Source organism: Cupressus sempervirens, chromosome 1, assembly GCF_028749045.1.
Source record: "Cupressus sempervirens isolate cs-2001-9-10 chromosome 1, ASM2874904v1, whole genome shotgun sequence".
Lineage (NCBI taxonomy): Eukaryota > Viridiplantae > Streptophyta > Pinopsida > Cupressales > Cupressaceae > Cupressus > Cupressus sempervirens.
The window spans coordinates 537,275,625-537,347,713 of NC_143118.1; the positions used below are offsets into that span (position 1 = coordinate 537,275,625).

Sequence of the window (72,089 nt, forward strand, 5' to 3'; positions counted from 1 at the left end):
TGTAAAAATCTAAAACAAAAATATTTGTTTAGCATTCAATTAAAACTTCAAATTTAAATATTTAAAAAAGTTTCTTATAATAAAATTTCAAATAATTAAACAAACTTGGAAAATATGGTTCGTTAAGTCCACCTAATACCTATAATGCAACCCTCCAGTCAGCAAATAAGGGATAGTTGTTCTATTTTTTATTGTCAATGTTCTTATCATAGGACATCATTAGCAATGCTCTACAAGGAAAATATTTGGTAGTGTCATCATCTTGATTCCATATTTGTGTCATTACACTATCTTGTATGAGTCATGTGGTTAATGCACTAAAATAAAGTGTTAAATTAGTGTACTTTTTCATTGATACTTGTATTGATGGACCCTCCTATATTCAATAGGTTAGGACCTAACTTGGAAGATTTGCATGTCTCATGCAACAATATATGTATAATGCATATCCCTAGTTTACTTTTCATGTTATTTTGTCGAATTCTTCTAGGCAGCTTTATGGTTATGTTTTATGATTTAGTGGTACTTGGTTACCTAATTTGATTGGATGTTATTTCATACTCAGTTGAGATATTTGATGAGCTACTTTATACTCAGTTATTTCATGTGTTCATGTTTATTCTTTTGATGATGATGGTTTGTATGTTCATATAGTGATTTCAATTTTCTCGTGAGGATAGTTAGATGGATGATTTATGTGCAACTTCTATGGATACTTACCTCATATTTGCATGTATATGGTGTACATGTATGTTTTACTTTATGTTTGACATTTCTAATGTGGTTGAGGGAGGGAGTCATAATCACTTGCTAGTCGGGATCTACATAATGCACCACTCCCCACTATTGCATGTTTAGTGTATATTTATATGTGTATGTACATGCTTAGCTTTTATGCAAATTGTAAGTACCGAGCATTGACTTCCCTGAATTGCTAGGAGGAGCGTATCATATCGCAGTGTCTCAATGGTAAAGAGGGGAGATAGTTCTTGAGTCCAAATCCTAAACTCCGATTGTCCTAGAAAGTAGAAAAAGTATCTGAGTTATTTACCCTTTCGAATTTGTCAAGTGACATGAATTTGAGATTTTGACCCCTGAGTTTGATTTATTATTATGTCTTTATAATGGGTTTTCTTATGTAGATTTGTGGCTCTGTTGTGATTTTTAATTATAATCAAAACAAATTAAAAATATTATTAAATGATTTAATTTAACAAAAAAATTATAGAGAAAATTTAATTTTTAATTATATTTAATTAATTTGGAAATTAATTAAATTTAAAAGATGTAATTAAAGTTCCAAATTTTGGCGTAACTATATTTATTTAATTTAATAATAATTTATTTAGGAGTTTCATTTTAATAATGAACTTTAAATATTATTTTAGTTAAATTTATAAATATACCTTTAAAAGACATCTTGTGATTTAATAAAAGAGAGAATAAATTTAATAGAGTTTATTTTTAATAAAAACGTAAAAAATTTGCACATGAAATTAAAATAAATAAAAATAATAAAGAAAAGGGTTTGCTTGATTGTAAAACCAAAACCCTAAAGGGAGAAAGCTCTTTATTAAGAAATTAGAGCTCATTTCTCTACAAACAGGTTTGGAGGAGCAAATTTTGAGAAAGAGGGTTTTCGAGAAGACGAGAATTTCTTGTGAGATCCGAGCATTCGTCTAGTTAGCATCAGATTGAGGTAGGATCTTGTTGAGATTTGCATAGTAATTTCCCTTCAAATTTTCTCTATCTTCTCCATGTTTGTTATGGATCTATTTCAAAATTAATTTGGGTTGCAACCCTAGTTGTTAAACTTATTGTTCTTCATGTTTTGAAGACGTCTGTAAATCAAATCAAATTTGAAACCCTCATATGAGAAATCTCAATTTTTGTTATAAAATTCTCTTCTTGGAAAATTGGATTTATTTAGTAAATTATGAATCAAGACAAGGTTTGGGAAAGAAATCTAGACTTAAATTATTAAATTTGGATGTCTCAATTTTGTTGCTCTATCAGATTTGTCTTGGAAATTTATTATATGTGTGTGTGTGTGTGTGTGTGTGTGTGTGTGTGTGTGTGTGTGTGTGTGTGTAATTACCTTTGTAATTAACAATTGCTATGATAATTATATATAATAATGCGATTTATATTGGGGGAAGCATTGTTTTTTTTTTTTAATTAAAAAAAATTAAAAAATAAAATATATATACATTGAAAAGGTTTGAAGTGGGGGTGAGGGCCACCAAATTCCCACTCCTACCCTAGGGTTATGTTTTGTAGACTGCACGGCAACCTGTTGCTATCGTAGCAGCAAGTATTGTTGTAAGGCAGTACACTGCTATTGTTGTCACAAATTGTCAAAACCGACCTATAGGCTTTAAAAAATTATTGATTGTGATTTGTTCTTTTTGTAAATTTTATTGAATAAAATTTATAATATAGTTTTTAAATATATATTAATTATTATTATTATTATTATATAATTATTATATTATTTAATTTAATGTTTATTATTATTAATAATATAATATAAATATTTTATTTTATTAATAATATAATATAAATATTTTATTTTATTAATAGGTTAATAATTATTATGAAATTATGATAATAATATTTAATTATATAAATTATTTAATACTAGTATTTTATTAAATATTTTATTGATTACTTTATTATTAACATATTTTTATAAAGTAAATTGATAATTACAATTCAATTGGGAAAATTGAGTGTTTTAAATAAACTCATATTTTGCTTAGATGGTTTAGTTTTATATGAAAATGGTTTCTAATGTTAAGGAATTTTGGAATATTTGTGAACTTGGAAACCTTGTCAAATTTGACACTTAAAAAATGAAAACTTGAGCCCTGTTTTTAAGTCAAAATTTTATGTTTTCAAATCCAAACAAATTATGAAGCTACACTTGTTGTGATGTATGTTTTACTTTGTGGTGGGTTTAGGGTTGACTTAGTCTATTGACCAAGTTTGGATGTTTACCATAGGTCGGGGAGTTAATGTTTTTATGATGTTATATGAGATGTTGTGGTTTATGTTTAGATCTTTGAGATATGGTTCAGTGTTTATTATTTGGTCACGATTTATTATTCCCAACCAATATGTTGTATACACATGTTTGTGTGATGAGATTGAGTTCTTTTTTGTAAGCTCATGTATTGTGATTTTCTTGGTGTAACCTTTGAGGTTTTCGATCAGTTATTATTGGTGCTTTCTAGTTGGTTGCATAGGACTAAGGTGAATAGTGTGCTTTTCTTGGTGTAACCTATGAGGTTTTTGATCAATTATCTATTGGTGCTTTCATGTTGCTTGTATAGGACTAAGGTGAATATTTTGATTTATCTATTGGTGCTTTCCAGTTGCTTGTATAGGACTAAGGTGAATATTGTGGTTTTATGAGATATGTTTTTTTATGAGCTTAGGATAGGTTATCTATGTGTATGTTGGGAAGTGGCTTGCAATGGAGGCCGAAGCCCTAAAGAGGTTACCTAGGTAACCCATTGTAAATTGTTTTAATAAGTGATAACATTTCATTAAATGGGTTTTAAATGAATTAACAAGAGTTAGTGTTTTGCCTCGCCCATGCCTCGAGTGCTAGTACAAGCTAGGATGGGAGTAGAGAGAATGCTTGGTTGCGAACTTGCCTCATTAGTATGCATTGTTTGTACAAAAGGATGATGATGCTGCATAGAGACACTAGGGGACTAGAGTCCAAAGAGGTTACTAGGGAAACCTTAGAGTTGGCTTATATGATGACATGTGTCCACTTACATAGTAGATTTTCTATGTGTCTTTTTTGTCTCTGGGTTTAGATGTTATTTGTGTCTTTGTACCTTTGAGATAGATTGCTATCAGGTTTTCCTTGACCTAGATGTTGGTTATGACTTTTGGGATTGATATCCATTTGGGACTTGAGATTATCTCCTCAGCACAGTGGGAGTTGGCCATTTAGGTTCTGTGAGGTCAGTGGTAGTGTTTCTTATACCATTGAGCTCTAACAATTGGATGTCATTGATGGATGTACTTGTGCAGTTGTTTCTCTCATTCTGAACTTGTGTTTCTATCAGATGGTTATATTGTATTGTACTGTACTCGATTATCAAAGATCTTATGAGATGATGTATTTTATTCCTGACGTATATTCTTTGAGCTTTTCATACCCTATGACTTGTACAGCAGATGATTATGCATTCTACTTATGCCAAGTGGCATCTTATGTAATTGTATATTATTTAATTGGATTTGTACTTGTGGTTATTCTATGATGTAGATTCATTATGTATCAGATTTAGTATTAATAAAACTTGTATGCGTGATTCAACATCATGGAACCCTTAATAGATATAAAAAAATTTATGGATTGTCTGTATGTATGTGAGTTATTGCTTCCACTATATTATCTCTTGTTATTTTTTTTTTAAATTTTAAAAATGTTTGGCAAACCTAGTGAAATGTTACGTTAATTTCCTTTGGGTTCGCTAGTAGGGCATTACAATAGGTATTTTGAGTATTTAGTTTATGCTCACACAAGTGCCTTCATAACTAATCATCATATTACAATGAGATTTATCACTTCATCAACAATGTTACCTAGTTCTCTTAGATATTGACCTTCTTCATGCAACATAAGCTTTATTTATTCTTAAGGACATAAGATAAGATAAGATAAGATAAGATAAATCTATTAATGTCTAACAAAAGACCACCAAGGGTCTAAGGGACTAAGAGCATACAAACAAAGAAGCAACGAACAAAATAAGAGCAAGCGAGAACAAAACAAACAAAGCCACAAAGGAGCCAATAAGGAGGCAAGAACTAGGGATCCTTCCTCCATTGAAAGAAATCCAACACCGAATGAGATGAATCTAGGCAGGAAGGACCTCTGGTATGTCATTGTGATTTGCGGGAGTGGTGTCACTAAAGAGTAAGAGTAGTAGTAGTATTAAACCTAGTGTGGGGTCTCACTGCTCTAGAATGGCTAGCTGTGGGAGTACTGCTAGCACCAGAGGTCCGCTTCACCCCTCTCATCAGATACAAGGGAAAGAAGAAGAAGGTGGTGATGAGGGGTTGATCCATGACCTTTCGTGGTATCAAGTGTTGTAAAGTGGAGTCCCAAAACTACATCGCCTCCCTAAGATAGAGTGTCAGGCATCTCTGATTTGTATACATAAAGAAAGTTGTGAGGGAAATACACTCTCTGAATAGACAATAGAATCTCCCTCTAATATCATAGTAGGACGGGCAGTAGAAGATGAAATGGGTCTCTATCTCAGCCTCTAACAAGGAGCATAAGTGATAGATCCAGTCCTCTTTGCTCATATGATGATCGATCTGGGTCCATAACAGATGGGAGCCGACTCTAAAAGATCCAAGGGAGATGCATAAGGCATGAGACCAATGTCATGATAAATAGTTAAGTCATGTAATAATTCCATCAGTGATAACCAAGAAGTGCTCAACGTAAAAGGCCATCATAGGACATAACCCCCTAACTGGGTTACTCTAGGTCATGGTGATATACTATCTGTAAATATTTGTCCTGACATGCTCATTTAGCTCCTATGATGATGGAAGGAGATGAGCAAGAACATCCAATAAAAACTAGAAGAGAGGGAGGTGGTCAATATCAATCCCTATTGATCTCAACGAAGAAGTTGCTTGAGCATACCAGCATTGACCTCTAGGAGAGAGATTTGAGTCAATAATAGCAATAGAAGATCAATAGGCCAAGTAAGAATATTGGTGATGACCATCCACTGAGTCAAAAAAGCTATGTAGATGGTGAAGAAACCAAACTAGATAAAAAAATAGAACCTAGTCTGAAGGGATGAGCTCTAAAATCTGCCAAAATAATGGCATGGGGGGTGAATCTATGACATCTAATAATGTGTCTAAGAAGCAGAGTCTGAACATGCTCAATAGAGGCCCAATCTGAGTCAAGAAGAGATGGTCCCCAAACCACTAAACCATAACGCATTGTTGGTCTAACCAAGGAGTCTAGAAGGGACAACTTGGACATCATGTCCTAGAAGTGGTGTCTGAGGCATTGTCTCTCTAAAATAGCAAGGGAGCACATCCCCTTGTTAATGTTGGGTTGGATGGTTGGTCTCATACTGAAGTGATGTCCCAAAAATTGGACACGAAGGTATGTGTAAGAAGAGGCGATCACAATCTCTTGTCCCTAGAAATAAAAGTATAGATCAGAGATCTTTAGTTGGTTGAATACCATAACCTGAGTCTTACTCAGGTTCACAATTAGCTATAACAAGTCACAAAAGTAGCCCAAACCATCTAGGAGCCTCTAAAGACTCTCGAGAGAAGATGTTAAAAGGACAACAACATCAACATAGAGGAGAATGGAAATCAAGATCATTGGACCATCTTTGAGAATGAATCTACATTGAAGGAGGACTTCATTGTCTCTTTTCTTCTCTCAAGTAAACTTTTTCCCTCCCTATTCTTCTTTGAGAGTATTTTGTATTTTCGTCTCCCTTTTGAAAAAGACTTTTGTCCCACTAGTCTTTCTCTTCTTTGTTTGCAATAGATTGCATTCCTTTTGTAAATGAATGCCTAACATGGCCTAGTAGTGGTTATCAATCTTGCATTGTGTGCATACATTCTCCTAGAGGGGGAAGGGGAGCGTGTATCTAAGATTTGAACCTAGTACATTATTCTCTTAAAACATAGACATGCATGTTACTCTACTTAGGGGGCATAAAGGATTATTCCCACTAGTAGTGGTGTTATCACAATATTAGTTTTCCACATCAAGTGGGATTTTCAACTTTGGTGGCCTTGTCATTTTACCAATTTTCCACCTTTCCATCTAGTAAAAGTGTGACACAAACTTCTTTCCACTTTTGAGGGTGATCAACCTGTAGTGGACAAATTACACTTTCATTTTTCTACCTTGGGTAGGTGGCCACTTTTTTGGTATCATGTTATGAGACTGAGATGCTTTTCATAATTTTTAATCGATTTAACTAAAGTGTCCTCTACATACTAGCATCTATCGGATTGCACCCTTATTGATGATACAACTATTCTTTTCATAATATTGTCTCTTGCTATTGTGCTTTCCATTGGGCCTCTAGATCTTGAGTGGCTATCTGTGTAGCCAAATCTTACAAGTGTTAATATTTGTCCCATGATGACAATCTTTATGGACCCAAAACTCTTCTATTGTTGCAAAATCTCCTCGAAAGTTTATGCAACATTCAAAAAGTAGTCATAAAAGCTGATAGCTCATTCAAAAATCTCACTCCAACCAAATAGCCTCCATTGCATTATACTCTCCCAATAAACAAAATAAATCAAAAAGTTTGAGAAGAATAATTTGCATGTGCATAGCAACAAACCTAAATTTGACACTTGTCACTATGTCTGAAATGATTTTTTTATGATGGGTGACTTATTTGAATGCCTTTCATTATATGTTTTAAGACAACTTGATTGTCATTTTTTTAGTTTAAAAATAATTTAACAAATTATTTTAAATCTAAATATTTCATAAATTAGAAACATCAAATAAAAGAAGCAAGTTGTGTGTTATTTTAAAAGGATTTTTAAATTAATATAATTATATAACAAATAATATAGATAGATAGATAGATAGATAGATAGATAGATACTAATATTGCAAATTAATATAAATATATATTTAAAATTTATTTTATTTTATTTGAACATGATTATAAATTAATATACATGTGTAAATCAAAATAGAAACATATATGAGGCAAGAGCCTACAACACAATGGTAAATTGTGAGCCTCTTATCAAAGAGGTCTTGGGTTCAAATCTACTCACACTTAATAAAATAATAATTAATAACAATACATAAGAATTAATCTTGGCTTCGACCTCTTACTGATCAAAAAAAAAGAAAAATAGAAACGTGGATATAAAATAACATATATTTATCGAACATATGTATTATACATATTATAAAATACATGTATGTAAATTATTAGATAAAATACTAAGTTGCCTAAAATAAATATTGACAATTTTTTAATAAATTTAATTATCATTTAGATAGTTTTCTAAAAATTAGCCTATCAATTTATACGGTCTTATAAATATTCAGTCTTTCATATTCGATTCAAAAGTGCAAAAATGATCAATATGGCCATGACATTCAAGGTTTAAGTGGCAGCCAACGAAGTTTGATCCCATGTTTTAAAAGGAAAAATGATACTATAAATTTTAAAATCTATTACTTTCAACCAATTATAAAAAGACATGTTTCTATTATAAATTCTGAAAGACAAAAAATCTCACCAAACATAATTGTTTTTAGAGAAATAGTTTTGGAATTCAATATTATTTATTAATCTATTTAATATCTATTATAAATCCTTTTAATATGAGATACTAAAAATTAAGATTTTCAATGATAGAGAGGGGGGGTCATCTTAAGTCCTCCAAAAAAAATTGTTTACCAAAATACAGAAAGGAAAAATGTGTCATAAATCATGAGCTTCTTCTTTCAAATGATGGAGTTATTAAATGAGTCATAGTTGGAAAGTTTATCTGTCAAGATTTAATTTTTTTCTTCTCACACACCCTAGAATAGTAATATGCTTGTTGCTAGTAGATAATTAATACATTTCTTAACATCATTTTTAGTTAAATTCCTCTTTGACTAGTTATCATATTATTTGAAGCTTATTAGCACTTAAAATATTTTTATATGAATAAACTAAAATTTAATTATACTATCTGTCTTTAATCCTTAAGTTAAAAGGATTAAATCTACAAATTTTTAGATTCTTCCAAAAGAACAATTATCATATCCTTAAAAATTTAGCTTATTATCAAATTTGTAAACAAGAGATAACTATGACTAGAATAGAATCTTTGACAAAAGAAATATATTCTTAATTTAAATTAAAAAATCTTTGAATCAAAACTTCAAACAAACAAACTTAAAATTGAGACTTAAATGTGGATTCAAGAAACAAATGAGCAAAAGAAATCACTCAAATTCTATTAACCATAAATATCGCCCAATTAGCAATCAAGAGTAATAAAATAAGGTGTACAAGACACATCTAAGCATCAAGAAAAGTAATGTTAAATTCTACAGAATTCCAAACCCTCTGGTAGAAAGAAACACAATTACAAGCCAATAAAAAATGCAAGGTGAAACTATTGACAATAAAATAAGAATATGAAAAGGATTCCATTCATCAATAAAATGGCAATGAACATGCAATGAGAACATAATTAGAAAAATAAGGATTTGAATGTATAATAGATTTTTATTGAAATCCAAACAATGATGTTGATGTCCAACCAAAAGCCTATACCAACACAATTAGACAAAGAATTAATTGAGTGGGAAAGGACAAAATAAAAATGGAACATAATTAATGAACATTGCAAGAGAGAATAATATATTGTCCCAAAATCAAGATTGTCAAGAGAATAAAGAGTTAAAAGAAAATGCCAATCAAAAGCCATCTAAGATTCAAGAAATATGAAGGAATACATACCATTGTCATTCCAAATTTTCCTCTTATCATAGGAATGATTAAGTAAGTGGAAGAAATCAGGTTAAGAATGTAAAAACATAGGATAAAAGAAATTCAAAAATTGACATATACAAAAAAAAATAGAGATAAGAATGAAAAACAAAAAGTAACTTTTCAAGTACCAAGACTAAAGTGGTTTCTATAGTCAAAAAAAACTAAAACAACGGCAAGAAGCTGAAAATTTCCCTACAAGAAAATAAATATTCAACTCCCACAAATAGCACATTGCCTAAAATATAAGGGATGCCCCTGCATCGATCTATAAAATTTATTCTTATACCCCTCTTTAATCCACAAAATTTCTTATACCCCTCTCCTAGAACTTCGTCGCTTTTCACAAGTGTGCCTTCAGCCTTAACAATACAAATGGGAAAACTGTGGGCTAAATATTTACAACACTTCAAAGAAACCTTTAGGCATGTTGTTGTATATACTTGTATATCTAAGTTAGTATCTGTAAATACTTATCTTGTCGCATTCCCTTTCTATCTCCTTTATATAACTCTAGAAGCTCTTCTCGTAGCAATCACAATTCCACAATCCATACTCGTTTGATGTTGTGCTTCCTATGCCTCACTATTTCTTTCAAGTTTCCCAAGAGGAAAATGCTTAAATCACTTCTTACATTTGCACTAAATTTTTCAGCTATACTTCTAGTGAGACAAGTACACTAGGTGCATACAAACAACTTCGACTAATACTAGCACTTGCACCCAAAGGAGGTACAAGGGATACATTGATAGTTCAATATTTCATAAATTTGTAAATAATGGTTAAATATTATTATTTTTTGTGTGAAAAGAAATTGATTTGTTATTTTTTGGTCCATACTATTTTTTTTTTAAATTAAAACAATAATCATTGTATAGCAACATTTTATGTGTAATTTGCTACTACCTTTTCTTATTATTTGATTTAAAGATACTTTGTAAGATTTTTCAATGTTGTAGGTCCATAATATGTTTTAAAATATAAAATTTTATAAGCATTTACATATAGTGGTATTTGCAATATTAGAATAATATATGTATTACATAGTTTTTTTCCTTAAGTTTTAATATTATGATTCATTGTGCTTGTAAAGTATAAGAAACTTGAAGAATTAAATTTCTAAATACCATGACTCCTTGCACTTGTAGAGTATAAGAAAATCTCATTCCTTGATTGTATACCTACACATTGTAAAGAGGCATTAGTATATTGTTTTGAGTAATGCATGGATAGACTAGACCTGGAGATACCAAATGTACATATTTGAACCATTTTGAACGAGGGAAACAAATTACTTGAAAATTTAACTTTGGTATACAAAGTAGAAAATTGTGAGAAGTTGTACCATTCGACACTATAATAAAAGATGTTGTAGTCGAGTATCTTCCTTTTCCCTGATAATTGTGTATGGACTATTTTTAATTCTTGCATATCAATAAAAGGAAAATGATGGCTCTATGTGAGGGTCATTCAATCATTTGACTCTTGTTAAAGATATACAAGTCAACCCTTGTCTTCATGTTTTACCTATATCAATTGTTTCTTTACAAGGTGTCATTCCTTGGGATTTATGGATAGTGATTGCCAATGCCATAGATATTGGTATTTCTCTATGATTACCTAGAGATGTAGGTTTTACAGATAAATGTTTTGGGTCATGTTGATTCCAAGATGAGCCATTATAAGTATCAAAATTGTAATTAAACTAAATCTAGCTCATTAGTCTATAGTTGTGATACTGATCAGATTTTTAAAAATCAATTAATGATGTAAAAAGGTTCCTTTCCTAGTTTAAAAAATGTTATATAAATTAAATGATTATATCCATAAAAATATAAATAAATTATAAGCAAAAAAGGTTTTAGGTGTCCACTAAATGAAAATGGTTAATGACAAGACAATTTTTTTTTCAAATATTCAAAATCATTGTCAAATAAATATTAGCAAGTTCTATGAATACACATAGATTAGATTTTAATAAACTATACAGTATTCAATAAAGATGAACTATATTGATTTGAGAATAAATATCTAGGGTTATATTAATGATAGCAACATTATTAATATTTTTCTTTCTTTTATATTTAAAATAGTTTTTCTCAATTCTTGACTCCTAAACATAACAAAATGATTGTCCTGAAGGCCTCCAATAACTATTGACAAGATGGATCCACCATCTATGAAAATAACGTAGATTTTTCAAGTAAAAGGAATAAGAGATGGAAGGTAAAAAATAAGAATTTGAGTGTGATGAGCAATGCTTTGGATAGTTACACCTTGATAGTTATTGAGTTTTTCCATGAGATATTAATATAGAAATAATTGTGTTCTCTGTATAGGATGAGTTTGACCTATTCTATATATATTCATTTCAATTTATGAAATGTGGCCACATTTGTCTCAATAGGGGTAAGGAAAAAGTACTAAAAATCAGATTATTGTGGAAGCCACATCCAATTTCAATAAGGTGAAACAAAAAAATCTTTCAAACTTTGTAAGTGTAGCATAACTTTTGATATTCATTTAATCCAACATGTCTCATATGTGAAGCTTGATGGCTTGTGTAACTCTATATTGAGTTGCCTATCATGCCATTATTGTCTACCACGAGTTCAAACTACAAATGGAGTCATCTGGTTCATGACTCTGGAGCTATCTGATCTCTTTGCAAAAAAATACATTCTTGTAAGCATGTACAAGCTTTGAAGATGTGTGCTAAGATTTAAGTCCCAAAATCACATAAGAAATCTATGCTTTTTCCTTACATATTTTTGTTTAAAAGTGCAAATTTGTTGTGTATTGTTCAAGAATCTAACACCTTTGAAACCCTAATATTTTATAGACATATAGTAAACCTGAACTTATTTTGAAAATAAGACAAAATAAATTTAAATGCCCCATAAGGAGAATCTGGATGGGTTTTATTAAACAAGTAAATGCTCAAAGTATATTTTTACTCTTAATAGACATTTGGTCTAGAAGTGGATGGCAATAAGATTTAAATGTTGAATCCGCACCTAATATTGGGCTTGGAGGCTTGATCATTCATGTTACTATTAACTAGAGTTTCATGACTTAGGCTTGCCAATGACTTGGCAAGGTCAACTCGACCCGTGACTCGATTATGACTTGACACTATGAAAAACTGCTTTTTATACAACTTAATATTTTTCATGCACCCATTATTGAATAAAACTTAAAGACGCTATAACATCATCAATTAATAGCTAATTTGATCCCATACATAAACATGCATCCATCATATAAGTCAAGAAATTTAAAAAAATAGCATGTGATAGTTAGTAACTATTACATGCCACATATATTTTTTCCTTCAGAAATTGCAAGATCCCTACTTAAGACTAGAAAACCATGCAAGAATAATATTGATATTAGTATACAAAATAACACTAAGACAATCTCATATATTGTATTTGATTGAACTTGTAATGCATTATTTTATTGGTTGTGCCTTGCATCTTGCACTAGCCTTAGCTTAGTGATTGGTTCAAATTTAGTGCATTAATCATATATTATTGAAGTTGGGGAGCTCATAGACGAGCATTGCAACTTCTTCATATGGCATATTAGAGTAAGTATAACACTATAAATTATTGTAGCCTTAAGATAAAGAAACCTCTTTCTGCAAAATCTATAGGTCATGACCATCAGACTCGGTGAGTCATAATAACATGTCGAGTTATGAAAATGGGTCATGAAAACTTGCCAATGACTGCACTGCCCATGACCAGCCTAAACTTGATGACTCATCACGAGTTATGGAGAACTACTACTAACTCCCATTTTTCAAAGTCTCAGATGATATAAAAGTTGAAGGATGTTGATGAAAAGAAAAGCTTGACTTCACTTAATAGAAAATCAATATAAAACATGCCAAAAAATGATCTGGAAAGTACAAATTCACAAAAAAAAAAAATTGAGTGATGGCAAGTGGACTTAGTTCAAGATTCTGCACAAATTGTATTTTGGTGGCAAAGCGACATAGTTATAAGAAGATTCTAATTTATCAAAAGTGGGTAACACTCTTGGGTGGAAGTATTTTTCGGCACGTGCATGGAGGCCATGCCTTTGCCAAGATCATCAATCATCTTCTTGTTTAAACTATCAAGGAAAAATATTAAAGAACCCTGGTAAAGTAAAAATGTTTTATAAGACTTCAATATTGATCTAACTTCGGTTGTCACTTCAAGCTAAGTAGAATGTGTGAAATCAAACCAAACAATATCAAATTTTTAGCTGAAATTTTTACAGTATTTTAAATGAAAATAACATTGATGGAGTTTGAAAGACTTGGATTGAGGAAAACTGAAACACCCCACTAGGGAACCCAAAAGAAATTAACCTAAAGTTTCACTAAGTTTGTCAAATAGTTTTTTTTAAAGATAATAAACAACAACAGATAAAATATAGCGGAAGCATTAACTCACATGCATACAATCATTATAAATAGATTACATCTTCTAAGGGTCCCATGACATCGAATCACATTTAAGTTTAATTTTTACTAAATCTATAACATAACAAATCCACCATCAAAGAATAACTACAAGTATGAATCCACTTAAATAATATACAATTATATAAGATGTCGCTTGGCAGTAATCAGAATGCTTAATCATCCATTGTAGAAGTCACAGGGTATTGAAAGTTGAAAGGATATGCATCATAAATAAAATACATCATTTCATAAGATCTCTGATAAACAAATACAATATAACAGAATATAACCATCCAACGGAAAAACAAGATCAAAAAGAAAGGATCATCTGCACAAGGACATCTAGTAATGGCATCCAATTGTCAGATCTCACTGGTATAAGAAAAAAGCACTACCACCCGACCTCGTGGAACCTAAGTGGCCCACTCCCACCGCGCTAAGGAGATAAACTAGTGTCCCATATGAATATCAAAACATAAGTCATAACCAACATCTAGGTCAAGGAAACACCTGAAAGAAAACTATCTCAAAGGGTACCAAGACACAAGCGTCATCTAAACCCAGAGGCAACAAAGACGCGTAGGAAATCTACTATGCAAGTGGGCAAGTGTCATCGCATGAGCCAACTCTAAGGTTACCTTGGCAGCCACTCTGGACTTTGGCCCCCTAGTGTCTATGCGGCAATAGTATCATTTCACACAAACAAGGCATACTAATGAAGCAAGGTCGCAACCAAACATCCTCTCTACTTGCATCCTAGCCTGCACTAGCACTCGAGGCATGGGCAAGGAAAAACAGTGGCTCTTATTAGTTTATTTTAAACCCATTTAATGAAATGTTATCACTTATTAAAACAACTTACAATGGGTTACCCAAGCAGCCACTCTAGGCTTTGGCCTCCATTGCAAGTCACTTCTCAATGTACACATAGATTACCTACCCTGGGCTCATAAAAAGTACAACTCAAAGAATCATAGTTTTCACCTCAGCCCTTTACAAACAACTGGAAAGCACCTATAGATAAAACATAGTATTCACATCAATTCTTTACAAGCAACTAGAAAGCACCTAAAGACCAATCCCAATATCACCTTAGTCCTATACAAGCAACTAGAAAGCACCACAAAAGATAAAACACAATAATCACCTTAGTCCTATACAAGCAATTGGAAAGCATCAAAAGACAAAACACAATAGTCACCTCAGTCATATACAAGCAACTGGAAAGCATCCAAGATAACTATTTTAAGACTCAAAGGTTACACCAGAAAAGTCACATCATACACCTCAGTTCTACACAAGAAAATTGGAAAGCAATAACAATCAACAAATCAAACTCATCATAAAGGACATGTGACTACATCACAATGGTCAGGTATAGAGATCGTATACATAACATCATCACATAACAAAACCCCCAAGCCTCTAGCAAACATCCTAATTGGTCAAAGCACCAAGTCAACATGAACCCAACATCAGTAAACCACACATCACATAAAGTGTCAAACAACGTTACTTTCATAATACATTAGGTTTTGAAAACACAACAGTTCAATTTTCACTAAAGGTTTTCAAGTTTCTATTTCATTTTCAAGCACAAGATTCGACATACAATTAGGGTTTTAGTTTACATCTTTACAAAGTATGATAACTACTAAGGTTTTCAAATTATCAAAATATGTAATCAGTTTCCCCTAATAATAAAAATTGTTTTCATATAAAATTGATTTGTCAAGTAAAACTCATGTTTACTTAAAATGATCATTTTTCCCAAATTTACAATTACCCATTTACCTCACAATTATATTGTAATAATAAATTAATTAGAATTTCAATTAATTATATTTACAACAACCTCATAAATAAATATTATTATTAAAAAATTATTATCTTTTATTAAGTTATTAATACTAATAATTATTTAATTAATAATAAAATAATATATATAATATATATTATTTATTAATAATTATTATTATTAAATTAACTAATATAATAATATTAATAGAATATTAATATTAATAAAAATCTTACTAATAATATTATTAATATTATTAATTATTAATTAATATTATTGATATAAAGAAAACTTAAATATTTTTTTTTAAAATCACAATAATTAAATGTGATACAAATCGTATATCCCAATCATATGGGAAAGCCAACTAGTAGTTTGGTTGTCAATGGCAACCGCTCCTTGGTAGTCGTTGTTATGGGAGTTGGGGGAAAAGAAAGGAGGGAGGTGGGAGGTGGTGACACGCCTCCCCAACCATATTTAATATTGTTATTTTTAATAAATGTTTTCAGAAAATATTAAAACACTACCCTCCCCTCCAAACATACACAATTTCCCATTTTTCAATAAGTAATATGCAATAAAAATTATCACAATAAATACTTTATTGTGGTAATTTTTATTACAATTTTTTTTAATAAATTTCTAATACAAATCTAATAGGAAAAATATGGATAACCAATCAAATTTTACAACTCAAATCTTGATTTCTTTTCCAAACCTTACCCGATTTTAATCAATCAAATCATGAATACAAGATTCGAAACAAGGGTTTCAATTAATTAAATTGTTTACAAACATTTTCAAGAACGAATAACAAAAAATTTCAACACAAGGGTTTCAAAAAGATGAAACTCATTCACAGACGTCTTCAAAAACAAAGAATAATAGATTCACAAACAACAATTTCAAACCAAATTAAAATTTTGAAAACAATGTTATTCAGACACAGAGAAGATAGATACTTTCAATGCAAGCACTAATGCACAAAAACTCACGATATCCTACTTAGATCTGATGCTAAACAACAAACGCACAAAACACGCAAGCATTTTTTCCTTTTCTTTTGAAAACCTCTTCTCCAAATTTTAATAATGGAGAAGTGAACTCTAATTTCCTAATAAAGAGTTTTTCCCCAAATTAGGGCTTCGATTGTGCAATCACACAAAACCCTTTCCTCTATTATTTTATTATATTTTAATTTTCATTCATAAACTTTTTGCAACTAAATTAAAATATCTTTATTAAATCAATTTCCTTCTCTTTGATTAATTCTTGAGACGTATTTAATTAAATATTTATTAATTTAACTAATATTATTATTTAGAATTTACTATTAAAATGAAACTCCTAAATAAATTATTATTAAATTCAACAAATATAATTACGCCAAAATTACAACTTTATTTAAATCTTTTAAATTTAATTCTTTTATTTAATTAATTTCTCAACTAATTAAATATTGAATTTTCTTTATTAAATTTTTCATTAAATTATTTTTTAACTTGATTTAATTAATATCTGAAAATTACCACAGACCCACAAAACTAAATACGACATTTCAACTAAAGACAAAGAACATAATCAAACTCTGGAGGCTAAGTCACAAATTCATGTCACTTGACGTATTCAGACATGTAAACAACTCAAATACATGTCCTACTTTCTAGGACAATTGACTTAGGTTAGGATTTTGACTCAAGAATTATCTCTCTACTTTTACCATTGAGATACTACGATAGGGCACGCTCAACTCAACAATTCAAGGAAGTCAATGCCTGACACCTACAATCTCCATAAATTTGAGCATGTACATACACATAATCTGAACTAAACAGGCAATGGCGAAGAGTGGTGTATCGTGTAGATCCCGACAAGCAGGGGACTATGATTCCCTCCCTCAATCACATCAAGAGCTTCAATCATAAAGTAAAACAGACAAGTACACCATAAACATGCAAGTATGAGTTAAATAACCATAGAACTACATATAAATCCTTCATCTAACATCATGAAATAACTAAAATCACGAAATGAACATACATATATCATCATCGAAATAATTATGAACACGTGAAATAACTGAATAACTCAAGCAGCTCATCACATAAATCAACTAGCTATTAGATAACATCTAATCAATTTGGAAACTGAGTACCAATAATCATAACACATAATCATAAAACCGGCATAAAAGAATCTAACAATAAAACAGTAAAAGTCAACTGTGGGTAGGCATTACAAAAACTAAGGATACCTCATGTTTTGACAATCTTCAATGACACAACATATTGCATCCCTCCATATGAGTGTCATGTCCTCCCCATCTGTATCCAATCCATTTTGCAATATCGAACAAGAACTAAAAGGAAGTTAGCCTTCCATCCTATCTTAATCTTGCATTGGCTTGTATTCAAACAACTAGATTTGTGCTTATAATTGTGGATATAACTACAAGATTGAGTTTTCTCAATTTTATTACTTACATCTAAAAAAACAATTTATGGACTTCCAAGAATAACTCAAGAAGATACAATGTAATAATCAGGAGCAGAGCTTAGACACCAAGATTCTACATAGATTGTATCATGCTATAACCAATGCTAATGAAAAAATGCATGTCTGAAGGGGAACCTTATCAAAGAAAGACTTTGTTTGAGATGATCCCATACTGATCTTCCTATACTTACTGCCTCAGTGTGTTTATATCTAAAAAATAGATCTTCAAAAAAAAATTATAAGCTAGACATAAGATTTTATGCATTTAAATTTTAATTCTTAGAGAAAATGAATATTACTTAATATACAACTAATAAATTTCTTATTATTTAAGAAAATGTTCTATTAAAAAACTAAATAGTAAGAAAATATTATTCATTTCCTATAAACAATATATTTATATGCTAAAGAATTTGTACTTTTATTCCTTCCAAGTCTAGGAGGAGAAATAAGGGAAGGGATACGATTCATGCTTAAATAAATAAAATGTGAGTTTTGTATCTAAGTTTTCAAAACAAAATGTTAAGAGAAAAGGGTTACAAACCACAATAGCTATATTATCTTGAAAAAAAAACACGATAGCTATATAGGGAAGAAAGAAACCCACTTGACGGACCGCATCTACGTTGCCCATGAAGTAGTTAAATATATCTAAAATGGAAGATCTGCTCTTCTTTTACTATAAAGATTTTAATATAAAGATTTTAATTGTATCAAAGAGATACGATTTAATTAGAAAATTAATTAGATGTATTCATTATAAAGATTTATGTTGACTGTATGTTGGGAAGTAAACCGTTCGCTGAAGAAAACCATTTACCACCATGAGAAAACCATATACCACCGTCAGACAGGTTTGAATAAAAAGCCCAAACAATAAAGCCTATCGTCTAACAAGATCTAAATCCCAATGCATTAAAAAATTGCTAAAACTTTGCGAACATAAAGTTTTCAACCCAAGAAAGGTGGATATTAGGCACTTGATCCCACAATGCTCTCCATAAATCATTATGATTATCAAATTATTAACCATGACAACACAATCGATGTCCAGACATGATCATTGCACTGGTTAAAATTCTTGACTATGTGATCATATTACAATGGGAAAAAATTCCTACACATCCCACGATGCGGTAATGATTTGAATCTGCTCATTCCATTTCATCAACATCAACAAAACTGTGGACCATTAGATTAAGATAGCTCTGCCCTCAACTAAATTTCCTGGTATTTATAAACTGGACAGTGTAAACTAGTAGTTGCCATACATTTATAAGCAACTCTGCCTCCATTCAACCGTTAATGGATACATAGTACAAACCAATTCCTTATACACCAACGAAATTGTAGTTTGAAACTGCTTTTTAGTTGTGCTTCCTATGATTTGCATAATACTCCAAAGCCATCAGCCTTCTTCAGCTTGCATATCAGTAAACGAATATAACTTCAATTTGAACTTTTAATATTCAGTGTTAGATACCCCCTACTGTTCTAAGGCCATAGAACCATTATAGGGCCTCATCTGCCCCGGGCAGGCATGCCCTAACAGTCTATACGGAGCCCTGTCTCCAAATTATTCCAATAATTGAAAAAAAAACCGGAAATCTACAATGTCAGTGCAGTTATTACAATGCAAATAAAGAAGGTATGGCAGATTTCTTTTACATTTTCTTTGACATTGTTTGACTATGAACTGATTAGTGTTGATTTCTAAATTAAGATTAACTGGAAATGTAGGACAAAGCAGGTATAATGATACCAATACAGCTCAAATCAAAATTCAAATAACATGCCTCATACATACAGCTTCTAATCTGTGGAGGTAAGCCCCTTGAACACACTAACCTCATCATGCTGCTGGCTACAAAAGATCTAAACCAAATCTTAGTGAAATAACAGCAGAATGACGGCAAAAGCTTATTCAATTTCACAATCACCATTTCATGATATTACATAAGGCTAATAATACAAACAAGAGATCCACCGATCTAATGTTGTATAGAGAAATAAAGTTGTTCGTTACAATATTATAATTGTGTGCAAAAGCAGACCAGGATAGTGACAACACACTCCAAACATAGAAAACATCACCATACTTCGTTTAAAGATGATAATGCCCACTGCTATAAAACCATGCATAGATCAGTAATTATCCCACCCAGAAACATCCAGAATGTGACAAATTACAGTTACTCCAGCAGATTGAAATATTATGTAATAGATGACAATTTATCTAGTATTAACAAATGATATACAATTTTGAATATATGATCACTTTGTCAAGTAATATATCAGAAGAAACAGCACCACAAATGATGTCACCAAAGTAACCATGTTTCGACTTGACTTTGTCTCAAAAACCTGCATATAAGAGAAAAATATAATTGAGATTAATTCCTCAGAACCTTTTGTAAAGATGATTTTCTAAAATAATTGCATAGAGATCAAAATCACCTACTCTCTTGAATCGATCCATGGTTCCAGAAAGGATCCCTCTTGATGCATCCATATCATTGCCCTATGCCATTAATCATTGCTCTTCAGTAAATTTCTAGATCCAAACTTCAAATTAGAAAGACGTCATTGCCTTGTACAATTGATTTTCACAAGAAATATAATCACTTCAACTTGGACATACAGTAGTTAAAGGTTAAAGTACCATGCGATCCAATGACCGATTTTGGCCTTCCACTTCCTCATGAATGTCAGCTGTCAACTGATTTAAAGGTGCACAATATTTAAAAAGTTAAATATTCTGAACATCAAAATACTGCCACAGGAAACCATGATGCAAGAAGAGAAAATTTCTGTAAAATAAAATACAACAGCAAATTAACTTATATATGTAGATCTCTACAAATTTTAATTCAAAAAATGCTTCTTATCACTCAAAATATGAGATGATATATGGACATTATTATTGTACCAATAACCTTAAATCTTAATTCATTTACATAGTTTGTAATGTCCCCTCCTAGGAGGCTGACAATCCAATTCAAGAAAACAATGAATAGTTCATAATACATTTGGTATGTAACATATTTAAACCCACTTTCTTACTGCTCTCCTAAACTCAACCCTTAGAAAAAGTGATACCAACCTATCCTCTCAAGGGGTTATAGCAAGTGATAAAGGAATAGGCTATGAATAAACTAAATTGAAATGAAATAGGAATAATTAGGAATATACATATATATAACAGTAGCAATGTGTAATATTCTACTTCCTTACAAATGAGAGGCCAATCATAGTCAGCCAAATCATTATACATTATATCAGAATACAAGTCTACTGTTTGCCTTAGCACTCTGATCTGCTGCTTATATTCATATCTCTCTCTTATTTGGATGGATGGAATGTCTTGTTCTCTCTTATTAAATATTGATCTTTATGGATTAAAAGAAGAGATGAGTTTAAGCCTTTTGTTTGCCTTCTGATGATGGGTCATGTAGTGTGATCCAAAACGTTGATGTTTAAAAACTTACACAATCGAACCCAGAAAAAAGATAGAACACTGACATGAAATGAACATCAAAGAAGAAGATTACTTTTTTCCTACTTAATGAATTCAAAAGAAAATCTACCTACATGACTAGAAACTCGAAATCTAGATGTTATTCTTGTTTAAAGGAGATACATATCAATGAGCCATATTTGCTGTTTAAGGAAGGCTGTTTGAGTAGTTGCAAAAGTTGGTGCTTGAGAAAATTAGGTAGGATACTTGTAGGAGTTGGTTCTCTCAGGTAGGGGTTTGGTAACTCCTTGGGATGAATCCCTTAAATATTGTAATTGAATTCAGATTTGTGAGGCTGGATTGGAACTGTAGATCCTTGTAGAAATATTCACTCGGGAATTATCACAGACCCATGTTCAATTTAATTGAAGAGGTCATATGTCTATAAGAATTGAAATAAAGAGTAATCTTGATGGTAATTGGCCAATGACTGACAATTACCGCTGAACGGTGTTTCTCTAATGCTGATCAAGAGGATATAATGTTTGAACACACCAATTATAGCTCAGTTGATGAGTACAATGGTGTAGACATTGCTGAAGCAGAAGGAGAAGATGGAATTGTGATCCTTCATTGGATGAAAGGACTAAAGCGCTAAAGGAAGCCAATACTTGGAACAAACAAAAAAACAGATTACATTAAGAAGGATTTTGATGAATATCTGCTCCAGAATAGTGAGATAAGTATTCTTTCTTGAGTACAATTTTTTTATTTTACTGTCAGTATCTTATTTGTATCCTGTAAGTACTATGAGAATCATTTATTTTGTAATACTCTTGTTCTTTTTCCTTGGTCCCGGTAATATTCTTGCAGGAAAATAAGAATGGTGCATTAAGAATGTTGCCTAGGTAATTGAGTGGACGACGGTAGCATATGGGATTATGAAACAAAGTCGAGACAAGTGGCCTCTTCCAATAAGAGGTAGCAGACTGTAAGGGGATTTTGTTCAAATCTCAAGATGGTCTTATAACTATTTGGTCTAGGAATTGATCTTATGATAGTAGGTCCAAGGTGGTCTTGAATCTAGCACCTTCAACAAGATAGCTTTGATGATTGGGACTATGTGACCAGGGTATCCTCCCATGACAGAGGGATCAACTAGAGGATTTGGTTCAATTGAAAGTTGAGGATCTTAATCATATTGGTTCAGAAAGAGTGAACCATGTCGATATGGTTTCTCTAGTAACTAGGAAACTGTAGCAGTCAGAGGACTTTGATTCAAATGATGAAGTTCCATGTATGTAGGCTAGACGGCTTTTATGGGGATATCTAGGTCATAAAATTCATAGATAGATGGATATTTGTTGGATCAAGGAGCTTTCAAGAAAAGAGCTTGATGTAGGTTAAAGAATAAAGACACAACTTGCTGAGGTCAGAAGGTTGATATCAGATTCAGAAGAAGTCCGACAGTTAATCTAAAGAAAACTTGACTGAGGAGGTCAAAAGCTTGATATCTGCTTAATAAGTTCTTCTTTGTGAGATAGATGTTTGAGGTGAAAGCCCTTATTCCACCCTCCAATATGATTCATGGTGGATGTTATGTGTGTGACACTACGACAACACCATGTGAGAAAATCCATGGTGATTTTCCTAGTACCTATGATATGAATACCCTTGTGAGATGACAATCTCAAAATGAAAAGACACTTGTACATTATTACCTTCATTGTGAGGTGAGAATCTCATAATGATGGTTGAGAATTCCATTGTGGTGGGTAGCCCTTGTGGTGGTACATGAGGACATGCCATAATGGTAGATATCATAAATCTATTATGGAGGATAGCTCATACTGTGGTATCCAAGGACATTTTAATAGATATCTTAAAACCCTTTTATGGTGGATAGTGCATAAGACGATATCCAAGTTGTGTGCTGAAGGTGGAATATGTTAAAATGCCATACAGAGATATCTGTGGACATGCCATGAGGGTGGGAAGTGCATACGGCTACCCAAGGAGATGTCATAAATCCATTATGGAGGACAAGTGCATATGGTGCTATCTAAGGATATAATGGTAGATATATTAAAATCCTTCATAGTGGATAACACATACAGTGATATCCGTGAACATGCTGGTGGGAAGCACATATAGTGCTACCCAATGAGATATCGTAAATACATTACGGAGGACAAGCACATACAGTGCTATCCAAAGACATAACTGTGGATATCTTAAAAACCTTTTTATGGAAGATACCCAGGGACGTGTCAAAATGGTAGATATTCAATCACAATGCTCAATATCACTTAAGGTGGTATCCAAAGAACATACCATAATGATGGATATCTGACGTTCAATATCACATGAGGAGATATATGAGGAACATCTAATGTTCAATATCACATAAGGTGATATCCAAGAACATACCATATACTAATGTTCAATATCACAATAGGCAATACCCGAGAACATATTATATGAGGATAATTAAAATTATTATGATGTTTATGGTTCTGACTTAACCTAATATGAAAGCCTCCCTAGCTAAAGAGGGAGTACTGAAGTTGCTGTTACATATTGTGCCCCCCGCCAAATATTTGAATTTTAAATACTTGCCCGCCCAACGGTCACTTCCCGATTTAATATTATTTTAAACATCCCCAGGAATATTGAAAAAATCAAATGATTGAACCTTATGATATTCCTTATTTCCTAGGTATATTTTTGCGGGCCCGCAAGTTCACAATCGTCAGATCAAGAGATATCTACGGTTGGCGCTATCTCGCTACGGGAAGTTGCACGTTGTTTTGCCATAGCGACATAGTGCCTTTTGGCCGCGTGTCAGGTGGGTCCTCCCTTTCCTTGTTGTTTCTCCGACACCGAGTTTTGTTAGATCCACGGCGAGCGCTATGGCGCTATCAGAAAATTTGTGTTCCTCGCCGTTAGCGACATAGTGCCCAAATGGAAAGTGATACTGCGACAACATCAGAAGGAAGGTGGGTCCCAAGTATGCCTCGTCGTATATCAATGACGAGGATTTATCAGACAGGTTGGCACGTGGCCAATTTCTATTGGTTGGTATACTAATAGGTCAAATCCATCTTGCTCGCCGCCAGATCTCGAAAAATCAACAGTGGGCGCTATCTCGCTATGGGAAGTTGCGAGGATATTATCCATAGCGACATAGCGCCTCGGCGACGCATGGCACAGATGACGTAATGGGCTCGCCTTTCTCCAAAATAATATTACGGCTTGTCCTCGGTCGCAGTTGTCAAGTAGGTCATAGTACAATGGTGATATTTCATTGGTCTATTCAGCCAACTCAGTGTGCAGTTGTGCAATTTTGTTGATCACCATAGATCTAAGGAAATCGACGGTAGGCGCTATCTCGCTATGGAAAGCTGCGAGGACATTACCCATAGCGACATAGCGCCATTGTGCCATGTGGATCAGTGGGGCCAGGTCTCGCCAAGATGAGGATGCTAGGTTGTGCCAGGTGTTTAACAAGTGTTTCGTGGGCCCAGAGGTTTTAAGGAGATAGCGCGATAATATGGCGAGTCTTCACGATCGTCAGATCAGTCTAAATCCACGATGGGCGCTATCTCGCTATGGGAAATTGCTCGAAGGATACGCATAGCGACATAGCGCCTTGGTGACACGTGTCCCAGTGGGTTCGATGGAGGCATTGACGGTTAGCGACCGGCAGTTAATGTGACTGTCGCGGTCAGGGTTGCAAGGTGGCACAGTTAGTAAAGAAAGGTTGGTCAACCTCGGGAAGACCTTGTGGGTGGCAAAGAGAAATGAACTGATTGGTCCACGTGGCCTGTTTCACTTACAGTGTTCAGCTGACTCGCTGACTTTGCTGATTCATGCACCAAAAATGATAAGAAATCGAGATTTTACACGAATCTGATCTTCATGATCAATTCCAACCACCCGAAGTGAATGTGAAACATGCAGAGACACTCTACCACCCCGATCTAATCTATCTACTTGGTCAGAGCATAGTTATAGCGCCGCCTCTGTCTTCTCAAGGCCCTCTTTTAGTTAACAGTCAAATTTCGTGGTACCTAAAGCTATACTTAGATCAGATTTCTTCAGATCTCCATGATTGTTCTTGGCAGAGCCTTGATGGCGGTGGTTGCAGGATAGTTTTGGAGGGAAAATCTCAGTTATGCCTGAACTATAAAGGCATTTTTTGTGAATTTGCAAGGGTCGACCTTTCTCTGTTTTCTTTGTTACTGCTCTACAAATTCTCAGTGTAAATTCCCCTGTGCCTCTGAACTACATGATTTTCTGTCTTATCTCTTTCAGCCATTGGTATGAAAGTGCAAGAACTCTTTGCGTTTTACTGGTGTTTTGTAGAGATCTATGATCTGCATGACTGTATCTCCTTGGCCTATGAATGGTAATATAAGTGAATCTCTCTTTCCTTGTGTCATTCGTCTTGGTCTTCTAATCTGCATGTGATTATTAGATTAAAACAAGTCTGAATGTGTATATCCTTAGTTTCATTCTGGTTCAATAGTGCATATATGGGCAGAGATGGGTCTGAACACTCTATTTTGGTGCATCACCTCTTTAGATTAGATTAGGTAGATTTGCTTTCACGCTCTCCTTCTCCCTTTTCCTCTCCAAGAATAGTTAGGTGCGCCCTGATAGTAAGAGGAAGCCGGCCTTCTCCGGAGACTCAACCTCACAGTTCAAGTCCCACAGCTTGGAGGTTGTTTCCATGTTTCACTAGGTTGTCCTCATGTATAGGCTTTGGACAAGGGTGCAAACCTAAGTGACAATAGTTACCTTTAGGAGGCTTACATATCCGATTCACAATGATGTCTCAACTAATACAAAGTATTATTTGAGACATTAATAAATTGATTAATTAATTATTAATTTAATCACGACTTATCCAATATCTCTACATTATTAAAAAATCTATATCTTCCAATTCAAGCATAGTCATTGTGACAAAGCTAAATGGATTTCTCCCTAGCTAAGAGGGAATGTTGATTTTATTGTAGCTTTGGTGGGATTCCACATGACAAACTAGATATCACAAAGGTTGTGATTATTTATATTATTATGAGATGACATAATTACAATTATATTGTATAATTATTATGTTATATGATTATATCACAATTATTGTATTAATATAATAAAATAATTATTGTGATAGTATTAATATATTGATAAATATAATTATTGATAAGATGTTGATATTATATTATTATATTAATAGAATTATTTAATATATAATTATATTAATAGGTGTAATATAATAATTTAATTATTGTGATAGTATTAATATATTGATAAATATAATTATTGATAAGATGTTGATATTATATTATTATGTTAATAGAATTATTTAATATATAATTATATTAATAGGTGTCCCTTGGTGAAAGGGCACCTCTTGCATATATTACAATAAGATAAGTGAAATCATTAGAATACAGGAAATATACTGAATTTTAAAAAATACAAAATTACAACACAAATACTTCGCCCCAGCCAAATGATGTTGAGCAAGGCAATTGGCAGGGGCCTCATTCTACCAAGTGTGGAATACCTCAATCCCATCTAAGTTATTCCCACAGCATTTGTTTAATGTGTATGACTTATACAAAACCATTGAGACTTTATCTTCCGACTGCAATGCAGAGATATACAAGTTTCTTACAAAGTCAGCCCATGGAAAATCACTGCCACAATGAACAAAGATCGGCTTAGAGGCCAGCATAAATGCTTCACTATTATATTGATTAATAATTGATTTTAAAAAATTATTATTTATTTATGAAAATCCAAATAGATGACCTCACCGACCTAGCATCTGACCAATGTCATTACTGTCGGCCTGTCCAATATTTTGCTTGTCCTCCAGCACCTTCAAATTTGAATCCACACCTTCCCACATTACCTCATCTGTGTCCTCATTAGAGATTACCTCTAAAAGTGTATCCACCTCTTTCCCAAACACCAATGACCCAGTTGCCCTGATTCTCTGCATGTTAAGCATAGCTTTTTCCTTTGCAACTCATTTTAGACACCTCCACTTGATTTGCTTATGAGGTACTGTGTTGTGAAAAAAAAAATTTGCTAGCATATGAGATGCTCGATTGGAACTCAGTTTGTCCTCAGTCATTGACTCTTCAAAATTCAAGGCCCTTCTGATGGCATCTTGCAATGAGCTTAGATCAAATGCCCTTACTGAACCTTTAAGGAGTTCAGCTAAGCTTTACACAAGCCTCTGAAATTTTGGTACGGTGTTCCACCTTACCCTCTTGCTTCAGCTGTGCTAACTCCCCAAAATTTCTTTCTAGGTCCTTCCTATCAAACCTTTCTATCAATCTTTGGTTGAAATCCAACAATGTGATGGCAAAATCATGTCCTTGGGTTATCACAACATAACACCTCCATTTGTGAGCCACTCCCTTAAGATGTAAGGTAGTAAATTTTATAGCCTCCTCTTCAAGCATTGATTCAAGGAAAAAATGTGTCTATTTATGAATCAATGTGTCTATTTTCCACAACTGAACCCTTGCTAAAGAACTATTAGCACCATCAAAACTAGGAACGGTGATCTTTTCCAAACACTGTTGAATGTCTTTCCTCTCTTCATGCCCTCTCCTCCTATTCCCAGTCCTTGTCTTCATCTCATAAAAAAATTGATGGTCATGTCTCTTAGTACAGGAGTGCTCAAGAGATTGTATATTCTCACCACCAAAGCTGCTCCCTCTGCTCTATTTGCATGGGGTTTCCAATACTTAGTTGCTAGTTCATTCCTCAAAGGTGAACCATGTCCATAATGGTATTACCTCATGTTGCTATGGAGCTCTCTGGTCTCCCTACTAAATTCTTGGAGCTTTTGCACCTTACCTGTCACCCGTGGCCTTTTTTTCTCTTTGTTGGTATCTATGATCCATATCACTAATCAAACCACAGGCTGGCAGAATGCCAAGCTCTGACACCACCGAAATATTCTTTTTAAATTTCTCAATTAAATATACAGACAACCAGTGCAGAAAAGTTTGCAATTTTACAAAGGTTGCGAACCTCTCAAATTGATTAGCACATAAAAACTCACGAAGATAGATAAGAACTTTTAACAATAATGTCCTCAGACTTGACCATTCCAATGCAACTATGTGTTCCCAATTTATGCTATTTTTAAGACAGACTTTATAACAGGATATGTATGTGTGTAACACACACACACACACACACACAGATATATACAACTGTTCACAAACACAGTCAAATTAATCATGATTTCAATTTTGAGTTCGTACTGGCCCTTGGCTCAATCAAAATGAGCATCACCTGCTAATGTGCAAAACCAATAGATGGGCATGCACTCCAGTTCCATCTCACCTTCCTCTTTAATCTGTTGTGTCAATCCCATGTGCAGGTTCTTTGAACAGACACCCTGAACTCCCCATCTTAATGCTAAGATTAAGCTTTGCCATGTAGAAAACAAAAGCAAAAAATTGCATTCCCACTTTTGCTGATACTTCACCAAGGCTGGATGATGCTAAGGGAAATCATCATGGACTTCTCCAACTGAAAATGGAACCCCTCAAGTTCGCGTATGTGGTATTCCTGCTGAATTTGTTTAATGCACGCCTTATAGAAAACTGTTGATAGCTTAGCTTCCAACAGCAATGCAAATAGATAAAATTTCCTTACCAAGTTGGGGCAAGGTGCATCATAGTCACAATGAACAAGGGCTTGAGGTCAACACAAATATTTATATTTTAATTATTTAAATAAGAAAAATGCGAATAGATGACCAGGCCAACCTAGTGTATAACTGGGATCATTATATTTAACATATTAATGTTCCGCATGTATTTCCTTTCTTTACTCGGGCTCTCTTTACTTAAGTTGTCCGAGACTTCAGCAGCTTTTGATTGTTAGCCATACATTTATGTTTCCAATCTAGGACTTGCTTAATTGCCTTTAACATATCTCAGGCTTCTCTGTTTGATCTTAAGTTGAAAACAATTATATTTAAGTTGCCATATGTTTACCAGCCACCCACAACCAAAACACAACATTTTAAAAGGCAAACCATAAAAGCCTTCAAATTCAGGGTGTCTGAGATTGAGATAGGAGGCCTTTGTTCAGTGAGATATCATTCCAGATGTCCTATCAGGCGTAGTTTTCACGGCTGTAAACCTATAATCACTCTAATCTGTCTTTTACAGCACATAAAAAACTGAATCAATTGAACTTTATGCAATCTACCTGATAAATCTTAGTATGAATATATATTCGGTGAAAATAATGTTAAATTTGTTTCCGTTTGAATTGATCCGATTGGTTGTTTGGTAACAGAAATGAATCAGAGGAAGGATCTTTAAACACCCCTTATTCCTCTGTCGCCGTGGATCTATCTATGAGGAAATCGAAGAAGTGCGTGGGATAAAGATTTTCTAAGACATTTCATGTTCCAACTTCTACCAGCAAAGAACACCAGCAATGTTGTCCAGGTATAACAAAATTATTGTATTTAGAGTCTTAAAAAGCCTATCACAACAGTGGAGTTAATCTATGTAAACCCTAGGATATAACACAAGTTTAATGCAGCAGAGCATAAATTAACATCACCTTGCTTGACTGGGATTTTAGTATATACTACAACAGCCAATTTTCAACTTGAAGCTGCAATGAACAGAAATAGTCACATACTGCCTTCTCAAAACTTCTACAACATGTTCTGTTCTGGAAAGACTATGATATCAACAAACAGAAAGCAAGGTTCAAGATTCGCACTTTTAAAAGCTCTAAAAGCAGATAAATATATATTCTCTAACCAAAGCTGTAAGCCTCGTGACCCCACACAAGCAATTGCTGGTTATCTTGTTGAATTGTACCGCATGACAGTCCAAACAGTAAAAGGGACATCCATCATATCCACTATCTCATTGTCCTATAGTCAAAAAACTCGCCAAGCATGGCAAATCATTTACCAGAATTGGTCAATCAATCCTTTAAAAGATAAATTCTTCCTAGAACAAATCAAACTCCATAAGTCCCAGTACTGTGCAAGTTTCCAGGCCAGGCTATGGTCCAAATCCATGGGTAGCACTTAAACTGAATACATTTATCAATAAAAGGCACAAAGAGGATATTTCTCCATAGTGCTTTGTGTCAAAGAGTTCTTCCCTTTTTGCCAACAGTGTTTCGTTACCATCATTCTGATTCATTAGCTCTATACTTTGAGTAGTTTTGCATTGATTACAACCTCCAACGTTCTAGCTATAAGAGCAGTTCAAAATGCTTGAGCACATTAAGAACATGGCAAACAAATCTAGATACTACCTTCTCAAACACGATCTTTTATTCCAGAAAAAGGTCATAAAGCAACCAAACATAATTTATATTTATTCAAAAAAAATGTGGTAAGTTTTCAGTTACAAAAAGCCTGCCAAAGTTTTGTGGAGACTTGATTTTGGAACTCTGATGAGATAAAAATCGAAATACCTCAAGTCTGCTGACCTGTTTACAGACATGATCTTATGTGTTTTTATATTCAGACATACTATATGTTTATTTTGCTCTCTACACACTAAAATAGCATGACTTTTAAGGCTTACAAGGCTTACAAAACTGTAGCAAAGACCACCAAACTCCAGTACATATGCATTATAAACAGTTGTCTCTACTCATATGTGCAGCCCATAGTCCAGGCATAGTGAGCACTCAGGCAGCACAGGATGAAATCGTATTCTGTAAGACCGTGCAGTCTAAGAACAATTTGGTGATCAAGGAACAAGGCATCAGATCTTTTAAGGACCTTTCTACTTTCTTAAACATTCTAGAAGAACACTAGCATCATTATGTTGATATTCAACTGCAAAACAGATAATTAAGGTTAGGTATGGTTTGGATTTTGCATTAAATGATTAAAACAAACAGTGACAAGCTTTTCTTAAACCAATCATTTTTTAACATCTTAATAAGGTATTGAATCTGATGCATTAGATGCAAGAAAGTAACTTCAATCCTAATTGCTAAAATAGCACATAGCCGTAGGTCACAGGGAATAATTGAAGAACCATGCAGTCATGTAGCTTAGATATCTCCACATGCCAGATATGTCAGACAGTAACTAGATATGTCAGACAATAACATCTTACGAAGTTTACAGAAGAAAATTGCCTGCTTGCTGACAAAAGGACATCCTTTTGCATTTTCTGAATGTTTTTTCTACCTTATAATGTGTGTGTATATGTGTGTGTGTACAGACATAAGTAAATGCCACCATACCCGCTTGAGCATGATTACTCTGTCCTCAAGCCCATCCATAGCATGCTCATTATCCTGCTCAGCAATTTCATGAGTTGCATATGAAGAAGATGCTCTGATTCCACCTTCTTCTATTCCATCAAACAACGCATTTCGACTAGAACGGTAATCCCTATACGGCAGAACAAAATAAATAGATAAATGAAACTGAATACATGCCTAAATTCATAACAGCATATGATCAACAAGAAAACTGTCAGTGACAAAATATTTCAAATCTTGGAATTGATACATTCACTCCCAAAGAGCATGAGCATTTTGACTGCATTTCTGAAGTCCCAACTCTACATTAACTCCAATTTCCTACCAGGCCAACGTGTCACAGCATTATCATATAAACAAAAAATTATGACAAATAAACAACACTAGAAGAATCCATTCAGACTGATTGAATGGCATGATATTGCAGTGTTCTTTGTAACCTTGAATCTAAGACAAGTTCAAAAAAAAGATATGTATAATAAACAACATCCACAACTAACCAAATGAATTTAAGTATGGACAATAACATTTGTGAAAAAAAATTGACACTGAAAACAAACTGGGCATAATCAATAGTTACCCTTGTAAACATTTGGACACTGAAAACAAATGTAGTAGGTGTAAATGGATTGTCATTTAATGTTGTTTGATCACCATATTGGTAAAAGAAGGTCAGATCAATTAATGAGGCTCCAAACTCGGGTTATGAGAAGGTGTGCACTGCTTTATTTGATAGAGAGGTGATCAATGTAGAGGCTGCCATGCAATCCATCAAGTATTCATGGACTGAAATGGGTTTGACCATAGTATCCGATGGATGGAAAGATTCGAGAAATGGTCCTTTGGCCAATGTTATTGCAATGTCCACAAGAGGTACAATGTTTTTGAAAGTTGTGGATTGTGAAGAGGAGGTAAACGATGGTCCTTTCATTGCAAATATTCTCATCCAAACCATTGAGCAAGTTGGCCCTCAAAATGTTGTTCAAGTGGTTACCAACAATGCCAAGAATTGTAGGGTTGTCAAGTTATTGATTGAGGAGCGTTTAGAACACATTTTTTGGACACCTTATCCTTTGCACTCACTCAACCTAATGCTGCAAATAAATGGCACTAAATTGAGTGGATCGAAAAAAATGTATCAGATGCATATAAGATTCAATTTTTTGTCAAAAACCACCATATGACGCATTCCATATTTGGAAAACTCTCAAAACTGGAGCTATTGAAGGTAAGTTAAATTATTTTTAAAATTTAAATATGCTGCTGAGGCTTTGCCTCTAACACTGTTGTTTTGAGAGGCCTTGTCAAGGTCAGAGAGGCATTGTTTTAAATGGTACAAAATTAATTGAAGCATATGGAGGCAATCTAATAATATTAGGCAGCCGTCATTAAGACAACTATGCTATATGACTCTTGGTGGGATCGTGTCGAGTCCCTCCTGAGGTTCACTGAGCCTATATTGAGCATGATACGATACACTAACAAGGATAGGCCTCACTTGGGTGAGGTATACGATGGCATAGACTCTATAATTGGGGATATTAAAAATATCATAAATGAGAGCAAAATCCTAAAGAAAAGTTCTTCAAAGAACTACAAAAAAACATTGTAGAGAGATGAAACAAAATGTCCAGCCCTTTGCATCTCCTTGCCTTCACGTTGAGCCCCAAGTTCTATAGTCAATTGGTCCTCATAGGGAATACCACTAGAATTGACCCATACAGAGATCTTGAAGTTGTCCATGACTCCATGAGTACAAGAAGCCCTTCGAAGACTTTTTCCCAAACACATACGTCCATCAATGAGGTTTGAATTCATAAATTTCGCAAGCACCAATGATTGTGGCTTACGCTCTTGAAGACAAGAACAATGTTGATGCTTATAATTGACGACACTTCCATTTACAAATGTACTAGCGCCTACAACCCATTGCCTTCAAAACTTTATCGCAAGTTCTTAACACTTAATATCCTAATTTCTAAATTCTTGTTGATGTATATTGAATCTATTTTTTTAAAATTTGTATTCAAAACCCTTAACTCTCTAATTTCAAAATTGAAAATCTTGATAGGTTGTTAGTTCATCATCATCTGAGAGGAACTAGAGCATATACTCCTTCCACTCAATAAATCGCAATAGACTAAATTCCAAGAAGGTAGATACCTTGCTCTTTATGTGTTCAAACTTGAGGCTCACAACACATAAAGACAATGCTTGCAAAAAAGGGGAGGCAAAGCATTGGGATGTTCAACCAAAGTGTGCAAAGTTGGAAGATTTGATTGCCCACTTTGATGCACTTGCAATTGATGATGCTAACCACGAGCTACCTAGATATTGAGGTTGAGGCTGACATTGCTAGTACTGATGTTAGTAGCAATTTTTGTGCTTCTACTTTGCAACAGCAGAATGATGATGATTTATTTGATGGCTTTTGAAGATATCTGATCATTGATGGCTGATTACTGATGTTTCCATTTTCTTTTTTGAACCCAAACATTGATATTGTGGTGTGTTTTGGCATTTTGTTATGTCAATGTCATTTCAACTAAACCATTAATACATGTAGTGGTGTATTTTGCTATTTTGGTTTAATATTAGCCTAGTGGTTTAATATTGTTTGCTGCATCACACACACACACACACGTATATACCATAGTAACAAGACTCGCCGCAAGTCAGGCGAGTCATCTAGGTCGGCAAGTTGAGTTACCTTGGCCAGGTCAAAATGACCCGTGACCCTGACTCGGCTAGCTGACCCAGCTGACTCATTTGACCCAGCTGATTTTTAATTTTTGTTTTCAAAAATTTCTTAATACATCTAAAATTTACCTTTGTACTTATGTAATCGATGTATGTTATGTCTGTGATCAAATTACCTCCTATTTCATGATGTTATTGTGTCTTTAAGCTTTATTTGATAATTGGGTGCAATGGAATGCTTTATAAATCCTAAAAAATATCTAAATTTCAAGGGTTTCGTCACTTTGTCAATTCACGGACGAGTTCAAGCCGGGTCACGAGTCGAGTTACCCTTGCCGAGTCCAAGCCGGGTCATGAGTCAAGTTACTTTGGTATATATATAGATAAATATATTCTTGTACAAACGAATCCAAACCCAACCTACAAAAAAATTGGATGAATTTTGAACCCGAATCATGAATCCGCAGCTGTATTGGAATCCAAATAGGCACCTTATAGATATGGTATTAAATTATTTACCCAAGCCTTCCTGATAATATGAAATATCTATATGAGTGCTAAAGGGAAAAGAAATATGGTTCTCACTCCATTCAATTCTTTTGCTTCTCGTCCTGCAAACGCTCTCCAAGCTTCCAAGTTGGAACCAAGGGTTTTGACGATTGGAAAAAGATGTCCTTTTGCATAGGGCCTGTTTTCTTTATGTTTGGCCCATCTCCTCTCCTAGAAGACATTGTTCTCTTTTTTCAACATTCCCTCACTGGTACTGGCAGGTGTGATCTCTACTGCCCTTGCAAATTTGTGCCATGCACATGACACTGCTCCAGGCTGCACCGTGGTTTCTCCCAGCCAGCCAATGACCTTGCAGATGTCAAATCAGCTTATGGTTTATTGCGGGTCGTTATGGTAAAGTCTACTGTCCTGCTTCTGGCAGTTAATTCTAGTTAGATAAGGGTTTATACTCTGAGAATCCGTGTAGGCCATCCTTCATTGATCTGAAAGCTTTTTCTTTTGTAGCTGGAGTGGAAAATATAGCTCCTCTCAAAACTTTAATTGTGCAGAGAGTTGATGTGCCTGCGCAAACATCCCTAAGCTTAATGGTTGTTCCTCTCCCAGAAGACATCCGTTTGTCACTATTTTTGATGCAATAAAGGAGAGTAAGAGTACCATTCTGGCTCAGTCTTCTTTCAATGAAGCAAATAATGATGGCTGGTTTGTGAGAAGGATACTGTGATTTCCGTCCGTAAGGAAATATCTTCCCCAGTTTTGGGTAAATAAATTTTCAATGAAAACCCTCATTATGAGAAGAGTAGACTTATTTGTAAGTTTAACCATCTCTGGCCTAATCATTTGTGGATTTTGAAGCATTAGAAGCTTTTTCTTTCAAAATCTATTAAAATTTCCAAATACCCCTGTGCTCAGGATCTTTTTGCACTTTTTTGTGAATTTGTAGATTAAGTCAAGTCTTCCTGTGAGGGGGCAGTTGTTTTGGGGAAAGGCTGTCATGTTATCTGAGCCTTGGTATCCTGTGTTCAGCCCAGTTATTGAGTTCATCTCTGTATTACCTGTTATTTGGGTTAGGATACCATATCTTCCATTGCAGTTTTGAATTTATTCTTATTTAGCGTCATTAATAATTGTACCAGTACCTTCTTGGCCTTTTCTCTAGCAACAGACACTTTTCCCATTCCACTTATGCTCGTACTCAGGTTACTTTAAAACTTCTAATGGTTTATTAGCAGAAATATGGCTAATAGTGAAGGGTTAAATCTGGAAACAAAAAGTACATTATGAAGATTTAGCTTTTCAACCTCAGTAGAAGGATGTTAAAATATCATTATTCCCCAGTTTATAGAACTGCTGTTGGCTCAGAAGCCCTCCCACTCCTTGAGCTCTCCCCCCTCCTGGAGCTGCAGGTGGCATTTTTTAGAAAGCCTCTAAGGCTCCTTCTGTTTCCTCTTCTCAACTTGTGGAAGCCCGCACTCTAGCTTCTTCATATGTGGAGCTTGGTGATCTAATTTCAATTCCCCCTCTCTTCATTATTAAGTCTCTTCCAACTTCACATTGCATGACTATATAGGTATTAGGTTTTGTGCTCAACTCTACACCTTCAGCCTCCCTGGCCATCTAGACCTCCCTTCGCAACCAAAAATCTCTTACATAAGTCTTATTTCCTCTGCTCTGCCTATGTAGCCGGTGGTTCATTTTCAGTTGGCAGTGACTAGTCCCCTCCTCTTCTTTGTGGGTCCTCTCTCACTGGTGTGGCTGCAACAGATGAGGCGTTTTGAAGTTTGAAACATTGTTTCTTATCAGAAGGCTTTTGTATACTGAGACGAATTCTCTTCAGATGATCTCATGATATCAGGAGGGATTAAGTTGGATAATAGAGAGCTCTGTCTGTACATTTGTGGCTCTTAAATTATTCTTGGGTCCCTACCGAGATTGATCTTGTACTTAATGTCACTAAATTTACTCAGGGAGCTACCATATTGATCTTGCAATTGATTTCGCTCATATGATAAACATGATCAACTTCCTCCATCTATTTAGACACCTGGATCTGCTAAACTCTCACTTCTTCCTTCTCCTCCTTTAATTCCTGATGATGGATTATAGAGTTTAATCTGACACATTGGGCATAAAAAGCCTACAAATTCAAATCCAGAAAAATAATAACTAGAACACTATCTTCTTTTAAACAGCTTTTTTGAAGCTTTTGTGTGAAGGACCCAATAGAACCCACTTCAACGTCATTAAAAAAAAACATCAGATCAGCTATTTGTTGTCTTTTAAGGCCAATTCTATGGGACCTGCATCACATGTGTAAATTGTAGGAAGCCAATAATGACATGTTCACAGCTTTGTTTTAGCCCAGATAATAAGGCAGAGCATTGCAATGTCATACTTGTAGTTGTAAGTGATCAAATCCAGAAAAAAAAATAGCTGGCACACTTTATACTTCTAAACAGCTTTTTGAAGCTTGTGTGTGAAGGCCCCAATAGAATCCACTTTAATGTCACCAAAAAAATATCAAATCAGTTATTTGTTTCCTTTTCAGCCCAACTCTATGGGAAGTGTATCACATATGTAGATAGTAAGAAGCCAACAATGTCATGCTAATAGCTTTGTTTTAGCCAAGATGGCAAGGCAGAGCATTGCAATGCCATACTTGTAAGTAATTACAAAGTATGAGCGGATCATCCTTGTATAATTAGAGAAACACTTGTTTTAGCCAACACGGTAAGGCAGAGCATTGCAATGCCACACTTGCAAGTAATTACAAAGTATGAGCGGATCATCCTTCAATAATTTGAGAAACACTCAATCTATTATGAATGAATGATTTTTAATGACATCCACGAGACCAAAGCAGTCTAAGGGACCGAAGAACAGCTACACTAGATAATTTCCGAATTCCTTTCCCTTTCTAATCTTTTGGTATGTATCTTAACCAAAAAACCAGCAGTCTGCTTTATCTTATCCCCTTCAAATAAACTATGCACGTTGTCCGCCCTCAAGATGACATCATAGAGAGATCAGATGTTGTCGTATGCCGCGCATTCTGAGAGAAAATGCCATTCCATTTCAACCACTCTAGACCTGCAAAATATGCAAATTCTTTGCTCCCAAGTCTCTTTGAACCTCTTCCATCTTCCCGTCTCGCATCTGAGGTGATGAGATCCCGTCCTCAATTGTGTCACTAATAACCTTGCCTTTCCTTTAATAGCACCCCCAAGGTACACTTTTTCACCAAGTTCCCCGGTTGGATTAAATTCTTTAATATAAAATTATCGTTACACATGGGATTGTAAAACTTCCCTCTAACAAACTATCTTATGTCCACATTTGTGTTCAGTCAATCTTTTAACTTGATGTTCCATCCAGCCAGCCATTTAATGTTTTGCTTCATCCATGCTTTCTTCCTTCGGTTAAGAGCCTCTCCTTTCACAATTTTCGGCCAACAATAATCTTACATGTTTTCAATCTTCTTTAAGTAACTAAGTAATCAGGTAACGCTAAAGCCTCTAACAGAAAAGTCCCGACCTCAGCCATAAGAATTTCATAAGGCACAGAACTCTTGACTTTCAGATTGCTTGTGATTAATTGTTTCTGAATTCTCTCTATTTGTCTCCACCCCCATTTTGACACGCTGCCCCTCACACTTCGCAGACATAAAGAACCACTGCTGTGACCAGCAAACCAAAAAGAGTCTTCTTGGTTTTCCAGTCCCATAGTTCCACTGTTCTGCATCTATTCTGGAGTAAAAATGAGGCTTTCCAGCCCCCTTGAATCTTTTTCGCTCTTTAAGTCTCCCAGCTGAGTTGACCAATTTTCATGGTATTATTACATCACTATCAAATTAATAATCATTTGTTATAGTGCAGGCTACAAGGCAGGGAATTGAAATGCCATACTTGTAAGTGATCACAAAGTATGAGCGGATCATTCTTGAATATATTTAGAAACACTCAATGTTACATGACTATGTGTGTGTCTAATTGTTACTCATTTTCATCCTATTATTGCATCACTGTCAATCATTTGTTACAAGAATTACTTGATAAACTATCATTTAGATTGTCATCAAATATGGACTATCACCTCATATCTTAAAGATTTGCATGTATTCTGCTGCACCATTTATCATCATGCACTTAAGTGTAACATACATGTATGCATATATACATATATAAATATACAGATATATATATAGACACAAATGTATACATACATGTGTGTGTATTAATTTGTATATCATGCACACACATGTATAATGAAATAATTTCTGTTATATATCAGTTGCTGATGGGATTCTATGAGGGGATTGCTAAGACATTTTTGCAACTGCCGGTGGAGCTGTAACATCCATATGAGTTGCTGTGCAAGATGTAGAGCAGCTCCTCAATATTCACAGGGTAGTGCTAACATTTCACATGACTAAATTGTGACATAATGCGGTGTGAAAAAACTTCAATTAAAACTTCTCATCCAAAATCTAGGGGTCCACAACAATCCATGAAGGATATGAAACACCATTATAGGGTAAAAATTTGTATTTAAGGACTAGGCTGACTTGACGCTGACCACATAGATTAAAAATTCCAAGATAATATATTAGAGGCCTGAGAAAAAATTGAACATAATTGTCTCTGCAGCAGCAATGAAGCTAAATTAAGAAATGCAGAGGACACCTGCTTTACCCACTGCACAAATTACAATAAGCATGATATTTTCTGAAAACAAAATCCTAGCAGGCTTATCTTCACAATAATAAACGAGTAAAACTAATACCTGACACATTCTCCCACTGTTGTTTCCAGTATACTATAGACTCTAGTGATTCTTAGCAGACAGGCTAAGGAGGATAAGTTGTTAATAAATTTGCTCAATTTGCATAGAGATTCAGTTAAAACTAGAGTAGATGTTCAATTGGTTTTTGATCGGTGAGTAAATGTTAAAACTTTACATAACTACCTCCTAAACAAAATTCTGTTATCCATTTCATAAAATTTAACCAAGCTAAACAAAGCAGATCATAGGCTACTAAAAATAGGTATAAATTTTATTATGTTCATCAGAGTTTAATGTGCTGAACAGATTCTTTTCCACAGCTTTACACAAATCAGACTATATGTTGTTCAATGATTATATACAAATTTCATCTGAACATCAGTTGTTATCAATAACAACGATTAAAAAACACCATGACAAAAGCCACCTATAGATCAAGACAATGTTTGTAGAAATTTTCCAGATTCAAACTTGTGAGCATATTCGGCTGAGATTAAGATTGTTGAAGAAGGCAAGACAAATTCAACACAAAAGCACAACGAACAAGACTCATCTGGAAGATGATATTTACTGATTATCTATAGAAAAAAAAGGGGGAGACAGCGAGGGCAAATCTGATAGTGTGAATGTATCGACTGAGGGCAAAACTGATAGAGATTACCAGTATATCTTTATCACCTATAATTCGTAAGCGGAAGAAGGACAGACTCAGAATGAAGAATCTGAGCACATTTAATTTTTACATAAAAATGTTTCAATTTTTAAAATACACATTACTTATAAATATAAGCAAGCTGAAATTGCAACCCACAAGACCATTTTTTTAACTCTTAACAGCCCCTTGTCCAAAACCCAAAAAAGAAAACAAAACGGAGACAAACCCTAACTCGCCTATTAATAGAGTAAAATAAATTGCTTGCCCTACATCTAGAAACAGAGATCGATAGATCTGAATAAAATTCATAACCAGATTGATAACATCAATTTAAAAAGGTTTCCAGCAAATAAGTTAGTCCTAAAAATGGAAAATTCAAGGGCAAATGCAGAATTAAAATATCAGTGCAAAGAATTTTAACTTAAATTTGAAAACTCTAAGATTCAGACAAATTTAAGGGAAAAGTAAACCCCATTGATCGAAGTTAACAGACAGAAGATATACCTTCTTGAATTCATTTTCTGAAATATAATTGAGATGAAGATTATCGAATCGATAAATTCGACAGCAACGTTTTCTACTGTTTAAGTAATGGAAATGGTAGGGTTGTCTCTTCAATATTATAAAGAATTTTAGCGGTTATTCGAGAATCGAAAATGGGTATGTAGTTGACAACATATATGGCCAAGTGCATATATGTTTATCCGTTGCTAGCACATTTTGCTTTTTGGCGATTAGATTAAAATTAGAAAAAATAATATTCAAAGGTGATTGATTATTGTATTCAATGTTAATAGCTTTGTATGTAAGTATTATATATTTAAGTATATTATTTTTAAAGTAATTTTCATTTTATATTTGTATTTTTAAGAAACACTTATTTTTAAAATTTATTTCATAGTATCTTTAGGTGATAATTCAAGATATTTTATTTATTTTATTATTGATATTGAATATTAAGGATATAAGGAGAGAAAAAATCAAAATTATATAAGTGAGACACTAGACTTATGAGGAAGTTGAATGGTCTATTTTATTGTTGCTTCCTGGAACTTTTCTTTCACTACAAGGCATAGTTGGCATTTAGTTATTCTCATGAGAGATGGATTCACGTGTGAATCACTACTCATGAAATATTGGTCAATGAGTTTGACTCAAAAACTACACAGTCAAATATTGATTGCAATATCACAATTTAACTTCTTGTGGAAATCTCCTACTTATCAACTATAGTTCTTACCCACAACCAAATACCTCTCTCATGAAACTTCATAGATGGGAGATGGAACTAACATAGAAAATTGATGAAAGTATGCATGAACTAAGACAAGGCAAAGTCCAATTTGGTCTAGGAGAGTTATCCACGGCAATAGTCAACCTTCCCAATCGGTCAGAACACAAGGTATACAAGTAATGGTTTTTCCCAAATCCACTAAACACCTGAAATCCCCTTGTTCCTACTGTCACGCTCTCAATGTTAGATAGTTGGGGGGACCAGAGATCCTGCATGCCATTAAGACACTTTTCACCAACTTAAATACTTTAATCTTTAAGATTATTATCTTGGTAACCAAATCTAACATCACAATATAAAATGATATAAACGTTCCAATAAATTCTCAACTTAATATGTATGTATATACCAAGTATCAAAGTTATCTTTCCAACTTATACAGAGTTGTAGCAATAAATAGTAAACATGAAATAAACTTATAACATCATAAACATCCACACAATTTTGAAACAAGTATTTAATGTGGAAACCCTATAAAGGGAAAAACCACCTAGGAACCAGCAACCCAAAATTTTCACTCTTCTGAAGTGAGCTATGTTAAGAGCCAACCTTATTAAAGGTTAATAATAAATTTTTAACGTTATTGTTGTCAATCAAGATTGCACCTTTAGCAAGATGAAATATTTAGCTATCCTGTTGAAACATGGAAACTCTCTCGGGTGGTGAGTTATCCTAAAATGAAAGATGAATCTCTAGATCCAGTAGGTTCCTAAATAGTGATCACCTAAAAACTAATTGTATGTGAAAAAGGGGCCGAGAAGTGAATGAAAATAATGAATACTAAACCTAAATGAGGTGACACACCAATGATTTGTATGTAACTTTAATTTAATTAACACCAATTACCCAAGATACTAATGATTCACAATATCCAGACAATCATGCAATTACAAAAGTATTTCTATGCAAGGACCCAAAATCTTTTGCTTGGAAAGGAAAATCTAGGCTTTATCAATTTTATACAAAAAAAAAATAAGGACACAAACAAAGACCTGCAATTACAAGTATCAAGATTCTAACATGCAATAAGGAATATAGCTTGAATGAAGGATAAACACAACATAAAAGCAAAGAACCCACAATGTTGTAAACAAGAATCAATGAGAAGGAATTGTTGAACCTGTATAATCAATGCTGAAAAAATCTCTGCTACAAAGTACTCCTACAATCAACTCAAGAATTTACAATGTGCTTAAAAACTAAGCAAGAAAGAAGAGACCTCATAATGAGGTGAAAATACAATAAATAGAGTTTAAAACCCTAATTTGAATATGAGAAAAATGCATGAAAAATAAGGCTCAAAATTGCTCCAATCTGTGAAGAAACCCATCAAATCTACTCTCAAGTACCTATCCAACTGATAGCCAACTGAAAACTGCCTCCAACTACTCAAAAAATCATGCAAAAATTCTTACTCATATCATAAAATCAACCCAAAAAAAAGCATGTCAAAACCCCTCAAAAACATGTCAAAACTGATAAAATGAGGTCCTTACGTGATCATAACTGAAAATGGACTTAATTGCCCCACAACTAGCTAAAAAAAGCACCTAAGTGCTCAAAAAGTGCCTCAGAAAATGTGAACTGCCCCCTCAATTGAAAATGAACTCCATGTAACTTCCAATTAACCAAAAAGGTCTTTCACTGTTGAAAATAGGACTATATGTTGATTTGAAAGCACCTCCAGTTATCAAAATATAACATCAAGCTCAATTCACCATAGTAATTCTTTGTATTTAAAAAAATTAATAATATCAAATGCTTAATAACTCCAGCACTTTGATTTAAAATATAGCTTTACAATTATATTATATAAAGAATTTTTTATTTTATTTTTTGACAAGTAATAGGTTGAAGCCTAGATTATTTGTTATTTATTGTATTTTTATTGTTAAGATTAATTATTTTATGTGTTAATTTCGAGTAGATTTGAACCCAAGACCTTCCAAATGAAAGGCTCGAAACTTACCAATGCGTTGTGGGCTCTTGCCTATAAAGAATTAATTATTATTATTTATTTATCAATATTATTAATTTATTTAACATTATTAAATAATGAGGTATTATTTAATCCATATTAAATATATTAACATTAAAATAAATATTGATAAATAAAAACAATAATGAGACTTATTTATTAATTTGCAAAATTAATTGCACTCCTCTCATTCATGGACCCGAAATTAAATAAATTACAATCTATTGATTTTATTCTCATATCCGCATAAAAGAAACCCTTAGCATCATCTTGTTTCCATTGGTGTTTTTATGTATTCTAAAAATCTAGAGTCTTCTTCTATGATTGGAAATGAAGGCTAGGGTTTTGATTTATCTCTGTGAAGGCTCCACCGTGAAATGCTATGGGTATGTTAAAAATCTACATGTATGGCCATGAATAACTCATTTTCAAAATATTTGTTTTAGATTAAGGTAAAAATAGGTTTTGAAGGGGCCCCGAAACCCTTTAACAATAAATAAAAAGATAAGCCATGAAGCACAACTAGGTTTTACAAGGACTTGAAACCTATAGTTTAAACAGTAGCAAAATTAGGTTTTACAGGGACCTGAAACCATAAAAAGTAACCATAAAACGAATCCAGGTTTTACAAGGACTTGGAACCTAGTTTTAACAACAGACAAAAACTAGATGAAAAAACCAAAATCCGTGATCAATAACCAGGACCAGAACTAAAAATAGAGACCAAAAACTATAGACATTAGAAGCTACTATTGTAGCTCTTTTATCATTTTGACCACCTCTTTACCGATCTCTCCAGCACCTTGAATGGTATCAGCAACCGAACCACTAGTAGCCTTTGCTACTCTTTTCCTAGAGCTTTGCTCAGTTCTTTTACTTGGTCCCCTTGGAGACATTATTTCTTCATTGGTACGCTTCCCTAGACTTGTAGCAGTAGCAAAAATATTAGAAGTTACCTGCTCCATCTTATTGCCACTTTCCTTGATTAGTAGACAAAGATTTTGTTCATATTCCTTTAGTTTGTCCGGTATATTACCCACCTGCACTTCCATCTAACTAATCCTAACACGGTCCATATTTTGGTTCTGTTGCACCTTTTCCATTTTCCTTTTGAGGCCCATTAATTTAATTCATTATACATCCATGAATCAGCTTGCGGCGCGGTGTCAGCCTTAAGGTTTGCAGTATGGAGAAAAGAAAGCATAGTTTCCCTTTGAAGAGACTCATTCTTCTCTTTCTCCATATCTTCTCTACCAGAAGAATCATCCTTGTCTATCCTTTCCTCTTCCCTCACATTTACCTCAGCAAGGTCCTCCTTTGCCTTCTCCATTTCCTCTTTTTCATCCATCACTCCCTTGGAATGCTAACTCTGATTATCCTCTTCACCAACATTACCTGCCCCTAAAATTTTCTCACTACTCTCTTCCTCATCATCCTTACCACTCTCTCGCTTACTATTTGGGTAGCCTTCCAAAATTGGAACTAAAATCTCCCACATCTTTGTTCTCCTCCTCCTCCAAATTTTTCTCCTCCTTATTTTCTAAGTTATCAGACTCAGTAATCTCTTCAACATTGTGTTGAGGAGTTTGCTGGATTTCTTGTTTCAGACCCCTCCTTTTACCCTTGACAGTATCATCACCCTTACTCTTCCTAGAGTAATTTTCACTGATAGAGCCCTTCTTTTTATTAGAAGGAGGAGAAGACACAATGGCCTTGTTTTTACAGTAAATCTCAATGAGTAAAATTAACCCTTCATGCAGAATAGGGTGCAACTCTTTTTTCCTACGAGCTTGCAAACTTTGGAGTAAAGAAAACCTCAAATAAAATGGAAACGAGAGCTTATCTTTCTGTCTAAAGTGATTAAGGAACACAAAGTGAAATTTATGCACGCGTTTAGCTCTACCATCTAAGATAAAATACTCACGAATACACGAGAGCACATCCTGCCAGACGACCTTTATCTAACCCAGTTCATAAAAATTGCCATTCTTCTCTAGGTTTTTCTCCTCTACTTCTATTTTGGGAAGTTTCTTGAAAGCAACATTTGAAATACTCATTTCTTTACTGAACTTAATGCCTTCCTTTGGCAAACCTGTCACCCCAGCTATGAATTCCTTAGTCAAATACACAGTCACACCATGCAGAGTAACCCTATCTTCAATCCAATTTTTGAAGAACATTATAGTAACACGAGGTTTAAACCGATGAAGACGCTCCAAATAATTGGTTAAATTTCCCTTTTCTAGAATCTTCCATACATAAGGTTTTTCCTTCCAAGCCTTGCAGTTTTGTGGCTCCTATTTTAGTGGTTGTCCACCCATATCCAAAGTTTTCAAATTGCTGCAATAAACCAGAATCAAATAGAGACGAAAAATAGAGGAATTAATCAAATACCATGCATTCATTGATACAACTAAGGCACGCCTTAAAACAGATACGTGTGTGGCTAGGATTAAAATCACATAAATGTACTTCCTCAGGGAAAGAACACTGACGTCCATAACCCCACTCCCAAATATCAATAAATTGTCAATCTTAGCAAATCTTTCCCACCATTGCATGAGTTGCATCATAATTAATAAGGGCTTTGAGATCCACGTTCCTTATTAAGTCACCATTCCACATCATCTTATATCCCATTTGGACAACATTGTTGGCAATCCAATCTGCCACCACATTACCTTCGCGAAAGGTGTCGGATATAATCACCTTATCAAATTTATTCATTAGAGTTTTAATTTCCATAACACTTGCCTCAATCGACCAAGTAATAAAATTTTTATCATTAAGAATATTAACAATGTTTAAAGAATCTCCTTCCATCCATAAATTTAGAAAACTAGTTTCAGCAGCTAGTCTCATAGTATAAAGAGTAGCAGTTGCCTCGGGTATGTGACTGTTAGAGTGACCAATAGGTATTGTAATGGCATCAATTATATTACCAATATGATCTCTCAAAACACCTCCACGACTTGCTCTACCCAAATTTCCCTAGCAACACCATCGGAGTTCCCTTTAATCCATCCAATAGGAGGAGCCTTCCATCTAGTCATCAATATTAGGTCATCTTTTTTAAAATTAGAACCTTTGGGTAGCATCAAAGAGTTAATTTGAAAATCTCGATCACATCTTCTCTGAGATTTAAAATTTTCCTTTATTGCTCTAACAATATTTTGTCCAAGCACCCATCCTAGCATTTCTTTATTTCTAAAAATTATGTTATTTATTTCTTTCCAGATACCCCACCAGAGATGGGGAAGAGTAATTTTCCATAGAAAATCAACATCAAAATCCTTAGAAGGGCATCTCCAACTTTTAAAACAAAGTTCAAAATTATTTTGATGAACCCAAGTTATGTTCCAGTAAATGACAATAGTGGTCCAGACTTGTTGACTGTAAGAACAGTTCAAATACAAATGGTCTCTGTCTTCAAAATCTCCTTTACATAAAGTACATCTATTTACTACATTAATGCCTCTTTTAGAAAATTATCCTGAGTAAGAATTTTATTTTGAAGCAAAATCCAGTAAAAGATATTTATTTTTGGTATGAAACCCTTTATCCAAGCTTGAGACCATGAAGGTTGATTACCTTTCTCCTTAGATTTAAATACAGAGGAAACTTTGAACTAACCACTAGGATCAACATTCCATATCATCTTATCCTCCTGATGGGGATACAAAGAAAAGGCATTCAACATTATCTAGATACTATAAAAACCTTGGTCAACATCAAGCAAATTAACCCAAGTGTTGTTATGCCAATAGTGTCCCACAAGAGTCCCATACACTTGCTTACATCTATCAACTTGAGTAGTATTTTCGAAGTCCTCGGTCAAAGGATGATCCATTAACCAAGAATCTTCCCAAAATCTAACCTTTTACCCATTTCCAATTTTGCATAAACAACAATTGGCTAAAGTCTTCTTAGTTCCCTGAACAGCTCCCCAAATAGCAAATGGGGAAAGAACATCAAGAGAAGATAGGAAATTAGATAAAGAGTTAGTGTTAAAAATATACTTATGTTTCCATATAGTACTCCATTCCTTATCATCATGATAAGTTCTCCAACCTTGTTTCACCAAAAGAGTTCTATTCATACTTCTAATAGATCTGATTCCCAATCCACCATCCCCAATAGGCTTACAAATTTGATCTCATGCAATCAGAGTCATTCTCTTCTTTTCCTCAATTCCAGTCCATAAAAAAATTCTTTGAATTTTATCAATGTTATCTACAAATTTTACTGGAATTCTAAAGAGACTCAAAGCATAAGTAGGAATACTTTGGAGAAAGGCTTTAAGGAGAGTAATTTTACTAGCTTGACTCAAAAGATTACCCTTCCAGCCCGCCAACTTCTTATTAAATTTATTTATGAGATCTTCCCAAAAAGAATCAAGAGCTTTTGGACCCAAAGGAAGACCCAAATAAATACAAGGAAAATATCATATTGAGCACCCAAGAATTTTAACAATTTGATGCTACCATAAGAATATGGAAATCTTTCAGCCCTTTGTATTTCCACAGGTAAATAAGTGGAGAGTTATGCCTGATACTTTATGTTTTTCTAAGGTTTCTTTAGTCACATGCTCTCTGCTATTTCAGCATCTATACATTGGACAACAAGTATTTAAGATTTAAGAATTCTTGAGATATTTGGGCCATATATTTATCCTTTATACAATGGTTAGCATGTTTTTCTTATTCTATTTACTTCATTTGTAGCAACTCATGTTGATGAGTTTATTTCATTCCTTTCAATAACATAGATGTTTTGCTTTGATTTTTTATATGTGGAGTCTCGCTCTTGTAAATACTGAGAAATTTCATAAATCAAATGAACTGCATATTTTTATAAAAAAAATTGGCTCTATTATTATGTGGTGAGATGGAGCTTTTGTAATGAAATCTTTCTTATTTGAATACTGCTCTGATTTTTTGTAACTATTGTTTCTATTTATAATGTTGAAGTCATCATTCTTCTTCTCTAAAATATGGAGATTTTCTTATTATAACTTTGCAATGAGCTTTTATATGTCTCCTTTATGATTGTCAAGTTATCCTAGCTGCAGACCTCCATGCTTTAGAAAAATATTGCTAATGTTTCACTCCTAGCTATTACACAGATTTTGCTTATGAGAGACCTTATTGGGGCTATTCTAGACGAAACCTAGAATTTATTTTTTGAGATACTTTTTTGTTTTCCCAAAAAGTGTGAAACAAAATTACTATTATTGAAGTTTGAATTTAAAGAAAACTCATGTACACATGTTTTCTTTGTGCCTTTTTATATTGTCACAACATAAAAATGAAATTAGTGTGGCGTGGGAGAAATGGAGTGAGAGTGGGAGCAATTGTGGCAAGGGTAGCAATGGATACCTGCAACATGGGCAAGAAAGAATGGAGGGCGAGCAAGTGCTTGTTCAAACTTTAGACAGCATGAAGAATGGTCTTATGGGAAACAAAGTAGAAATTGTTGGCCTTTAAATCGAAATGAACAAACAAGAAACTAACGATCCCTACCCTTTTCACAGGGTCGTGATCATTTCATCCCACCACAAAGGTTTTACAGACAAGAATGGGGAAATGAGAGGAAATGGGGAAAACATGCAGAAGGCCAAAAGCCAATCTACACAAAGTTTGATAGATTCAACTTCACCAAAATAGCTCATAAGTTTTATAGACTAAAGCAACTTCAACAGGCAAAGACAAAGGAGACAGAGGTAATTAGAGATCCAACCCATAAACCAGATGCTCACATCACCTATGAGGTAACATCTTCCATTCAAATTAATAGTGCAAAATGACAAGAAACTATTATTGAGCTATAGGAGAAAACTTTCTTTTTCAAATGGCTTGGCCCATGGCCTATTGTAACAAAGATAAGATTGGGTTGTAAAGCAATATGGGGTAAGGAATGCAGGTTAAAAACCCTAACAAATAGTTTTTATATGGGGTTAGCCCCTAGTAAAAAAGATAAAATAGATATCCTAAACAATGGACCTTACCTTTTAGAAGGTCAAGGAATCTATCTAAAAGATTAGAAGCCAAATTTTGATCCAGGGAAAGAAAAGTTGTAGGTTTTTCCTATATGGATAAATCTTCACAATTTACTAGCAGAATATTGGGGAGAGGAGGTTTTAGCACTAATTAGGAATATGATAGAAACTTTCATCAAAGCAGAGGAAGTTCTAAACTTAAAAGATTCATCCACACACCTAAGGGTTCTTATAAATCTAAAGGAAGGAAATCTTGTCCCTAACTTTGTTACCTTATGCACAGATAAAGGTGTATGGAAACAACCTATTGAAGTATGGGAAGGGGTGAAAACCCTGATTCTAGAGGAGGTGATACAAAATAGTAGGCTTTTAAAAGGGAAGGGACTAGAAGATGACAAACTATTGGATGAGTTGGAATTGAGGGAATGCCATCAAGATATGGAGAAAAGATCAAATGAACAAACCCCCTTAAAAGGGCCCAGCAAGCAATAGGAGAGCTTAAACACAATAAGGACAACAACTACTATGGAGAATTTTTTTTGGTAATGGAGGAGAGAGAAAAAGGGGATAATGTGGTTTCTGCCCAAGTGGTTAAAGAAACTCCTATTGAACAATGGCAAGAGAAAGAGGGAAATGATCTGCAAAAGGAAGTCCTAGACCCTCAAGAGGAAACATCTATGCCAGAAAAGGTTAGTTTAACTCCCTCAAAAATCCTTGTGTTGGACAATCATGTAGATAAGAGTTCACCTTTAAACTTAAAAGCATACTTCAAAGATATTTTAGGCACAGTGATGGGGACACCCTTGATAATGCAAGCACAAAAGGAAGTACTAATGCAAGAAGAGGAAAACAACTACTATAAGGATATAGAGGTCTCACCAAGTCAAAATCTTTGTGATTATTTTGAGGAAACAATGGAAAGCAATAGCATGAAAGAAGTAGGAAATTCAACTTAGGAGGAGCTAGATGGGGAGGAAAACCTAAATGATTTAGGTTTATTAGAGCATCCAGGTATTTTGGATGAAAGATCTATAGAGAACAAAATCTCTAAAATGCAAAAACCAAATGTGGCAAGTAAAAAGAAAAGAGGCCCTAAATCTATCAAGACAAAACTGGAATTAGCAGGCAATGCAGCGAATTAATAAAAAATTTAAGATCGAGAAAAGGTTTAGCCTTTTCTCGGGAACCATGAAAACCCTATCATGGAATGTCAGGGGCTACAATGCCCCTGACAAGATATGATTGATCAAAAGATGTCTTGATTAATTGAAACCAAACTTGGTGCTTTTACAAGAAACAAAGATTAAGGAGGAGGATTTTACAATGTTCAAGAGTAAATTCAGAAGATGGGAATGCTTGTTGACAAGGGCTCAAGGTGCTTCAGGAGGCATGGCTATTTTATGGAAGTTAGAACTTCTAGAGATAATTGTTACCCATGCTGACACAAACTGGAAATGGATTAAAGTTTATGTTAAATAGTTACATTGTTCCTTTTCAGTGACAAATATATATGGTCCAAATAATAATGCTCAGAAAATGACCTTATGGCAGCCCATTGATAATAAATTACAAGGTCTAGATAACGAGGTGGCAATTTTAGGAGGTGACTTTAATGTAATTTTGAACTTGAAAGACAAAAAAGGTGGGAAAGGGTGGAGTTCAGAAAGGCAACGAGATTTCAGTAATTTTGTAAATGATAGTGGATTAGTGGATATCCATTTCAAGAAAGGTGATTTCACATGGACAAATAGAAGAGAATGTTTTGTGCATATAGCTAAAAAGTTGGATAGATTTTTCGTAGCAGGCAACTAGGTGGAGGAAAATTGGTCATGTTCTGCATAAATCCTCCCTTTTCATGGATCTAACCATTTCCCTATCTTTTTTGAGAATTCAAGATGAAAAAACTCCGGATAGATGCCCTTTCAAATTTGAAGCTATGTGGCTAAAAATAGAAGGCTTCACAGATTTGATCACTGAATGGTGGGATAAAGCTCCAACTAGAAAAGGTAACAACGCTTTCATTTTTTTCAAAAAACTACAATTTCTTAAGGATCAGTTGAAGACTTGGAATAGAGATCACTTTGGTAATATTTTTGATAAGCAAATGGACTTAGAGGAGAAATTAAAATCTTTGAGCCTTCGAGTCATTGAAAATGGGATGTTTGAAGAGGATTATAAGGAAGAGAAAATTTTGAGAAAGGAACTTGATGAGTGTCTTGCCAAAGAAGAATCTTTTTGGAGGTAGAAATCAAGGGAAGTATGGTTAAAAGAGGGTGATAGAAACACAGTTTTTTCACAATTCGGTTAAAACTAGGAGGGCAACTAATAAAAATTTTGAAAATCAAAATCTAGAAGGGGTTGTCATACAAGATAGTGAAGGGATCAATTTAGAGGCAGTAAAAAAATTTCTCTTAAAAGAGCTAGCAGGTAGAACAAAATTTAAATTTGAATTAGGTGGAAGAGGTTTTGGGTGTCATCCCGAATTTGATTACTGACTCTCAAAATAGAACACTAATGGACCCTATCACAGATTGTAAAGTTTATGAAGCTTTAAAAGGTCTTGGGGGGGACAAAGCACCAGGCTCAGATGGGTTTCCTACAATGTTTTTTGGGAAATTGGGGTTTATTTTTCAAAAAGGATTATGGGAAGTGGTTGAGGAATCAAGGCAGGGGGGCTTCATTCATAATGATTTCAACAACACCTTTATAGCTCTAGTGCCAATAAAAGCCACATAATTGACCTTTGAGGACTTCAGACCAATATCTTTATGTAATGTAGTATATAAGATTATTTCCAAGGTCATGGCCAACAAACTTAAACAAGTCTTAAGCTCAAACATCTTGGAAGAACAGAGTGGCTTCTTACCAGGAAGATCCATTTTTGAGGGTGTTGTTGTGGAACATGAAGTAGTCCACACAATTAGAGCTTCAAAAACACAAAATATGATGGTTAAATTAGACATAAAACATACATATGATGAAGTAGATAGATGTTTCTTGCTAAGTGTTTTAAGGTAGTTTGGGTTTGGACAAGAATGGTTGCAATGGGTGGAAAGCTGCATTTTTACCCCCCATTTCTTAGTGCTCATAAATGGAAGCCCTCAAGGTTTTTTTGAGCAAGAGAAAGGCATCAAACAAGGGGACCCCCTATCCTCATTTCTCTTTATTATTATGGTAGAGGTCTTGGGAAGGTTAATCAATAGACAATGAGAATAGGGGTTGTGGAAAGGGATTAAAATTACAGAGACAGTGGAAGCTCTAACTCGCTTGCAATTTGTAGATGATACCTTTCTAGCAGGGATAGAAAATGTTGAGGAAGCAAAGGCTATGAAGCAAACTCTAGAACTTTATGGAAGAATCTTAGGACAATTTATTAATTGGAATAAATCAGAGATCTTCTTTTTCAACACCCCACAACGTGTTAAAGTTAGAATTTGTAGGATCATGAATATAAAAATTGGAATGTTACCAAGTAAGTATTTAAGGATTCCATTTTTTGAAGGTAGAAATAAAGCAGACCTTTGGAATAATCTGATAGATAAATGCTAGAAGCAAATGGAAGGATGGAAAGGAAAACGATTGTCTTCGGTAGGTAGAATCCTAATGCTCCAAACAACAATCTCAACCATGCCAGTATTTGCAATGATTTGTCTAGATATTCCCAAGAAAATTGTTCAAGTTTTGGAATAGAAGATGAGGAAGTTCTTTTCGAATGGGTCTAATGAAGGAGATAAAATACCCTTACTAGCATGGGAAAAGATTTGTAGACCCAACGATAAGGGAGGGGCTGAGATTAGAAATTGGCAACTTATGAATAAAGCTTTGGGAGCTAAACTAATATGGGCGATGTATGATAACCCACAACTCTACTAGGTGAGAGTTTTGAAAGGAAAATATTTAGATTCAGATGAAGTTCATAGGATTTTCACGGTGGAAGATCCATCGAAAGGGTCAGCAATATGGAATTTCATGCTTTCTTGTAGGTAGATTATTGTAAAGCATATTTCTTGGCATTTTGGGGAGGACTCTTAGAATGGACATAAAGTTTTGGGGCAAGATGAAAACTTTAATGAGCTAAAAGATTACTTTAAAGAAAGATGGGGGGATTTTGTCTCTGATAACATGGCAAAAAAGGATGGTTTGGAAGGAAAGAAATGGTGCTGGAAGGATTTCTCAAGGGAGGAGCTGACAAAATAGTAGAAGCTACAAATGAAGAGCATCTTAGAAGAAAGAAGTTTTCTCTTAAGCTCAAAGAAGGATAAAATTATTTGGTGTGGATCCCTTTTAGGCAATTATTCAGTCAAATTAGGATATAATATTATGGTTGAAACAAATAGTGAAGCTTTCATCTCTAAAGATCTCTGCTGGAAAAGGGATATAGTACCCAAGGTAGGAGCCTTTGCATGGTTGGCTTACAATGGTAGAATTTTAACTGCGGAATGGCTAAGAAAAATAGGCATAATAGGACCATCAAGATGTCCTCTATGTGAAAATAATGAAGAAACATTAGATCATCTTTTGGTTCAATGTAAATATGCAAGGAAATGTTGGGATTTGGTTCAATTTAAATTGAGATGGTAGGGACCGAGAGCCCAAAATGTAAAGGAGGTCTTCGATGGATGGCCAAGGAGCACAACAAATCAACCCTCTCAAGCATATGGTTCTAGTTGCTCCCTCATTAATTGTACAAGAATTGTGGAAGGAAAAAAAATAGAAAAAAATTTCAAGGAGAAAAGGAGACTCAAAGAAGATGTTTAAGTAGAATTATTAATGCTATTGAGGAGATAGTAAGTGCCTTGGCCACCAAAAAGCAAGTGATTAAAATACCCTATACAAAGGAGGATAGTGTTTTACAATCCTCATGGCCAGGAATAAGATTTAAATCTACCTTGAGAGCACTGGTAACCAAAAAGAAAAAGTTAAAGTCTAAAAGGATAGAATGGAGAGCTCTAGTGGAAGGATGGGTTAAAGAAAATTTTGATGGAGTTGCGAGTGGAAATCTAGGGGCTTCAGGTGTTGGGGTTGTTTTGAGAGATAGTGCAGGCCACATTTTATTGAAAGGAGCAAAAAAGTTACCCACGGGCACCAATAACATAGCAAAGTGTGAAGAAACTCTATTAGCAGTAAGGCTTGCTAGAAAGGAGGGGATCAAAAAGCTACATTTAGAAGGTGATTCCCTCATAGTAGTGCAAACAATATCAAAATTTGCAAATTAGCGCATGGCACCTCCAAATGGTAATTGAGCTAATTGTGCAAGAAATTAGTAATTTTGAGGATTTTAAGATCACTTACATTAAACGTGAAGGAAACATAGAGGCAAACACACTATCAAAATAAGCAATATCCTTAAATGATGAATTGGTGTGGATCGAGTATTCATATTTTGGGGTAGATTTGAATCACCTGTTTCAATGATTATGAAATGTAGGAAGTGTTAAATGAAAATGCCCCCAAAGGATAGGTTAATCAGAATAGGATGATGAAAGTAGATTTAATTGGTCCTTTAGCTTGTGTGGGCAATGAAAAAAGTGCAAAATAGAGACAAATTCTAAAATCAAACGCTAACACATTAAATCAAGGCAAAGTCACATTAGAAAAGTGTGTGAAAGGTTCTTTAAATAAGAAGGGTGGGCAACTCAGTGCACAATTCTAAGTTAAGAAAAAGCAAGTGTGAAGTTTTAATGGAGCCAACATTTACCTTCAAAATGGAGAAGTAGTAGAAAGCCCTATTTGGAAGGGTGGCAGATCGACGTCTCAAAAAAATTATTAAGTGTCCATCAGAAGATATCATATGTGCGATGCAAGAGACACTGGGTCCCCTCTTCCAAGAGGTAGACCATCGATGGAAAGTGCAAGTGGACATAGTGGCAATGTTGATGGCTTAGGGATTACAAGTGGGCGACCATGAACAAAATGTGGCTTGGGTAATGGAGGCTCTTTTTGAAAAGGCCTTAATTCTAGAAATGGAGTCACTTTTAGAGTGGCCACACCTTGAGTGGGCCTTTAACTTCAGCAAAGGCTATGAAGATGATGACAAAGGGAGGGAGAAAGGGATTCTTCCCTTTATTAACTGGCCAAAGGGGGTAGATGGACAGAGAGGCTTATATCAATGAATGTCATCAGGCATGGGTAAGCCTGAAGAATGCAATTCAACTTCATTATGAACAACAGAGAAAGACCACTTTTCCAACTACTTTCCCAAAGAAAAAGAGGTCTACAAGGAAATTTCGCAGAGCTTAAAGCAATGGAGGGCACTCTTTTTTGTTTTGAAGATAATGTAACCCAATTTTGTAGAAAGAAGGATAGTGGGGGTTTTTTTGTTGGCAGTGACAAAATGCAGTTTAAAGAAAGTTGCCACGTATTTTTGGAATGAAGGACCTATGGAGTGGAAGGAAGAGAAAAGGGAGGTCAATTGGCTATGTAAATGGCATAAAATTTTGAGCACGAGAATGCAGTCAACAAAAACTTCTTCTTTTTTTTGGCTTTGTGAAAGAATGTTAGTTTTGGCTATGCTGAGGTCATCATGACCAAGACAACAGTAGTAGTGGTTATATAGTTTTTTAGTGTGCATTTAAAAAGTTAACAAGCCTAAACAAGAGGTGTCAATGTAATGGTAGTATAGGAGGAATAAGGCATATTATAAATGATGGCCCTCAAAGATAGAGAATTTGGAGCTTTTATTTTTCATGAAAAATTATATTATATCAATAAAATATAAACCTATTATCGATACTTAAAAAAAAAAACATAAAAATGAATGATTTGAGCAATCCCTCTTCCTATATATATTTTTCTCTTGAACTATTAGTTACTTACAATTGAATATTTGGCTAATGCCCATGATATGAAATCTCCCACTCTCCCTTAATTTCTTTAAACTTGAATCAATGATATTATATAAAAAATACCATCATTCATTTGTCAAGATGATATCCAAATGGAAAATACTATATCAAACCACGATGTATATGTGTGATTATTGTTTTCCACTGCCATGAAAGTTGGATCTATATTTTTAAATCAAGCCATGGTTCAAGGACTTTATCTATGAAACAAGGTCTCTTGGAAAAGAAACCCCATTTTTTTGTAATTTGATCTTGCTTCTTAATTTGATTGTGATCACTCTTTTATAAAATGAATCAATTGGGTTGCAAGAATACAAGGTTCTTATCGTATATACTCCATTGTTCCTTTATAAGATTTTCTCATTCTATTGAATACACTTCATGTATTGTGACTCAACTATATATACTCTTCTACAGTCATCCATTATTGTGATAAAAATTTGCATTGACGCTTGAGTATACATACTAAATATAATCAATTTAATCTTTCCTTTTTTTATATCTTGTAACAACAAAAGATTTTGAACAAGACTGAAATATGTTGCTACATTCATCATTGTTTTCAAACATTCCAACAAATGTAACAATGAGTTCTGGCCTTGTAAAAAATATTAATCTTTTAATTGAATTACTGACATGTTATTCAACCCTTCTATCATATTAAAACCTTTTGTTGATATAGGAAAAATAAATGGGACTCGTGATTTAGAAAATAAATGATAAATATCATGCTCATGTATCATTTTGCCTTAGTTTCATGTTGATCTCTTTGATCTAAAAATCAACCACTCTTTCTTCTTGCACACTTGTAGCCTTTAATCCTGATGAAATACTCTTTATGTCAAGAATTTGTAACTCTATGTTGCTCATCTGAAGGATATTATATTAATTTATATGATAAATGGTTCCTTATTTCTGCAACTTGTTGTTGATCTAGACCTCATTTTCCCATAAATACTCACACAATGTGACTATCCTAATTTTTTTTGGCTTAATTTTGATTGTTCCTTTCATATCTTTTATCTTAAAGCAAGAACATCCTTTGATGATTGTACACTTGTAGCCTCTTTTGATTTTGTTTGAATATTCATTGGTTTGAAATCTATAACTCTATGGCTAAAAGGTTTCACAATAAAAGTTGTGTCCCTTCTACAACCTCTCATCCATTATGTGTCTTCAACCACTCTATGATTCAATTGAAAGTTTTCATACTTGAAACTTGTGTATGTCCCATTGACAATCTCCTCATTGTCTTTTGTCTTTGCCCCTTCTTGATTTGACCAGAAAGTATCATGCTTGTAATTTATGCATGTCCTTTATATGATCTCCTTCATGTCTTCAATTAGCTACATTGACTCAACTGGAAGGTCTCATATCTGTAATGAATGTATGCCCCCTCAATAGCCTCCCCAAAATCTTTTGTCTTCACCTCTACATGATTCATTCAAAAGGCTTCAAGCATATAATTTATGCATGATTCTTCAACAACCTCAAGTATTCATACCTATATTTTCATGTGAAACAAACTTATTAGTATAAAACATGCTTTTTCTCTCTGTTTTCTTCCTTCTTCTTTACATCTTTTAATGCTTATTGATTACTCATGTATGACTAATAGCTGCAAATGTAGATCTTTGGCTTTCCTGAGCTTAATCATTTCTTGTGACTGACATTCTTACTCTATTTTTTACAGGTTGCAACATAGATGTAAGGATCTTAGGAGCTCCATCCAATTACAACAACTACCACTACATTCCAAGCAATGATAGAAACTAATTCCTTCATTTATTGCTTTTAGTTCTATATGTTCAATCAGATTATATTGATCACGTTCAAAATCACAAGTGCTCCTATAACATAGTTTTATGGTAACGTGTATTAATTGATCTTGATTTTTGCATATATCAGTTGTTCTATTAAAAAAATATTTTTTAGATGTTTTATTATTGTTCTATGACATATGTGGCTTTTGAAAAGAACTAACATGCTTTTATGTGAAGATTTCTTGTAATGAAGGACTAACAATTGTATTTAGAATTTATAAATTGTTATACATTGTATTCTTTTGAATCAAAATTTTGAATTCAGAAATCTTTCACATTTCAGTATCTGAACTTATCTTTACTTTTTTGTACTTTGATGCAATACTTCAATTTAGTTTTTTTATTATGTTATCAACATACTACAATCACATGATAGAACATAGAATCATAGGAAATCACCAAAATTTGCATAGATAGAGAAGTTTTGTAATAATTATCTTGTTAGAAGATTTTCACCAAAGATCATCTAGACCTTGTTCATTCTTTGAAACTTCTAAAGAATGGCCTGCTCTAAAGGACTTATAAAACACTCAAAATAATATTACCATATAGGATTTCAAAAGATTGTTAGATCCACTTGGTTAAGAGATTTTTCTGCTACAATCATTAGAGAGTAGTTCAATGAAATGATTTGTTAGGTTTAGTACTACCTTTCTTGTTCAGATCTTTATGTTTCTCAAACTCTTTTTGATCCCTTTCTAGCTAATTCATGCACTCTACACATCGACTTAGCACTTTTCTTGCTTGATATTCACAATTCAACTCTACTCGATTATCCTTTACTTCAACATACTTGATCAGCAACAATAAACATTGTTTTCATCCTTTAGATAGAAATCTTTTTCCACTCTAGAAATATTCCAAGTTTTTTTTGCTTAATCACAATAGTCAGATCTTCATTAGGTTCATGTCCATTTAATCTAGATGCTCAAGAAATAAACTTCCTCAAACTTTGTGCTTCATTTCCAATTGTTAAATCTCCTTCATCAGATATTCTTTTAATTTTTCTAGCCATTGATCTCATAAAAATTTCATCCTTATCTTCAAATCTTCTCAAACAATCTTTATTCTCATTAAATGTCAACCTCAAATTAAAAATTTTCTTAAACTATTTTCCTTTCCATGATTGGTTAACACTACATCTAGATCAATTAACACTAGACTTAATTGACATTGAAGTTGCTCGGTTGACACAACACTTTCTTCATTTCTTTTTTAGGTTCTTGGTGAAAACTATAGTCGCTTAGTTAATATTGTGATTCTTCATTCACTGACCATACTATCTTGCTTATAAATGATTTCAACACTTTATCAAATCATGTAAAATAATAAAGCTAACATGATATTATTTGAGTCTAACTCATTGAAGTGCCCATTGAATATTGTGCATTTATCAACTCTCACATCATCATACTTTCTTCAAATCCTCTTCATCAATCAAATGATATGGTGCTCTACTAAATTGGCACAATGTCTAACAAACTAAGGCTTGACATCAATGACACATAACAATATATGAAACTCTTTTATATACATTAACAACATTACCATTTGGGGCTAACAATCTTCCTCTTTGGAATTGATGGAAACAAGTAAACACATAAGATATTAAATTACATTTGAAATATCAAATGCCAACACATATTCAATTCTCTGACTTTATTTTGTTTCTCTATAACAGGTTCAACATCAGGTTCTTCAGCTCATTCTATAACTTTCCCCACTCTAACAATTTCTCCCCCTTTAGGTGTACTCTTGTTTAGCAACATCTCCAATATTTGTGATCAACTATGTAAAAAAACTCCATATTTGACTAGTTTTATATCTTCATATGGACTCTCTCCCTTTTTTATTTTTTCTCAATCCCTAATTCTCTCTCCCTAACTTTCTCATCTTTATAACTTTTCTTCTCCCCCTAACATACTAATGATCTCTAATTTTCTTTACTCTAATACATATTCTCTCCCCCTTTGACAACAATGGAAAAGGTAACTACAAGTTTCAATGATAAAAATATCAAACCTTGTTGTAATACTTTGTACCTTGCTTGTACTAATTTCATTAGCTTCATTGCAATCACTTTCACAACTTTAGGAAAGAGTTCCTAAAGAGTGAACTCTTGCATCAACTCCACAAAATTATACTTTAATATTGTAAGTAATACTTTACGAGATGCTTTAATCTTATGTTTGGATAATGTTAATGATTCCTGGGTAGTAGATTCTGGGGCTTCATTCCATGCTACATCCCATAGAAAATATATTCAAGATTTTGTTCAAGGTAATTTTGGACAAGTATATTTGGGTGACGATGAACCCTATCCCATTGTTAGGAAAGGAAAAATAAAGACCAAGTTGCCAAACGAAAATGACTGGATACTACAGGAGGTAAGGCATGTCCCTAATTTAAGAATAAATTTAATTTTTGCTAGACAACTGGGTAGTGAAGGATGAATAGTCATGTTTTCAGACAATATCTGGAAGGTCACTAAAGGTTCATTAGCAGTAGCTAAAGGTGCGAAGCTGGGTACATTATATCTATGTATTGGTAACACTTATTCTTCCTTAGCTGCTACTAATAATGTTAATGCAGGGAAATCTACTTTAAATTTTGTAAGAACAAATTCAAAAATGTGGCACCATAGGCTTGAGCACATGAGTGAGAAAGGGATAAAATCCTTCACTCTAAAAATCTATTACCAGGATTGAAAAATATTGATTTAGAGTTCTATGAAAGTTATGTTTATGGCAAATAGAAAAGAGTCAAATTTCTCAAAGTTGGGAAAGAAAAGAAGAGTGAGAAGTTAGAGCTAATGCATTCAAACGTATGGGGACCAGCTTGTAAGAATTTTCTATAGCTCTGATACCATGTAAGAATTTTCCTTAGGGAAAAATTCACCCAAGATCAAGGAACTCAAGCACAAGCACAACAATAGACCAACAAGGTATGATCAAAATACCAATATCTAGAATTGATTAATTGTCATTCAATTGTCTATTCATTCACACTAGGAGTACTTGAATATAAAGGCCTCTAGAATACTTCTAGAATATCTAGAAGTCAGGACCTGATAAGTCTTACAATAAGGCACATGTGCACCAGAAGTGGATTATCCTCCATTAAGCACATAAGTAAGTGCAATGATGAGAGGATAAGCCTACAAAGGGGTAGCATGTAAAATTATGTTGTAGACACCATGTTCTAAATAAGGAGTGCAAATAACTATGTGGTCTACATGACAACTCGGTTAATTATACAAACATCAATGTTGTAGACACCATGTGTTGAATTAGAGTTGCTTACTTCTATGTTGTCAACATGACAACTCAGTTAATTATACAAACTTCAATGTTGTAGACACCATGTGTTGAATTAGAGTTGCTTATTTCTGTATTATCAACATGACAACTCATAAAAGTACGCAAATTCCTAAGTGTCAAACTAATAAAAACAAAATAATGCATTGACCCAAGTAACCTTAAGTAAAGTGTAATAACTAAATACTTATTTACACCAACACCCCCCCTAGGTGCAACTTAGGGGAATGCACTTAAGCTCACAAAAGCTAGGATGAAAATGCATGATGGGTCCTGGCTACTAGGCCATGTTAGGTACCCATGTACATAATGCAATGCAATCTCTCATAAAGTGGAGAAAAAGGGAAAACCTCATGGGAAAAACCCTCCCCGCAAAAGAGAGATGAAAAAACAAGATGCATGAATGGATGGAGTAATCAAGACCCCCCCCATTATGACATACATCAAGTATATACAAAAGAGAAGTAGAAGGACACAACCCCATAAGAGGAAAAATTCCCCCCAATAAAAGAGAAGAAGAAGGAGACAAGGTAGTCGTCCCCCCCACGCCCCCCCTGAAATGTAGAGTGCCGATCAGTGAGAGCTACTCCAATGTAGAAACTGATCCATGACTGCTGATTAATGTTCATCCCCTTTGGAAGAAATAATGGCAGAGGTATAGGTGAGATGCTTTCCCTATGTGTAGAAATAATCCCAAAGATGAATGGTGCCTCTAAAACCTACTCAATGGTCCTTGTGTTGATACTGATGGTTGGTCCTTCCAATACTATTGAAAAGAAGAAGTGCAGATCTAGCAAGGATGGATGTAGAACATGCCTTAAAGAACAAACTATCTCCTCAAATGATAAAGAGAGCTCTTACAACTATTGTACATAAGGATCCACAATCATATCAACCTGTAAAGACTGACCATGTAGAGAATGGACAAGAGGGTCAGAGTGAGCACTCGTGACAACTGAAGAAGATTTTGCTTCATCAAAGAGAAGATGTAGATCATCAAAGATGTCTCCCAAATCTACTATGTATGACTCCATAAACAAACTTGAAATATCTATCAAGAAGTCATCTACTGATGTTGGAACTGGAAGACAAGGTGTACCCTGTTGTGCTAAAGTACATGAACCTATCACTGTGGCAATAGATGATGTAGTCGCCTCAACAAAGAGAAGATGAATATCATCGATGATGTCTCCCACATCTTCAATGTGAGACTCCATGAATAGCTCCATAATATCTGGAAGGAAGTCCTCCCATGAAGCTGAAGTAAGAAGACATAGTATTTCCTACTGCATTGAATTAGAAGCATCTATGGTTGGAACTGGATTAGTAATAATAATAGGAGCATCAGGAGGTGTGATCATATCTGGAGGTGCAGGTACCATAACTAGAGTGACTGGTTGTAGAATGTCCTTGGGAAATGGAGGGATGCATGGATCTCCATATACTTCCCAAAGAGCCATCCAAACATCATGAGGAAAACTTGTCATTCTAAGAGAAGCAAGACATTTCGTACTCATACTATTATATAGAAAGTGAAGAAGTTTAGTAATATATGTCCAATTAGAAATTGGTGGCAACGTCTTCAAATAGAAATAAGGAAGGACTTCCTGATGTTCTCTGAGATGATCAAGCATCAAAGCACTCCATTTGTGATAGTTTCTTATTGTCAACTTTGGTCTAACACCAAATTGACATGTGTGACAAGACTCCATGAGATCAATCAATGAACCCCCCAAAATGCAAAAAATCAATCAACACCCCCCCCTCCCCCCCAATGTATGATTTGACACTTTATAAGTAGTGCGATTGCAATAACCAATTTAGGGCCTATTTTTGAAAGTAGTATTTTTGTCTATAGAAGCCTATAATCTAATTCTAGATCTAGAAAGTAGACAAAAAATTAAGCACTTTAAAAAAAATAGAACTTGAAAATGTGTTCAGATGAGCTCATACTAAGCATTTAAGGCTACAAAAATTAGGATTTATGACTTGTAGAAAAATTTAGGAATAGAGAGCTCAAACATCTTGCACCAATGTGTAGATCACAAAATTCTACCCCAAAACAAAAAAAATTGCTCAAAAAAACAAGTTCATATGAGGGAGATATAGCTATTTGAAAATCACCTTTACAATTATTTTTCCTAAATTGTCGTTGTCGCACCTCCAAAAATCAAATGACTCTAATTTTTACCTCAGATGTCTAATTTTGGTGAAACAAAAGTCAATTTGGGGGTTTTTTGACCTTCTAAATCTGATGCCAATATTTGATTAGCACCAACAAGCTACAATCTTCACTTGCAAAAAATCTCTCCTACTAGCCTAATGGCCAAAAAATTTCTGGACAAAATACGTAGATCTAAAAAATAATGCAAAGAAATTACAAAGACTACAATAATAAAGTATGTAGATCTAAAAATTAAATTCAAAGATTTGAAATGATCATACCAATTCTACAAATTGAGCCTTCGGGTGCCGAATTGCAAAAATATTTTGCCTCAAATTTGACTATGGTCCAATTTAGGCAAATTTATAGTCAATTTTCACCGAATCGATGTTCCAAATGCAATGGTGAGGTCCACTTTGGCTCTAGATGCTTCCAATGACAAAAATACTCCAAATTTGGGTCAAGGTGTCCTCAAAGAGGTGAAGCAAGATCAGTCTCCAATGACTATGTGAAAAGAAATTCCTTCAGCTTTGATACCATGTAAGAATTTGGTATAGCTTTGATACCATGTAAGAATTTTCCTTAGGGAAAAATTCACCCAAGATCAAGGAACTCAAGAACAAGCACAACAGTAGACCAACAAGGTATGATCAGAATACCAATATCCAAAATTGATTTATTGCCATTCAATTGCCTATTCATACACACCAAGAGTTCCTAAATATAGAGGCCTCTGGAATGCTTCTAGAATGTCTAGAAGTCAGCACACTGATAAGTCTCACAACAAGGCACATGTCCACCAGAAGTGAATTATCCTCCATTAAGCATAGGAGTAAGTGCGATGATGAGAGGATAAGCCTACAAAGGTGTAGCATGTAAAATTATATTGTAGACACCATGTGCTAAATAAAGAGTGTGAATAACTGTGTTGTCTATATGAAAACTCAATTAATTATGCAAACTCCAGTGTTATAGACACCATGTGTTGAACTAGAGTTGCTTACTTATGTGTTGTCAACATGACAACTCATAAAAGTATGCAAACTCCTAAGTGTCAAACTAATAAAAATAAAATAATGCATTGACCTAAGTAAATTTAAGTAAAATGTAATAAGTAAATACTTATTTACACCAACACAACTCAAGTATCATCTCTTGGTGGCTCTCGTTATTATGTTATTTTTATAGATAATTTAACCAGGAAAACATCAGTGTATTTCTTGAAATAGAAATTTGATGTTTTTGAAACATTTAAGAAATAGAAAGCTTTGGTTGAGAATGAGACAAGAAAGAGGTTGAAGTGTCTTAGATGTGATAATGGAGGTGAGCATTGTAGCACAACCTTTGAAGATTACTATTCTATTAATGGAATTTGAAGGCAGAAGACAGTTCTAGGAACCCCACAAGAAAATGGGGTATCAAAAATAATGAATAGGAAAATCATGGAACGTAAAAGGAGTATGAGATTACATGTTGGTCTACCTCTTCATTTCTAGGTAGATGTTGTAAACATTATTTTTTATTTGATAAATAGAGGATCTTCAACCCCTTTGGATGGTGGTATTCTAGAGGAACTGTGGATTGTCAAAAAGGTAAATTATTCATTTATGAAAACTTTTGTCCATGTTGATAAAGAAAAAAGAACCAAGCTTGATGGTAAATCTCTAAAATATACCTTCATTGGACATGGAGTAGATGATTGTGGTTATCGCTTATGGGATTTTGAGAATCTTAAAATAATCAGATGTAGAGATGTTATATTCAATGAGAAGGTCATGTATAAAGAACCGTTGCAGGAAAAGAAGCATGAAATAGCCAAACAAGAATATGTGGTGTTGGATGAGACTCTTAAAACTAAAAAGCCATTGGTACCTAATGCTCAGCAAGAACAGGTTATCCCACAAACTCATGTAAGTGTTAGAAATTCTATTAGGTCAAGTAGACCTCCCGAAAGGTTTACTCCTTCTTTGTATTTCATTTTATTCATTGATTTTGGTGAACCAGAAGAATATGAAGAAGCAATGTAGGTGGATGCCAAACAATAGTGGAAGTTGGGCATGAAAGAGGAGATGGACTCCTTGTTTAAAATGAGACTTGGGACTTAGTCCCTCTACTTGAAGGAAAAAGGGTCTTGCCTAAAAAATGGGTTTATAGGCTGAAGGAGGAAAGAAAAGGTATAAGGATAGACTTGTGGTAAAAGGTTTTGCATGGAAAAAGGGGTATAAATTTTGATGAAATATTCTCTCTTATTGTAAAATGACTTCGATTAGAACTGTACTAAGTCTTGTGGCAGTAGATGACTTACATCTTGAACAACTAGATGTCAAGACAACTTTTCTCCATGGAGATTTGGAGGAAGAATTTTACATGCAACAACTAGAGGGATATGAGGTCAAGGGTAAGGAGAATTTGGTGTGTAGGTTAAGGAAAAGTTTGTATGGCCTAAAGAAGGCACCTTGACAATGGTATTTAAAATTTGATAGTTTTATGGCTAAACAAGGGTACCACAAATGTCATTCTGATTACTATGTATATTTTAAGAGATTGGATAATGGGAGTTACATTATCTTGTTACTCTATGTTGATGACATGCTTATTGTTGGGTCTAATATCCAACAAATAAATGAACTTAAACATAAATTAGCAAGGTCATTCTCTATGAAGGATTTGGGTGTTGCTAAGCAAATCCTTGGCATGAGAATTACATGGGATAGGAAAAATAGAACCTTGAATTTGTCCCAAAGTGACTATATAAAGAAGGTGTTGAAGATATTTAATATGCAAGATGTAAAAGTAGTCAGTACACCTTTGGCTAGTCATTTCAAATTGACCAAGGAAATGTGCCCAAAGGCATAGGAAGAGGTAGATAAAATGTATAACATCATGTATTCATCAATAGTTGGCAGTCTAATGTATACAATGGTATGCACACAACCAGATATTTCTCATGCAGTGGGAGTTGTCAGTAGGTATATGAGCAATCCAAGTATGGAACATTAGAATGTTGTTGAATAGATTCTTCTATATTTGAAAGGTACTACTAAAAAGGCATTATGTTTCATAGGATCTAGTTCTACTCTGAGTGGATTTTTTGACTCTGAACTGGCATGAGATATTGATACAAGGAGTACTGTAGGGTATGTTTTCGCTATAGGAGGTATTGCAATTGGTTGGATTTCTAGATTGCAGAAGGTTAATGCCCTTTCAACTACTGAAGTTGAGTATGTAGTTGTTGTAGAAGCTAGCAAGGAGATGATTTGGTTACTATGTTTTTTGGAGGAATTGGGTTAGAAGCAGGAAGATCAGACATTGTACAATGATAGCCAGAGTGTCATTCATCTTGCAAAGAATTTTGCTTTTCATTTAAGGACAAAGCACATACAACTCAGCCACCATTTTATAACGTTGCTTTGGAGGATGGCTAATTGCGGCTTGAAAAGATTCACAAAAGTGAAAATCCTATAGACATGTTCATGAAGGCAATCCCCAAGGAGAAGTTGGTTTCTTGCTCAACTTCTATTGGGCTTCTTGACTAATGATCATGAAGGTACTACAAAATAGAGTCTTTTATCCAGTAGGAGTTGTACATACTATATTGTCATTTGGTCTCAATCTCCAAGTGCGAGATTGTTTGATGTGGAACCTGATTAGTCTCCAAGTGGGAGATTGTCGATATTGTAGTGACTAATCATGTAGTGGGGTTTGATGATTTGGCGCCTTCTACGATAGTGAAGAAAACCAACAACATTGTAAAAACCCTAAAATGGTCAATTTTAAAGGTTGCCCTAAAATGTTGTTATAAGCAGTTGAGATGCATAATGCATTGTAATGTTGGTAAATATTTTTGTTGGATAATAGAAAGGTTGAATACCGTGTAGGTGGATGTAGCCTAGGTTTTGGGTGAATCACATTAGATCTCTGTGTTATTTGTGTTCTTTGTGTTTTCTTCTATTCTTTCTACATATAACTATTTATTCTTATATTGTTCCAAATCTGTCAAATCCTAACAACGTGCATCTTCTCTCGGTGAATCTCTAAAAGTGGAAGAACCCCTAACTTACCTCTTAGATACTCAAAAGCATCCTTAGGAAATGGCTTTATTAATATAACTACAATTTTCTCATTTGACTTCACATACTTCAATCTTGTTTCTCTTGAACGTGCTCATGTATACCGAAAACCAAACACACTTCTATAAATCATTACACTTGAGAGAACCCGTGGAAGATGGAGTCTCAAGAAGAAGCTTATAGCTTCCTATCTATGATGTGCAAGGGCTATGAGAGTGGCTCTCAAATGGACTTAGCTTATGCAACCCTTGCAAGGTGCACCATAGAATATGAGATTCAAAGATGAGAGAAATAGTGCTAGTATCCAAGAATCACAATGTTATGAAATGTAAGATGAGACCATCACTAAATGAGATGCAAGATGCAAGCTAAAAATTATAAAGAGTTACAAGCCTTCCTAATTAAGCAATGTGAGCTATTCTAAAGCATAAAAGAAGTCTAAGCTAGTATGCCATGAAACTAAAATGCAAGCAAGAGAATGAAGATGCAAGATGAATGCCTAATAAGTGCTCCAAGTTCTCTAAAATAACCAAGAAAACCTGCAGCATAATGTTAGCACAAAAGACCTAGATGGAGAATGAGGAGGGAGCCCTCTCTTTTAAAGAAAGATGGATGGTTGAGGTCAAAAGTCAATAGAGGTTTAATCAAAGGTGGAGGATGCATCTTGAGTGATCCATGTGGAAAATCATCTCACCTAATCAAGATTAACGGTGGAGTTCAAAAGGGTGAGAGATGCGTGGAGGAGAATGAAGATTCCACCCACCTTGGAAAGTGTGCACCACATGTGAGACAAAAATTTTTTTATTTTATTTTTAAAATAGGAATAATGTTTTATGTGTACACACTTAAGATAAGTGGGAAGTGGGATTTTTTATTTAATTAAAAGGGAGAAAGTTTTTTAATTAAATAAGAGACTTAGGATAAGGTGGTCAAACCATAGGTTATAATCAAATAAATAGATATTTGATGATTTGATCAAAGATGAGAAATGGATAAACTATGCAAAATTGCTAGAAAGGGGTTTCATAGTCTAGATGACCATTTTTGGGTGATTATATTTGCCTCTCCTTGACTAACATGTGATCGATCTAGGAACACATTATGTCAAAGAATGAAGAATCCAAGCAAGCAATAGATAGATAGATCTAACTCCGAAGAACAAAGCACAAAGAGATATCAAATCTCGAATGCACATTTTGTTAGCAACAAGATTGAACTTTAGGAGAGATAAAACATTATCATTAACACTTGATATGAGTACTAATATGTCAAGCCAAGTAGCCAAAGAAAGCAGATGATTGAAGAGAAAATAGGTAGCCATAACAGAAAAAAAATTTGTAGTGATGATAGAATCTTCCTGCACCCTTGGGATTGAAATTGAAATGAGATAGAGGAGATTCAAAAATGAGCTAGATTTGAGCAAATCGAGATATGATATAAGTCATGATGACATATAAGTGATTAAAACTAAAGAGAAACCATCAATCAATAAAAATATGCCTCAATTTGACCAAGAAATATAGAGGATGAACATGAGGTCAAACAAGAATAAAGATGAAATGAAATGAATAAGAGGAGTGAAAGAGAGAAGAAATTATGATTGCCCCAAAAAGATTTGAAGATTAAGCCTAAAAAATTTAGTCTACTGCATAAAAAATGGAAGAATTTTAAAATGTAATTTTGACCCTCAAGATGAACTTAGATTTTGATTTTGATCTTGAAAATGGATCCAAAATGTCAAAATTACCTAAGGGTGCATCTTTTGCACAAATTTGAGGAGTTCAAAAATTAGGTCAAAAGGTTATATAAGGGGGTCAAGAGGTCATTTTCAAATCATGTCTTATTTGAGTTTTGAGAGCATAGAGAAAATAGAGCAAGATCCATGGCCCAGAGAGGAGTTTCGATCACTAGACATCAAGTCGAGCGCAATTGGTTGCATAACTAGCCTACACAATATGGTTCACAGGTAAGTACTTGACATCCCATCATTGTTTTTAGTGTTTTTGAGCATTTTAGCATGTTTTGTAAGGTTTTTAGTAGCTTTTTGGAAAATATTGTGTGATACTTTTGAAGTATCACACCATTGTTATGTGAACTATCATACGATAGTTATGGCAGCCAAATTTTGTTATATCTAAGTTTTATCATATGATACCTACCTATTAATGACATGATACCATGTGAAGTATTACATGAGAAGAAAGTAATGTACAAGTATAATGCAAAGTATCATACGATACTTGTTCTACTACTTAATGAATATTATGCAATTTTTATGTTGTACGTCATTTCTACGTCTTATTTTCTTGTTCTAATAGCTAAGTTATGACGTGCCTAGTTTCATTTTGATTCTCATGTGACAATTGTTGATATTTGGACATGTTTTGACTACATAGGAGGTTTTTTTGACTCTCATCATTAGGCCTCTGTAGTGGTTGGATTATGATTGGTACCTCAACTAGATTACATAGAGAGAGAGGTAGATTTGAGACCATGGAATTTGGATGATTGTTACAGTTGCTTCGTATCTAAGCAAACTATGGTCTCTTTATAGTGCTACCAAAGAGATGACATAACGAGCATGACAACTTTCACCTACCTACTAGAGAGGCCATAATTGCATTGGAGGATGTGTATCACATCCTTTAAGTGTCATGTCATAGAGACTCGATGAGTGTAATAAGCATGTCCATTGGTTATATTTTACTTCATCTCTTTTGATATGAGTGCTGATACGAGATTGTGTGTCATAGGTATATTGTGATCAGACCCTAATAGAGGGCAAATATGTGTTACAAGAGTTTTTCAGGATGTTACCATCTTAGATAAGCACATCATATGAGAGCGACTAATCGCAAATTATAGGGATCAGTATCTAGTGGAGTGTATAGTGTGCTCTGTCATCACTTAGGAATTAATTATGAATAGGAACTAGAATGGCTTCCCATGTGGGTTTGGTAGATTGGTGATGGATTTGCGAGGGAGACTATGACAGATGACATGGGGACCAACCATCCTAGTAGATATGCATCATGAGCTCTATGAGAATTGTGTATATAGAGGGGAGGAATTGGGTATATGGAGCCATATTGGCACAAGTTTGGGCATGGGACCACACTGCATGATCCGACCATGATGTAACCATGGGAGTGGAGATACCCATATATATGCAGATTCCCAAGGTTTATTGTGCAACCTCATAGTGGGGATGTTACTTATTATAGACACATATTTCATGAGCAATCTCCATTTGAGTGGAGACGATATGTGGGCTACAAGACATGGAAAGAGGCACAAGATTAGCTAGGCTATATGTTTTACAAAAAGCCTCTAGTGGGGAGACATGCTAGGATTGTGGAGCGGTTTGTGTTAGCCATGAGTGAAGGCAATTTAACAAGACAATGGGTAAAGACCACCACCTATGCTCGAGTGCAAGAGGAGGAGGACATGGGTTGGCTACCATGTTGGATTACATGGTGTTCTTACATGAGAAACATAGATTACAATGAAATGCTTGGGATTATCTCCTAGTGTAGATGAATGCAGGGGTATCTCTAGACTATACCTGAGAGATGAGGAGGCAACTCCTCCCATGATTCACCATTCGAAATGAACTTTCAAGGGATGAAAGTTTGGGAGGTGATGATGGAGATGGGGGAGATGGAGGGAGGGGTGGGAAAGGGAGAGAGAAAGAGAGGGCTAGCAGCTCTAGGGGTCTGTCCAATAGTCGAACAAGATGGAGGAGGACGGAATAGAGAGAATAGGAGGAGGAGAAGGAATGGCTAATGGAGGAGAGGTTTTTTAGATGGTCTCTAGTGGAGTGAGAGTGGGGTAGAGAGTAGAGGTAGGAGCATCTTGTGGTGGGTGGGAGAGAGGATCTACAAGATTAGTGG

At 34.2% G+C, this 72,089-nt stretch overlaps 1 protein-coding gene across 1 annotated transcript; it reads right to left on the minus strand.

Annotated features, from left to right (window-relative positions):
* Positions 1-20,208: 20,208 nt before the first annotated feature.
* Positions 20,209-41,401, minus strand: BS14A (BET1P/SFT1P-like protein 14A). Its single transcript, XM_089829996.1, has 5 exons — positions 41,212-41,401; positions 32,043-32,193; positions 20,964-21,020; positions 20,763-20,822; positions 20,209-20,665 (listed from the first exon to the last, which is right to left on the minus strand). The coding sequence occupies exons 1-5, from the start codon at positions 41,223-41,225 to the stop codon at positions 20,576-20,578; spliced, it is 372 nt and encodes a 123-aa protein (XP_089686122.1). The 5' UTR covers positions 41,226-41,401; the 3' UTR covers positions 20,209-20,575.
* Between the last annotated feature and the right edge of the window lie 30,688 nt (positions 41,402-72,089).

Coding starts and splice junctions, on each gene's coding strand:
- BS14A (XM_089829996.1), bottom strand. Junction 21,021..32,042: donor GAGTAATCATGCTCAAGCGG/GTATGGTGGCAT, acceptor CCTTTAAATCAG/TTGACAGCTGACATTCATGA. Junction 20,823..20,963: donor ATCGGTCATTGGATCGCATG/GTACTTTAACCT, acceptor TTAATGGCATAG/GGCAATGATATGGATGCATC.